The sequence below is a fragment of the Bos taurus genome, chromosome 9 (genome assembly GCF_002263795.3).
Source record: "Bos taurus isolate L1 Dominette 01449 registration number 42190680 breed Hereford chromosome 9, ARS-UCD2.0, whole genome shotgun sequence".
NCBI classification, from domain to species: Eukaryota; Metazoa; Chordata; class Mammalia; order Artiodactyla; family Bovidae; genus Bos; species Bos taurus.
Window position 1 is genome coordinate 90,801,774 of NC_037336.1, and position 72,089 is coordinate 90,873,862.

At 38.8% G+C, this 72,089-nt stretch overlaps 1 protein-coding gene and 1 non-coding gene across 2 annotated transcripts; both read left to right on the forward strand.

Annotated features, from left to right (window-relative positions):
- Positions 1–2,517: 2,517 nt before the first annotated feature.
- Positions 2,518–58,798, forward strand: OPRM1 (opioid receptor mu 1). The gene is given in 4 exon segments (NM_174408.2): positions 2,518–2,964; positions 40,566–40,918; positions 41,785–42,305; positions 58,706–58,798. Coding segments are annotated over 4 exon segments (1,206 nt in total). The 5' UTR covers positions 2,518–2,671; the 3' UTR covers positions 58,745–58,798.
- TRNAG-UCC (transfer RNA glycine (anticodon UCC)) lies at positions 24,962–25,034 on the forward strand. Its single transcript has one exon. It is a non-coding gene; the product is annotated as a tRNA-Gly (tRNA).
- Positions 58,799–72,089: the final 13,291 nt, after the last annotated feature.

Here is a 72,089-nt window from a genome sequence, read left to right on the forward strand (position 1 = left end):
AAAATGTAGGCTAAGGAGAAATATCAACAAAATGATAAATATTCCTCATATACAAAAAACATGTGTGTGTACATATATATATGTATATATGTATGTCTTCTGCACACAGACAAAGCAAAAGGGAGACATTCTGCTATGCAGGATTGAGTTTGTCTTAAGGAATCTATATAAAGCTGGGAGAGTAAATAAGGTATACAAAATAGGAAGCATGCATAAAAAAGATCATAGACTCATCACTTTAAAAGATCTTGCTGGATTTGAATTATGAACTAGCTCGAATTAAATGTAATTTTAAAATAAAACAATTTACAGTGTTGTACTTTGATCTTTCTAAAACATATTAATTTATACAACAGGAAAAATATGATTTACCAAGAATAAGAGGTAAGCTTCTGTGGTCAAAAATAATCATATCTATCTTTTTCAATTCCAACACCTGGTCCAAAGTAGATCATTAAATATTTGTTGAACTAACTTGGATTATGTTTAAGAAATTTTGCCTATACTAGACCTAGAAGGAGATATAAGAGTCATGTAACTTCAAAAATAAAAAGCGAATGGAGCTCCAAAACCTGTGATAGTAGAAAAAGGAAGTTGATAATATTGTTCAGTGTTTATTGGTGAGGTTATCCTTAGAACACTGTTTTAAGAGCAGATCTACAAACTATAATGTGACTAGAAAAGGGGCCAATTTCCTGAAAGAACTCAAAGCTGCATCTTTTAAGACCCAGTCTAAGGAAGCTAAAGTTTAATTTACAGAAGAGACTACTCAGTTATTTTCAAATATATGAAGTATAATCACAATGATTTATTTATTAAATCACTCAATTGCATTATGTATTTTTCATTTAATCCTGGTAAAAGTCATATAAAGGTATTATACATTTTTTTCCACTGATGAGAATGCTGTCACTCAGTCAGGTAAAGTAACGTATCCAAATTCCTACAGCTAAAAAGTTTAAGTTACAAATCTAAGGTTCACAAAATGATCTGGGTTTAAGGCAAGGACTTATTATACTGTGCTAATTTGTCTTTCACATAAATAAGTTTAGACTGGTTCTATGTGTCCTCAAGAGACTGAAGAATGGCAGATTTCAGCTGAATATGGGTGAATTAATATATTAGTTCATAGGAGAATATGTGGTGAAACATTTTTATTATTCTGTATGAGATCTCTATAACATTTTATTGCTGACACTATATCCTTCAACATAAAAAAAGATAAAAGTACTGAAATGGCAAAATTATCTATGATTAGTGGAGTTCACCAGTGTTATGTTTTCCAGACAAGTGATAAAAATAATATTGGAATTAAATGTTCTTTCCAAGCTCCCTACCTCACCCTGATCCCTGTTTAACAAGGATATAGCTTTCTACAACCAACTGGGGATCTTTAATGATAGTGTTAGTAGTTAAAAGATACATATGCAGACAAATATACCCATGAATAGAAATGAGAATTATTTCAGAATTTGTGTTAACATTACCAAAAAACAAAGACAAGCAAAACAAAATTTATTAATAAAGTAGAAGCATCTGTGGATTTAAAAGTGAATTATCAAATTTTAAAGCATATCAATAATCCTCAACCTTGTATGAGCCATTCCAGTTCCAGATGTCTATGTAGTTTTTCCTGGAATGTCTACACTAGAATACAATGAAATAATGTAGACACTTGGTTTTCACAGTCTTCTACTGAGAAGCACATGTATGAAGGCTGGAGATAAAACCAATAACTCCAAACCTATGAGATTTATATATGGAATGTCACCCTTGTCTTTCTTTGACTTTTCTGGATGCCACAACTCCCTGTGCCTCTTTGTCAGCAAGCTAGACATTAGACGCAAATAAAGCTTCTGCTCCAGGAGAAGTAAGGGAATATGAAGTAAAGGGAATAGATATCCTCTCTAAAAGTTTGTCTCTCATCTCTTTTCAGAGAAGGAATCACTCTTGTTTCAGGCAGGGTTGAAGGGTTGGAAATTCTCCTTTAGTCATGAGACACATGGTGACTTTTTCTGCAAACAGAAAAAGTCTGAGGCAAGGAGGGCTACAGAAGAGGATTCTGTGTACCCTGCACCAAATGATTGTTTAGGCAGCAGGGATAGAAGAGCGCTGGGGTCTGGGATGTCAGGGTGGCGTCAGACCAGCGTCTTTCTGTCATGGTACACTAAGAAAACGGTGCTGGAAAATGTAAGGTCAGCCCCCTTCCTTAACGCTTTGCATCCGCCAAAAACTCTCCGTTTGTCTCACTCTCAACCCCTTCCCTCCAACTCCCTTCCTGGTTCTGCCTGTCAATAGAGGTGTTTGCACAGAGGAGTGCCGAGTGGGGAAACCGAGTCGTTGGATTGCTTTGCGCAAAATCCACTTCTCTCTCCTCCCTCGGCTCCAGCCTCCGGATCCCGCACAGCTCTCCCCTCCTTCCCCCAAGGCGGTGTGGGGCTGGAGCCCTGTCTGTGTACTTCTAAGGTGGGAGGGGGCTACAAGCAGAGGATAATGTCAGATGCTTAGCTCTCTCCTGCCTGACGCTCCTCTCTGGCTCCGCCGGGGTTGGTCGCTGTAAGAAATAACAGGAGCTGTGGCAGCGGCGAGACGAAGCGGCTCGCGCGTGGAACCCGAAAAGTCAGGGTGCTCGCGGTTACTCCCAACGTGGTCCCAGCCGGCGGTCAGCACCATGGACAGCGGCGCCGTCCCCACGAACGCCAGCAACTGCACTGATCCCTTCACACACCCTTCAAGTTGCTCCCCAGCACCTAGTCCCAGCTCCTGGGTCAACTTCTCCCACTTAGAAGGCAACCTGTCCGACCCATGCGGTCCGAACCGCACCGAGCTGGGAGGGAGCGACAGACTGTGCCCTTCGGCCGGCAGCCCTTCCATGATCACGGCCATCATCATCATGGCCCTCTACTCCATCGTGTGCGTGGTGGGGCTCTTCGGAAACTTCCTGGTCATGTATGTGATTGTCAGGTAAGGAAGGCCACAGGGCTCCGGATTTCGGTGGCTAATAGAGGCATAAAGGGTGTTGGGGGGAAGGATGAGAAAAAAGGAGGTAAAACAGGGGAGATGTAGAGGTGAAAGTAGAGTGGTTGCTGCTTGAGTACAAAAGCCTACTTTTCTATTCTTCCCTCCGTTAATAAAGAAAGAATCCAAAATTTCAGAAACAGAGAAGTTGCTTTGATAAAAGCTGTAAAGCTCTGGCAAAAAAGAAAAAAAAAAAAAAAAGCCTCTATCTTACAGCTTGTTTATACTGAGCCAAAAGGGCTCCGGGCTCTTAACCTCAGTGTCCCATAGTCCCTTCCAAAGGAGCTGTGGAAACAATAATTTATGGAAAATAGAAGAGAAACTCTAGTTATTTTATCCTTAATTGGGGGCAGAAGGGGCAGATTTCCTTCTCTGTTATTTTCATAGATGAACCTTGGCAACTTTCCTGCTCCTGCTGATTTCAGTGTATTTGCTGCACCATTGCTGCACCCTCCTCTTCCTCACTCATAGAGGAAGTTTTTCTGGTGTCTTTCCAGAGTAAATGGTGCTGTTTTGCTGTAACATGACAGCTGTGTTGCCTAGACCAGTTTGCAGTTGGCAGCTACAGATCTGCTAGGGGAGTCACAAACTGAATCAGGAATAGGTCAGGTGGTTCAGAACTGCAGGACTGTTTTTCAATGCCCCCAAAAGTTGAAACAAGTTAGAAGTGACCAAAAGCAGCATAATTCTGGATGATAAACTATTACATAGGGGGTTGTAATGGTTGCCCTAGAGAAATTTAAAAGTGTCTTCATCCAATGAAATTATTTCAGAAGAGTTTGTGGCCCAATTTCTATTTATCCAGATGTTCCAGGTTTATTTGGCAAAAAGCATACAAGTTCAATATTAGCTGAGATTGATGTAGATTGTGTTAGTGTTGATGTGCCTATTCAAATCCTACATGTTAATATGGAATACTATATTTTAACTTTTGAGAAGTATATAATCATTTTAACACTTTAAAATGGCTCCTGATTTGGGATTTTCTTCCTACTAGGGGTTCTGTGGTACTTCCATGTTTAGCTGCAATATTGGCTTCATCTATTCAGCAAGTATTACAGGTTTCACTGGAGCTCTTAAATCATTTAACAATCATTTTCTTCATTATGCTTTCTTTATCAAGGTGGTACAAGTTATTTGTAATTGATTTTTTCTGCTTTTTATGTCTGATTTCTTTAATTAATGATTGTTAAAGAGTAAAACTAATTTTCTTGATCTTTTGATGAAGAATCATAAGTAGTTTCTCTGAGTAAAGAGCACCATCTATTGCAAAGAAAGCTAACAACAGAAGGAAAAATGCAAGAAGGGAATCAATGGAAGAATTTATTTTTAAAACATTTACTTTATGTAATTCAATACAAAGCTTCCTCTCAAATATGAAAACTGTCTTCTTTTGCATTTATGATAATAAAAATAACAACTGAATCCCTGCCCATGAAGGGAAAATTTATCCTTTCTCCTCAGAAAATTCATGGACTCATAAGCTTATAGGGCCAGAAGGAAACCTAGAGATTTTCTAGGCTAGGTAGGTAAAATGTGGCACAGAAAATATAAATTATTTCTCCAAGGACAGATAAGTTCACTAGTTCAATACCATGGAATTGCTCTTAGCCAATGTAATTTTCTGTTTATTAGAGTGGCTCATGATTTGAGTTAATTCAACTACAACATTGACAGAGTAGGTTAGATAATAATGTGGAAATAATAAATTAATCCAAATTTATGTCTGTAATTCTGAAGAATGAAGGATGAAAAGAAATTATAAAACCATCTTGAAATTCTGTCATCTAAAGCATAATCATTTAGCTTTTATTGCTTCTCTTGGTATTTTCCTTCCTCATTTTTCTCCTCTCTGGTTTATGCTTTTCTATAAAGCAGAAAGCCAATAGAGCAACAACTGGCTATGGAATAAACAGATTAGCTTTATTCTAGTGCTAAAGATATTACTAGTTGGGTGATTTTGTTTTAAAGGTATTACCTCTGAACTTTTGATGACTTGGAAAAGGATGGTGACCTTGTCTCTTACTGAGAACATGATATTATGCTTATTTTCTGTGCTTAAAGTTCCAACCAGAATACAGTACTGTTTGAAAAGTCACCTCAAACACCCACCTGTGCAAGTCAGGTGTTTAATTCCAAGGTCAGGTAATCCTCTGGGAATATGACTATAAACAGAAAAATAGTTCAGTGACCAATGAAGTAATGAGAAAAGCCTCTGGGGAGTGAAGGAACTATATCTATTTAGCTGAGAATATTTAACTAGACTATCTCCATGCTATGGTTATTTCACTACAAAGTGATCAGTTCACAGATATTATTGCCTCTGTGAAAAAGATGAATATAATGCTGTATCTATTAAAGTACTGAGATAAAATGCTTACTTCCTGCTACTATTCAAAATTCAACAAATACTTTAGAATTATTAAGTAGTTAGGGTTTTCTAACCAGATCAACATAACATTTATTAGAATGTCTTAACACATTGACTAGACCATGGGCCTCCAATGACAATGGGAGCAAAATAACAACAAAGATACTATGGATGCCTTGTTAGTTATTTTCTATCCTGTGTCTTCACTTTATCATCATCATACCTTCACCAGCAACATTATTAAAGAATACAAAAAAAAAAAGCTATTATTAATATCTTTGAGATTAAAAAATGATATGTAGTATGCATAAGGGTACAATAAAAAATAAGTGTTAGGAGAAAAATAGCTCATGGAAATTTAAAATATAAAAAAAAATAAATAAATAAAGAATACAACTTAAGTATCATTCTTACAGTGTTGTTCTAAGAAACATGAGGGAGAAAAAGAGATACTGTCATATATCTAAAGTTTTAAAATCCAGATATTAGATGATAGAATGTTATAACTGTTCATTATCTGAAAGGCTTTATGGTCTTAAAGAAAAAAATTACTTGTGGGATAACTATATTATGAAAATTACCACAAATAGTCTGGAGAAGTTTGGTGATAAAATATTACAAAATACGGCAATCACTTTTTCTTTTTGAAGTAGAAAAGCATAGTTTTATTGTTTTGCCAGGCAAAGGGGGACAGAGTGGGCTTCTGCCTCAGAAACTATATGGCCCCACATAGGAGGATTTGATGAGAGTTTATAGCAACAGTTCAAAGGTCGGATTGTTGATAAGATTAGGGCAGGTATAGGGCCTATACTCCTCGAATCTGGTCTCAGGTGGTCTCCTGGTGTGCATCTCTGGTTCTTTGAATCTGGGATCACTTGATCTTCTCTGGTGTGAAGAATGCTGACATTTTCCACTTTTTGGGGTTTTTAAATTTCTAATTTAATTTAAACTTTTTATTTTCTATTGGGATATAGCTGATTAATAATGTTGTGATAGGTGAACATTGAAGGCATTCAGCCCATATATATATATGTATCCTTTCTTCCCTAAATTCCTCTCCCATCCAGGCTGAATGTGGCCATCATTTAAAATGGGATCAGATCAGATCAGATCAGTCACTCAGTCATGTCCGACTCTTTGGGACCCCATGAATCGCAGCACGCCAGGCCTCCCTGTCCATCACCAACTCCTGGAGTTCACTCAGACTCACGTCCATTGAGTCAGTGATGCCATCCAGCCATCTCATCCTCTGTCGTCCCCTTCTCCTCCTGCCCGCAATCCCTCCCAGCATCAGAGTCTTTTCCAATGAGTCAACTCTTCGCATGAGGTGGCCACAGTACTGGAGTTTCAGCTTCAGCATCATTCCTTCCAAAGAAATCCCAGGGCTGATCTCCTTCAGAATGGACTGGTTGGATCTCCTTGCAGTCCAAGGGGCTCTCTTGTCAAGAATGTTTTAAAGAAAAAAGTCAATCAAAATAATGCACAGTTCTGTACAGATCACAAAGCACATCGGAAGGTCTGGCCCACATTGTGACCATTTCAAGCCATATACTGGCTTTCCCTCCTTTTCTGTTTCATTTTTCTTCTTTCCCACCTTTGTTGTTCTTTGTTCAGTTGCTAAAGTGAAAGTGAAAGTGAGGTTGCTCAGTCGTGTCTGACTCTTTGCGGCCCCGTGGACTCTTTGTAGCCCACATGTAGACTCCTCCATCCATGGAATTTTCCAGCCAAGAGTACTGGAGTGGGTTGCCATTTCCTTCTCCAGGGGATCTTCCTGACCCAGGGATCGAACCCAGGTCTCCCGCCATGCAGGCAGATGCTTTACCATCTGAGCCACCAGGGAAGCCTAAGTCGTGTCTAATTTTTTGCAATCCCATGGACTGCATCACGCCAGGCTTTCCTGTCTTTCACTATCTCCTGGAGTTTATTCAAAGTCATGTCCATTGAATAGATGATGCCATCCAACCATCTTCTGTCACCCTCTTCCTCTCCTGCCCTCAATCTTTCCCAGCATCAGGGTCTTTTCCAATGAGTTGGCGCTCCTCATCAGGTGACCAAAGTATTGGAGCTCCAGCATCAATCATTTCAATGAATATTCAGAGTTGATTTCCTTTAGGATTGACTGCTTTGATCTCCTTGCAGTCCAAGGGGCTCTCAAGAGTCTTCTCCAGCACCACAGTTTGAAAGCATCAGTTCTTCAGTGCTCAGCCTTCCTCCCACCTTGGTTCCCTGAAATCCCTTTCCAAAATGGTTTACCTTCACCCAAGCTGTTGTCTCAGGCACTGCAAAGCTCATCATTTCTATTATTTTATAACTGGCTACTATGTAATTTCTGGTTAATAAATAGAGCTTTACAGACTCATTGAGTGTAGGTTGTTGTTAACAATTAGAAATTCTTAAGAAAAATTCTACATAGCCCCAGTCAGAACTACCATGACCGTTTATAAACCAAGCTTTTCCTTTCACCTTTTTTCTGCCTTGGGATTCAGGAAAGGTTTTAGTACATTTTGCTTAATGGAGAGGGAGTAGGCAACAGCCATGGATAGTATGCGGTATACTTCTTGAGGTCAGGGTGTTGGTAGCAGTAGGATCTCTGATATGTAAAGAAAGTGAAGGCTCTCTGAAGAGGCAAACTACCATCTCTTTCTGCACTGATCCCTTGTTGTGTAATAACTGTAAGACTACTCATAACAGGTAAGCTCAAGCAAATGTCAGGGTACTTGAAAGTGAACTGAGACAACAGACACAAGAAGCATCATATACAAGAAACATCATTTAATGAGCTTGTCACAGCAACTCCTTTCGTTACCCATCTGTTCTTGCTTCAGGCCACCTATTTCCTCCCCCACCAGTACCTCAGTCTAAGAGTCCTTGAACCAAGAAACAAATTCAGAGTGGAAGAGTAGCATAGAAGAAAAGAGCAAATAATGGTTCAACTTCAAACTCTTCAGTGCATAATAGTCCCCTTATGTAAAATGGGTCACTTAGGCTAACATCTAGTCTAGTTGGTAACTTGTAGTACCAACATTTTCTATGGTAACTTCAAGGACTGTTTCTCCATAGTTTTTCCACCTTTACTATCTGGAGATAAAAAAGCTAGTCATCTACAACATTAAATGATTTTACATTCCATCTCACTTCCTTGGATTCTAAATGAGCTCAAACGGATTCTGTCAGAGAGAGAAAATGCTGAGCTGCCAGATGTTGTAGTGGTCGATTAAGACAATCAACGACCCTGAAAGTCAAGCCTTTCTTCACTTCCTGGGAGGGAATAAGCAAAAGGTTAAACAGGAAAGGTGCCATCCTCAGTGTTCCATTCTCTCCACAGAAAGGCACAAGGTCACATGTATGAGCACAGATGTGGAGAAGGGGGAAAGAGGCCATCATCTCACCGCACAAGGAGCCCCAAACCATAGGATACTCCCGTTTTATGGACTGAGGGGCCAGGACTAACAAGAAAGGATGGGGTAAAAGTGGGAAAGCACAGAGTCAGAGTAAGAAGAATTTCTTAGAGGACCCCTGATACGAAGGTCTTCAGAGAGACCCCTGGGAAGAGTCTCACCAAAAACACCAAGGGCTCCCTGAACTCAAGAATTATGCTGAATACTATCCATTCAGCAAAGTGTCTTAAAGGCTTTCCTGAAGGTGTCCAAATGGAGGTTGTTGGGCTAAGGATACATATACACCCAGGAGCATGGTTGGTAAAGGTGGGGGAGAGGCACACGTCCTTGCCCACAACTCCCTGGAGACTGTGTACTAAGTAGCGGTGGGAAGGATGCTTCCCCTCATGAAGGTGCCAGGTAGAGCCTTTGTGATTGCCTGTGGTTGAGTCTCAAAGATCACACAGAAGATTCTGATCTGGACCCAGACGTCTCAGATTCAGCTTAAGTTCTGATCTCTCTCTTTCTCTCTTTTTCATTTTCTCTTTAATTTGTTCAGAAGTTGTTTTAATATTGCCTTCAGGAATTAATCACCTTCTGGATGTTGCATTGTAAAACTTATCAGAAAGATTCTACCAAGTCTAACCAAGCAAATCTTTGTAAGCCAATGGGGAGGGTAGGTAGGGCTTTTACACAGGATGAAACATGCAATGGAGTATATGAAATGAGAAAGAGATCACTCTATTCTGGACATCAGTTTCTGTCCAGGCAAGGATATTTTCAAGTGCACTTTGCTTTTTCAATTCAATCAGGTATTAGTTTATCGGTTAGATATAAGTAGGTGTCCTGAAGTGGTTCAAATAGTAATCATTAAGATGTACTAACAAGTATTAGTATAATTTAATGTTGAATAAATTAAACCAAGCTGATCCACTCACTGTTTTCAAAAATGCTATATATTAATTTCTTTTATACCTTTTCTTTACTTTTTCTATTTTGCCTTGTGACCTCAATACTTCTTTCTTCTATCAAAATTCTTCTTCTTCTTCAAGTCCCAACTTAAATCCATTCCACTTTGAAGCCTCCTCAAAGTATTCTTACCACCAATTTCCCTGAAGTGTAGTCCATAATTAATGCTACTATTGTGAAAAATCTGTGCATTTTCTCATAAGTTTATCAAAATAACTGATGCTAATCCTTGAAAACTTGATCTATAGTCGTAGATCTCTCTGCGTTAGCCAAAAAGTTCAACATTTCAGACTTAAATAACAGGACTGCATATATTTAAAATACTCTGTAATCCAAAGTTTTCAGCACAGCCAATATTCCTCAGATTATTCAAATGTAAAGCTTAATTCAGACAATTCCCTCAATTCATTGCCTTGTTCATGCATATTTAGCCTTTATGACTTGAGCTATGAAAATGGATCTGCCAAAAGTCTACAAATAATAAATGCTGGAGAGGGTGTGGAGAAAAGGGAACCCTCTTACACTGTTGGTGGGAATGCAACCTAGTACAGCCACTATGGAGAACAGTGTGGAGATTCCTTAAAAAACTGGAAATAGAACTGCCTTATGACCCAGCAATCCCACTGCTGGGCATACACACTGAGGAAACCAGAAGGGAAAGAGACACGTGTACCCCAATGTTCATCGCAGCACTGTTTATAATAGCCAAGACATGGAAGCAACCTAGATGTCCATCAGCAGATGAATGGATAAGAAAGCTGTGGTACATATACACAATGGAGTATTACTCAGCCATTCAAAAGAATACATTTGAATCAGTTCTAATGAGGTGGATGAAACTGGAGCCTATTATACAGAGTGAAGTAAGCCAGAAGGAAAAACATAAATACAGTATACTAATGCATATATATGGTATTTAGAAAGATGGTAACAATAATCCGGTGTACGAGACAGCAAAAGAGACACTGATGTATAGAACAGTCTTATGGACTCTGTGGGAGAGGGAGAGGGTGGGAAGATTTGGGAGAATGGCAATGAAACATGTAAAATATCATGTAGGAAACGAGTTGCCAGTCCAGGTTCGATGCACGATGCTGGATGCTTGGGGCTGGTGCACTGGGACGGCCCAGAGGGATGGTATGGGGAGGGAGGAGGAGGAGGGTTCGGGATGGGGAACACATGTATACCTGTGGCGGATTCATTTTGATATTTGGCAAAACTAATACAATTATGTAAAGTTTAAAAATAAAATAAAATTAGAAAAAAAAAAAAGAAAGAAAATGGATCTGTACCAATGGATTGATATCAGCAAATAATAAATTCAAATAAGATGCATATATATCTACACACGAGCCCACAAACTTTGAATAGGAAATAGATTGTTAGTCTTATAATTTACCTAGAGAAAGTCAAATTTTAAAGAGTTAAAAAATTAAAATTATATTTTATATTAAAAAGTATATAAATTAAAATTTTATATTAAAAATATAATCAATTCTCATTTTTCATGGTAGTTTCCCACCCCCCCCCCCATGAATTCACTTTACCTACTGAATTAGAGAAGACTGAAGCTTTGCTTCTAGGGGAAGTATAGGGGGAGGATCTTGTGAGTGTACAGTTACATTTTCATCAACTAATCAATACATAATGTTCTGTTATGTGTGTTCCTGTTAAAAGGCATCTTATTTAATATGTATTGTTGACTCATGGGCTTTTAACTCATGACCAAACCCTCTATAACATCTGCATGAAACTTATCTAAGATGTCTACTCTCTCTGTTAGGCACCTCACAGTCCTCTTGTGTTTAAGATACTAATAGCACTTCAGCACTACTTCTGGGGACATTTTTTTAAAATTTTTATTTTATGTTGGAGTATAGTTGATTAACAATGATATGCTACTTTCATGTGTACAGCCAAGTGATTTAGTTATACGTATACTTATATCTGGACTTCCCTGGTGCCTCAGATGGTAAAGAATCCACCTGCAACACGGGAGACCTGGATTAAATCCCTGGGTTGGGAAGATCCCCTGGAGGAAGGCATGGCAACCCACTCCAGTATTCTTGCCTGGAGAATCCTCATGGACAGAGGAGCCTGGCAGACTACAGTCCATAGGGATGCAAAGAGTTGGACACGACTGAGCAACCAAGTACAGCAAACACATACCTATGTCTGGGGCTTTCCAGGTGGTGCTAGCAGCTAAGAACTAGCCTACCAATGCAGGAGACTTAAGAGATGTGAGTTCGATCCCTGGGTTGGGAAGATCCCCTGGAGGAGGGCATGATGATCCACTCCAGTATTCTTGCCTGGAAAATCCCATAGACAGAGCAGTCTGGTGGGCTACAGTCCACGGGGGTTGCAAAGAGCCTGAAGCAACTTAGCACACAGCACACTTACCTATATCTATTATTTTTTCAGTTTCTTTTCCATATAGGTAATTCAGAATATTGAGTTGAGTTCCCTATGTTATACAGTAGGTCCTTGTTCATTGTTTCTATATAGTGTACTTGATATTTATAGTCAACAAAGTTTGGAGTAATTTTTAAGCCACAAAATTCTTACCCTAGTTTTCAATAGAAAGCTAAACTGCCTATAATTTAATGGCTCCAGATGTGTGAATTAGCCTGGTCCCTCCACTCTGAGAAGGGTGAGAATGCACCAGTGAAGTAGGGAGATAATTCTGGAACCTAAAAAAATCTGTTTTATACCAAGGTGTTTTCATAAGCCAGTGTAAAGTTTGGATTTAAATGATTCCAAGGTAAGAATTCCCCTTATTTTACTACATTCAGATGTACACACAACTGACAGCCATCAGATGAAGAGGGATGACCTCGCGGTCTAGACCAGGTGTTAAAAATGTTTCCTGTAAAGGGCCAGAAAGTAAATTTATTAGGCTTTGTTGCCACATGGTATCTGATACAATTATTCCACTCTGCCACAGTAGCCCAAAAGTATCCATAGATAAAATGAAAATAGATGGTCATGACTGTGTTCCAATAAAACTGTATGTAGACACAGAAATGTGAATTTCTATATAATTTTTGCATGCCCCAAAATATTATTTTCTCAACCACTTAAAAATATAAAACTACCTATAAACTTATTTTTGGGTTTTTGTTATTCTAACTAAAACAGATGTAGAAGGCAGACATGGAAAAATTTAGCTTCTAAAATGTTTCTCATTAACAACAAAAAAAGAATTGGTTTTCTAATAGCATATTTAATAATTTTACCTAATGTTTTATGAATATAATATTTTAAATTTTATGAAAATCCATACATTTGATTATCAGAAAATAATCATGCCATATGTTCTTTTGTTGACTCATTTTGCAAGAATGAAATGATTCTTCTTTCAGTACAAAATAATACAAACCTTTCTTTTGGTTTACTTGATTCTATAATGCAAATTATTCCATAATAAGTGTTACCAAACTACTTCCTTATAGCATCCTCAGATTAAAAGCAACCAAGTTAATTATTATACATATAAAAAATTAAAATACAAGTTACAAATGTAAAACCATTCTGACAGAATCCCATTCTTAGCTGGCAAATTTGGCCCACAAGCTGTCATTTGCCAAACTCTGGTACAGATGTACTGAGTAGAATTCATAGTCTTGCAGTGGTCATAAAAAAGAGCATATTTTCTTCTTCGGCAAATTTGATTGCATTTTATTATTTACTATATGGAAACAAAGCATTTGTTAAAATATCTAGTACCGACTTGCAGTGTTTTCCAAGAAGAAGAAATATCAGCACAAAATGAGGTTTCATACAAATCAGCTGAGCCACAAGGGAAGCCCAAGAATACTGGAGTGGGTAGCCTATCCCTTCTCTAGTGGGTCTTCCCAACCCAGGGTCTCCTGCATTGCAGGCAGATTCTTTACCAACTAAGCTATCAGGGAAGCCCCATACAAAACATAAAAGCTCTCACTGATTTTTTGGAAAGAGAATACCCCTTTTTTATGACAGAGGATACTGTTTTTCTGAAACGGATATTGAAGTTGGGTCAAAAAAGTAATCACACAGGACCATCTCCATGTCACTCCAGTGGCCATCTTCAACTCCTCATCTTCATCTAACCCAGACAATCTACAATATTCATTACCACTCTTGGCCAGGAATTAGGGAGTAAGTGCTTAGAAAATAGTGGTTCTGAAAAATTACCATCTATTGGATATGCTTTGTGGTTATCTTAAATTGGTGCAATTTTCTAGGCCTTCTCACAGTATTTTCATCTTCAATCATTTGAAGCTTTCAGGAAAAACTGGAACTGTCACCCATAAATTCATATTAGCTTCTTAGCAAATATGAAATCTGTTCTCAAAGACACCTGTGCCTGCACGCACACCCACCCCCATGCACCCAGGTGGTGACTGGCAGCTTCATCTCCCTCCACTTCTATTTAGGCATCTGAAGCACAGAAGCTCATCACTTGGAATTTTTTCCTCTTCTTTCTGACTTACATAACTTGATCATTTTTTAAAAATTTGTTTTTAGCGGTTTTCAAAAGTCGCTTTGAAAAGGTTTATTGACTGTGTTTTAAAAATTTAGACTGCCCAGCCAACTAAAGAGGACTAGGGGCAGCCTAGGTATTCTGCGGTATTTGTAATCTTCTGGCTTCCTGCCTTTGGCTTTGCTCAATCATTTCCTAAAATTCCCTGGAATCTCTTCTTTGTCTGATTTCGCATCTTTAATTCAGTCCCCATTTGTATTCAAATGACTGCTTCTTTGATTACTTGTGCTCAGAGAAAACTTTCTGGAATGTCCAGGAATTCTTTAGATCAGCCAGGTGGCCACTAGGTACAAGTCCACAAGGAGAGCCAAGTTCGGGAATGTTCCAAATGGATGAGTAAGATAGTCTAGCTGAGGAATGCTACAGTTCCCAGAATTTCTTACGTGAGATTTTTGGAGCTAAATTCTAGCAAGAAACCCAGGCAGGATAAAATGAATAATCAAGTTTGATTCTCCTTCAAGTTAACTCATGGAGTATCCGAGGTATTACAGAAACCCTGGCAACACACTTAGACACCAAGAAGATCTCTCAGATCTTCTATTCCAGGGGTTCTCAATATTGATCACATGTTAGAATCACTATGAAGGATTTTTTTTTAAGTGATCTTATTTATTTCTTTATGGATTTATTTTGGCTGCACGCAGGCTCTCTCTTGTTATGGAAAGCTGGGGTTACTCTTCCTTGCTGTGCACAGGCTTCTCACTGTGGTGGTTTCTCTCATCGCAGAGCACTGGTTTGAGGGTACACAGGCTTCAGTAGTTGTGGGTCACAGGCTTATTGCCCCATGGCATGTGGGATCTTCATTTCCTGACTGAAAATCGAACCATGTTCTCTGCTTTGGCAGGTGGATTCTCAACTACTGGGCCAGTAGGGAAATCTAGAATCACCTGGGAAGGCTTTAAAAAAAGAAAGAATACCTGTTTCCACCTAGGACTAATTAAATTAGACACTCCGTGCATAGCTCCTGGGCATAGATAGATCTAAAATCTTCCCTGGTGAGTCTAATGAGTCTAGTGTACAGTCAAGATTGAGGTGCATAGATCTGGACCTCTATTTCATGGAGGAGAAAACAGTCCTGCTGGGCAAGGAGGTTTAAGAGATCTATCCACATGTTTGATTTCTCTGAATGTTAAGGTGTTTATAGAATAAATAGTAAATTAAGCTATCTCCCTGAAAAGCAAAAGCCCAGGATGTCTTAAAAAGCTCCCTGAAATTGACCAATCAGCTCCATTAATAATAGGCGTTCTAGCGTGGACACAGTGCTAACCTTAGGACGAGGAGACTCATGTTTGAATCTCTGCCTCTCACTAGTTATCAGAGCCACAGAGCTTCCCTGAGTCTCACTAGTTAACTTTACCAAAGGAATGGTAATCACATTCAACCTCACTTGGAGTTCAGGTCCAAATTAGATAAGATATACAGAAATGTGCAGTAAATTCTATAAGTGCTATATAAGAGTAAGGAGTTTAGTTATTTGCTTCCCTGGTGGCACAGTTGGTAAAAGAATCTGCCTGCAATGTGGGAGGCCTGGGTTTGATCTCTAGGTTGGGAAGATCCCCTGGAGGAGTGCATGGCAACCCACTCCAGTATTCTGGCCAGGAGAATTTCATGGACTGTATAGTCCATGGGATAGCAAAGAGTCAGACAGGACTGAGTGACTTTCACTTTCACTTTCCCTCCCTCTGGGCAATTTCTTCTCTTCCCTCCCACTGGGTTCACTCATCAGCATGCAAGATCTCAACATTCACTCAGTATTCTTGCCTTCTCATAAATCAATCATATTATTACACTTTGAAACACAGCTTAGCCTTTTGGAATCATGATTTCTGCAGAGGTAAGGCAAGGCATTGCATGGAGTCCCTGTTGTCATTCTTGGATTTATTCCAATGCCCTGGATTACTCTAATTTCATTTTGTTGGCACTAAGATGATGTGAACAGAATTCTAAGGACATTTAACCACAATTTACTCAGCTCCCTATTGATTAGCTTCTCTATATCATATAAAAAGTTTGATAGAAAAAAAAGACAAAAACCAATTATTTTTTGGAAAAAAAAATCTATTTTTAAGTTGAATGTTTCACATTTAAACTGGTATTATAGTCAAAGTGTCTAAGGCAGAATCTAAGTCTAAACACAGACTTCATATGATGAAACTCCTTTTTACTCAGCAGAATAGTTTACTTGAATTAGAAAAAATAACTCGTAAGAGTGGTGTCCTCTGAATACAAGCTTTGAAAATTTAGAAATTTTAATAACATCTTTGCAAAAAGTCCTGGCTTCTGTTAGAGTCTGACTCACTAATCACAGTAAGATAGGTGAAAAACATGGAGCTCTTCATGGAGGATGCATTAATGATGGTACAGTGAGTCTGTGTGAATGTCTATTCCTAACACCTTCATAATGGATTTTTCCAGGACTTGCAAGGCAATGCCTGTCAACTTTTAAAATCAGAGCAGTAAGCACTACAAATAAAGCAAGCACAAACTAGAAAATAACATCTTTGAGATCTACAGTGTCCCTGAAAGCTGAGAGTATTCCAAGTACAGAAACTGTAGGGGAACAAGGAGATCAATGAAAGAAAAGGCCTTTGCTTCTGAGCAATTTTTCACTGAAACACTGGGTTCAGTGCCAGCGAAAGGTTGAGCATTTTGTCGGGGAGTATTAAATGCTAATTGAAAAATGCTGCTGGCAGTATAACCTGAATATCAGACCCTGATTGTGCCTGCCAAAAAGAACAAGGGAAATTATTGTCAACATTATAATTTCATACTTACTCAGTCCCCATCAGTACTAAAGAGGAAACCACATGGGTTGAATGGAACTGAATATGAGCACGCTTCTGGTGATGTTGGTGATCCAAGGCCACTAAGAGGTGTTATTAAAAGCAGGCAATAATGAGATCCTTCAAACAGTCTTTCCTTCTAATGACAAAAGAAAGCTTATTTAACTACATTGCAAAATAAACAAAACATATAAAGGATATGCATTTAGACAAGGAAAAACATTGTAAACCAAACTAATACTAAAGAAGATGAATTTGAAGCTCATGTTTGTTGAAAATTACTTCCAAAGCACCCTCTTAGAGGCTCCAAAATATACCATTAAGAAAAATAGACTGAGTTCTCATGCTCAGTTGCTCAGTCATGTCTGACTCTTTATAACCCCATGGACTGTAGCCTGCCAGGCTTCTCTGTCCATGGGATTTTTCAGGCAAAAATACTAGAATGGTTGCCTCCTCCTGAGTATGGTCCCAACCCAGGGATTGAACCTATGCCTCCTGAATTGGCAGATGAATACTTTACTACTGAGCCACCTGGGAAGCCCAGATCAGGTTCTACCTATCTCTAAAAGTACAGTCTAGTGGAGAAGAAAATTAAACCATTTCACCAGCTGATAAATGTCAAAGGTAGGACTATGGTAACTAACCCGGGGTTCTTCAATCATACTATCTGGCAAACACTCTTCCCTGGGTTTACTGCAATGGGATACTTTTTGATTTGTCTTTATTTAATTTTCCAAATTTCATTAAACATATTATTCATGTTTCAGAGACAAGATAAAGAAAAGTGAGTGGAGTGGGCCTTGGTTAATTTTCATAGAACAGTGAAAGAGAACCCCATTGACTAGGATTTATAAGTATTTCTCAAAGCAGATGTTACAAATATTCCACAAGTATGAAGGATAACGCAATGACAGAGTGGAGTCTGGAATGAATGGGTTTCACAGGAAGAAAATCTCAAGAACCATTGCTGTAAGACATTCCTCAGTGTGTCCCTGCCTTGAAACAATGTCTGTTTTATTTCTGAACACCCTGTCATTCAGAAACACAGGCAGCAGAGAGCTCAAGTTAAAAGTCAAGCTCAAATCTTCTGTTCTTTAAAATTGCTCCATTTTGTGGAATTTAAGGTACAAGTATCAAAGGAGAAATTGATGTCATCTTTTGAAAAAGGATCATTACTCTGAAAGTAAACAGAAGTTTTCAGTCTTTAAATAAATGTGTCACATTTCCATGAAAGACACTGGTACATGAGTCAATGCTTCAAAGCATATATTAAGACATGTAAACCAAACCAATGATAATTTCCTCCAGAGCACTATTTTTTCAACACTTTAGAAACTCAAAAATAAAAGCATATGAATGAATGAATGAGCATGCCCTTTCACACACCCTTACTTTAATTGCTTTAGAAAACATGTTTTACAAAAAGATATATGTCCTTTATCAGAAATTTTAATCTCCTGGAACAATAATAGAATTCATGCTTTGATGTAGCTGAGATATTCTGCCCACACAGTTGTTTGAAGTTAAGTTGATATTTGAAAATAATATATTCTAGTCAACATTCTAGTCAAGATAGATGAAGATGTGAAGTTAAACATATCAAATCATTGAGGGGGGGGAGGGGTCAAGGAAAATAGCTGTGATTTTAGAAAAATCTGGGTTTTGATGCATCAGTTGCCTTTAGCACACACGAGAAAACATTCTAAAAAATCAATACAAGCAGAGCAAAATTAACACTTTTATAAGTATCAACATTTAACCTCTGTCTTATCAGAGCACATGGTATCTGCTTCATTAAATTTGAAATCCATAAGAGGCATCGTCATCATCATCACTTTAGCTAACGTTTGTTGAAAGTTACAGTATACATTAGCCTCCATATCAATAATCTTTAAACATACTATTGAAATGTTTTTCATCTTTACATCAACCACTTAAGGAAGATACTGATATCTTTCAAGTTTTACAAATGAAGAGAGCATATCTCAGAAAAGTTAAGTCAGATCAGATCAGATCAGTCGCTCAGTGATGTCTGACTTTTTGCGACCCCATGAATCGCAGCACGCCAGGCCTCCCTGTCCATCACCAACTCCCGGAGTTCACTGAGACTCATGTCCATCGAGTCAGCGATGCCATCCAGCCATCTCATCCTCTGTCGTCCCCTTCTCCTCCTGCCCCCAATCCCTCCCAGCATCAGAAAAGTTAAGTAATTAGCCCAAATTTGCCAGTTAATAAATGATAATACTAAGATCTGAAACAAGACCTATATGGCCATGAATTTAAGGTCTTTCAAAACTGTTATGCTTAGTTTCATCGTGCTAGTTTTTGAGGTCTCTCTAGGATGACTGACTAGCCTATTATCTTACCTTACCTATCATACTTCCCAGAATGCTCCATAATTGATAACCTCTTCATGACTTTTTCTTTATGGATAGGCTGTGCCCCCACTGAAATAAGAATAAAGAAAATAGGAAAGTTGGCTTTTGATAGGCCAAAATCTGGAGTTTTCCCTTCGTATTAAGCTGTGACATTTTGGATTGAACTTCTGTCTCTGGGATAACTGGATTCAGGTCTCTGATTGAGTCTGCCCTTCAACCTCAAAAAAAAAAAAAAAAAAAATCCATTAATTATTTGTGGAACTTCTAACTACAAAAACTCAATTGTGATATAAAGGTACTCTTTTTCTTGATCCCCAGAAGCATCGTTTTATGCTGTGAGCACCATATGCTAACAATTCACATCAATAAACTGATCAAGAGACAGCCAGGATGCCAATCTCAATACTGCAAGCGACAGATCAAACTAGGCTTTTTGAATCTATTATATAGCCAAACGCCAGGCCATTCTCAAGTTTCCCTTTATTTCAGTGATCCCTTTTTACATTTCTAAAAAAAAAAAAACCAAAATTTACAAAATTGTAAGCTCCCCAAGGATGAGACTATCTTTAAAAAAAAAAAAATTATCCTATCCCTGAATTTAACAGAGTAACAAAGGGTAATAGGACATAATGGAGCTGAAATGTTTCAGTACATTGAATTATACTGATTATACTGTTATGTTAATGCCATGCTTATTTCAGCCCTCCGTGTTTCTGTGTCCCATTTCTGGTTTGCCAAAATAAGAACTTTCAGAACATTGTTTCTCTGAGTGTTAATAGCTGAAAGAAACTTGGAATTTTCCAAAGTGAAATTCTTATAACATGGGTAGTTTTTGTTTAATTGGGGGGCAAAAATATTTTCCATATTCAAGTTGAGATGAGAACCTAGGTCTGTGGAGTCCTTACTTTTTCCTTCTCCAACTTCATTGTCCCCAGGAATCCAAATGGGAGAGGGGTTATTGAGAGATAAGAGAGACTGAAAAAAATTAGATCTGGAAGAATTAATTCTGGAAGAATTTGAGAAGAATCAATCAGTGAGAAAAGATACACTTTGACTGAAAGATTCTGCTAAATCATCTACCTAATTAAATTCAAAGAAAAGCATCTTAGTCCATTCCTCTGTCTCTCTACTGAGCAAAAACACCAGACGGACAAGCTAGGGGCAAGTCGACTGGAATTACTGCCAAGTGAAAGTAACCAGGCATGTCAGTATTAACTCCAGGGAGCCTAAATAAGGTAAACAGATGTCTGAAGTTACTGACAAGCCTCCCTTCTCACACATGGCTCTCGCCTTTAGTTCTTTCTTTGCTTCTCATGTCCTTATGAAAAGATGTGGAAACCTATTTTATTCCACTTCTACAACCGAAGTCTTCCAAAGACTCCACTCTACTTCATTTCACCTTCCATGCTTTAGAAGCAGATTGAAGAACATGAACTATCCAGGGAGAGGACTGCTGCTGCTAAGTCACTTCAGTCATATCTGACTCTGTGCGACCCCATAGATGGCAGCCCACAAGGCTCCCCCATCCCTGGGATTCTCCAGGCAAGAACACTGGAGTGGGTTGCCATTTCCTTCTCCAATGCATGAAAGTGAAAGTGAAGTCACTCAGTCATGTCTGACTCTTCTCGACCCCATGGACTGTAGCCCACCAGGCCCTCCATCCATGGGATTTTCCAGGCAAGAGTACTGGAGTGGGGTGCCATTGCCTTCTCTGAGGGAGAGGACTAGGGCATGGAATTTTGCTTCTTGTATCAATAGGATAGACTGAATACTGACAAACATTGTGAGAGGGATCCTCAATGGACAGATTTTTTTCCTCCTGAAAAACCAATGGATGTATGACTCCCCAGGAGAAGAAAGGAGATGACCGTAGCTACGATATTAGAACAACAGTAGTGAGGCTCCTCCCAGGACATGGAAGAAGAGAAATCTCAAGATAATGTGAGACTAAGAAATTCAGACTTATCTTAGGGTTGTGTCGTGTGAGAGGTCACACTAGGTGACTAAAGGGACTTTTCTGGCCTCTGCTATGGACTTACCATTTCACAGATGTTTAAAAGCACAAAGTTTGGCCAAGAAACGGAAGTCCACTTCATAGAGCAGAAAATAAACTGGTAAAAAGGATAATTATCCACTATCAGTAAAATGAAATATGCCAGCAAATTTGGAAAACTCAGCAGTGGCCACAGGACTGGAATCCTATCCTTCTAATCCCAAAGAAGGGCACTGCCAAAGAATGTTCAAACTACTGCACAATTGTGCTCATCTCTCACACTAGCAAAGTAATGCTCAAAATTCTCCAAGCCAGGCTTCAACAGTACATGACCCATGAACTTCCAGATGTTCAGGCTGGATTTGGAAAAGGAAGAGGAAGCAGCAATCAAATTGGCAACATTCTTTGGATGATAGAAAAGGCAAGAGAATTCAAGGACATCTAGTTCTGCTTCCATGGCTATTCTAAAGCCTTTGACTGTGTTGATCATAACAAACCTTGGAAAATTCTTAAAAAGATGGGAATACCAGACCACCATACCCACATCCTGAGAAATCTATATGCAGAACAAGAAGCAACAGTTAGAACTGGACATGGAAAAACATTCTGGTTCCAAATTGGGAAAGGAGTACGTCAAGGCTGTATAGTGTCACCCTGTTTATTTAACTTATATGCAGAGTACATCATGTGGAGTGCCAGGCTGGATGAAGCACAAGCTGGAATCAAGATTGCTGGGAGAAATATCAATAACCTCAGATATGCAGATGATACCACTCTTACGGCAGAAAGTTAAGAGGAACTAAAGAGCATCTTGATAAAGGTGAAGAGGAGAGTGAAAAAACTGGCTTAAAACTCAACATTCAAAAAACGAACATCATGGCGTCTGGTCCCATTACTTCATAGCCAATAGATGGGGAAACAATGGAAACAATGACAGACTATTTTCTTGAACTTCAAACTCACTGTAGATGGTGGCTATAGCCATGAAATTAAATGATGCTTGCTCCTTGGAAGAAAAACTATGACAAACCTACTCAGCACATTAAAAAGCAGAGACATTACTTTTCCTACAAGGTCCATCTATTCAAAGTTATGGTTTTTCCAATAGTCATGTATGGATGTGAGAGTCTGATCACCAAAGAATTGATGCTTTTGAACTGTGGTGTTGGAGAAGACTCTTGAGAGTCCCTTGGACTGCAAGGAGATCAAACCAGTCAATTCTAAAGGAAATCAATCTTGATTATTCATTGGAAGGGCTGATGCTGAAGCTGAAGCTCCAATATTTTGGCCACCTGATGCGAAGAGCCAACTCATTAGAAGAAATCATAATGCTGGGAAATATTGGAAGCAGGAGGAGAAGGGGATGACAGAGGATGAGATGGTTAGATAGCATCACTGACTCAATGGACATGAGTTTGAGCAAGCTCTGGGAGATGGTGATGGACAGGAAAGCCTGGCACGCTGTAGTCCATGGGGTCGCAAAGAGTTGGACATGACTGAGTAGCTGAACAACTAAAATGATAATGCGTGTGTGCTAAGTCTCTTCAGTCATGTCAGATTCTGGACGCTATGGACCGTAGCCCACCAGACTCCTCTGTCCATGGGATTCTCCAGGCAAGAATACTGGAGTGAGTTACCATGCCCTTCTCCAGGGGATCTTCCCAACCCAGAGATTAGACCTGTGTCTCTTATATCTGCTGCATTGGCAAGGAGGTTTTTAACCACTATCGCCACCTGGGAAGCCCAAAATGGTAGTAAAATTTCTAAATTAAATGCATTTAACATAGGTTTGTAATTGTTTCTGGGAAACAGATTAACTGGAAAACAACTAGATTTACATTTATTTCTGAAAAACAAACAATAGACAGACTTATTTACAGTCCGTCTTCTACTAAACCCTTCCTGCCACAATCAGAGACAAAATCCTTGACAGACTGAGCCAGACAGGCGACTCGAGAAGCAAATTTAATACTTCCCTGGGCACTCTACATGTGATGAAACAAATGTTGAATAATTGTAACTTTTCTAAAGCCTGAATACAGGTGAGATACTTCTTTCAACATTGCCACATCACCAGCTACTGTGCCATAAAAACTCACATACTGTTTGGAAAACACTTGTTTCTGGTCTCTCACCATACTGAATGCCCCTCCAACACACGTTTCAGTCAAGAACCACTGCCCAGCACAGTACTTGGCAAAAATAAAAAGGTGTTAAATAAATGCATGTTTGACTCAGTGTTGACAGAGGGTTTTATGATGAAAGAAGTTAATTTGAAAATATAAATGTAGCTATGAAAATTAAAAACATGCTATAATGCTTGATATTCTAGTTCATACATAAAGTCCAATATAAGTATTTAAGCTAGAAGAAATGTGAAATATATGACTTTGATCATAGAGTGTTAAACATGAAATGTTATCAAAGTTTGTCTCTACCTGTTAAACTTATGGTGATTTGTATTTTACTTTTTATATTCCTCAGATTCTAAAAAAAAATGAATGTACAATGGTATAAGGAAAAATACAAAAAACAAAAATAAAAGAGGAGAAATTTTCAAAAGTAATAGATAATCCTGAAAAGTGATAAAATACTGCATTAAAGAGCTTTTTCACCAAAAGATAATTCAAGATCATGTTTGCAGTTTCCCTATTTAAAATGCTGTTACATACATTAATCTGTGACTAAAAAGGTTGTTAGCCCCAAGTGATTTTAGTCCCAGTTGAAAGATAATTCTATATTGATTTAATAGCTCTTGGTGCACTACAAGCCTAAAATTTCAAATTTTAAAAATTAATGGGACTTATCTGCTTTGCCAAATAACTAGTCTATTCATGATTTATATTTTCTCCTAACAAGTGCTGTTGAATTCTCTACAGGGGAAGGAAAAATACCAAAAATCTCTCTGCCTGAAAATACTTTTTAAAAGATGTCAACACATTGTTTTTTGTTTCCAATAAAAATCCCAGGTCAATATGATAGTTAAATTATAAAGGATTATATACTTTTTGGGTGGAAAACAGTTATTATAAATACACAGTTTTACATAAGCCAAGATCTCCAGGCACTAATTGCATTACCTTCATATTTCCTTCAATTGGTCCTAAAAGATTTTGGACAGCTACTGTTGCAGAAATTAATTGAATGCCAAAATATTTAGATATCAGCAGGTGCTATGACACATTAAAGGGGATAAACAGGGAATGCTCATCAACAGTTCTGACAAATGGAATTTTAAATTGAGTCTTCACAGATCTTAATTAAATCTCTGGTGCAAAACTCAGGAGCAATGAGAACGTTCTTATTTCAACTTCCTACACAGTATCCTAATGTATAATTCTCTCCAACATGTTGTGCTAATATTAAACGCAGTAAATGGTTCTATCTACAGGACACATACACACACTGCCAGTAAAAAAATTCAAACTATCCAGGCATTATACTTGCATAGCAACAAGCACCCAAATATTTCAAGTATACAACATTAAGCTTTTTTTATCCTTGACAACTGTTCTAAAGCTCAATTCCCTTTAAAATAAGGATAAGGGCTTCCCTGGTGGTCCAGTGGTTAGGACTCCACACTTCCAATGCAGAGGCCCTGGGTTTGATCCCTGGTCAGGGAACTAGGATTCCACATGCCACGTAGTGTGGCCAAAAATTTTTTAAAAGATACAATATTAAAAATTAACATTTTTAAAAAAGAAATTTCATTTTAAAAAGTAAAGATAATGGTCATAGTTGTTTTAGATACTAGTAAGATTTTTGTGAGCATCAGTTTACACAAAGATATATAGAAGTTGTACTTTGACCTCCTCATGGGAAGAGTTGACTCATTGCTGGCAGAGATTGGGGGCAGGAGGAGAAGGGGACAACAGAGGATCAGATGGCTGGATGGCATCACCAACTCGATGGACATGAGTTTGGGTAAACTCTGGGAGTTGGTGATGGACAGGGAGGCCTGACATGCTGCAGTTCATGGGGTTGCAAAGAGTCGGACATGACTGAGCAACTGAACTGAACTGAACTGAAGCCTTACTGTAGTTTATAAAAGTTATTATTTCTCACATAAAAAACTTATATCACATGGTACATTCTGTGCAGTGTAATGTAACAAAGAGCATAAACTATAACACATATAGATTTAAATTCTGCCTCTGCCACAGCTATTCTTGAGAGTTATTTAAGCTTCATAAAAGTTGGCTTATTCATCGACAAAAGAAGTGATAATGTGCAACTTATAAGTCTGTTACAAAGATTAAGAAAATTCAAGTTAACTGCTTACAGCCATACCTAACCCAGAGTAACCATTCAGTAAATACTGGCTATAATTATAATACTCAAAAAATAACACGTCACCATCATAATTTAATTTGTTTTAATGGTTATTGTTAGTGATAATATAATCACCTCTTTACAGCTGTGAGAACTGAAGTTCAGCCACTTTCCCCAGGTCACAAGACGTGGTGCTCAGATCTGTTTTCTATGCTTTGCTTAGTCGCTCAGTCGTGTCAGACTCTGCGATCCCATGGACTGCAGCCCTTCAGGCTCCTCTATCCATGGGATTCTCCAGGTAAGAACACTGGAGTAGGTTGCCAAGCCCTCCTCCAGGAGATCTTCCCAACCCAGGGATCAAACCCAGGTCTGCTGCACTTCAGGCAGATTCTTTACCATCTGAGCCACAAGGGAAGCCCAAGAATACTGGAGTGAGTAGCCTATCCTTTCTCCAGAGGACTTCCCGATCCAGCAGTTGAACCAGGATCTCCTGCATTGTAGGTGGATTTTTCACCAGCTGAGCTACCAGAGAAGACCCTCAGACCTGTGTATCCTATTTCAAAATCCAATATTCTTTCTACTATGCTATGCTGAAGTATCTTACTCCTAACGTGATTAAGAAGTCAAATTTGGAGAAAGTGAACAAAATCAAGGTAGTTTTAGTTACTCACTCTTGGCACAGTATTTAAATAGGGTTGGTCTTGCTCTTAACATTAAGTAAACAATTGGTATGACTGGAAAATTGCCACAAATGTATAGTCTTACCATGGAAGGTAAGATTTTTGTTTCCTAAGCTCCTAACACTTAAGATTTTAATTAAAAGAACATCAGATAGTCATTTTACATTTTTTCCCCCTAAGTGGACCATTTTTAAAGTCTTCATTGGAATTTTTTGTGTATTGCTTCTGTTTTATGTTTTGATTTTTTGGCCTCAAGGAATGTGGGATCTTAGGTCTCTAGTCAGGGATCATGCATTGCAAGGCAAAGTCTTAACCACCTGTCCTCCAGGGAAGCCCCAGATAATCATTTTTAAGTTCAAAATATCTCTGAAAGATATTGAAAATAAACCTGATAAATATAAACCAGATGACTACAATTGGGCAAGTAGGTCTTTGCTTTGGGGACATCTAGACCTAAAGATGCACACTGAACAGTCCCTGTAGGGATGGAACGCATCACAGATGAGAGGAGTTAACCTCAGGAGCACTGAGGATGCAGCTAAGGAAGCAGTGCATGATCGTAGGCTCTGAGAGAAGTGAGGAGCCCTGAAAAAAGCTGAGATAGTATCCAATGTGAGCTCTCAAAGCCCCCAGGTCCACCAAGAATGGATTCTGCCTGCTGCAGACACTGGGTAAATGTATTTGCCAAGATTGCAAGGGCGCAGACAGCTGTTGTAGCTACCATGCCCTCCAAATAGCCTGTAGCCGATCCATGGACATCACTGGAAGATTCCTAAGGCTTCCCCCAATTGCTGATTGCTGTTGGCCTGCTGCTGATCCCTCCTGATTGGAGCACACTCTACTATCAACGCCTACCAGCCAAAAGCCACTGGGAGTATACCTAGAGGCAAATGAAATTAGACATTAATTTTGCTGCAGCAAAATCACAGGGATTTTAATTTTTGTTTGGTGATTTGGAAGAGGATTCAAGAAAGCAGAGTTCTGTCTGGATAGGATGCTGTCTCAGAACAAGAGGAGTTTGACACATGGGCATCAAAGATTTTTTTAATATAGGAGGCAGAATTAACAGAGTAGAGCTAGAGTTATCACTGACTAATAAGAAATTGTCACTTAATGTTAACCAGGAAAGGGAGATGTCTGCCTTTTTTATGGTTTTTTTTGAATGATTTTGGTTTTATCTCTAACCAGGCATGATTATAGAATCCACCTGTTTTTGTCTTATTGTATCACAATCAATCATGAAGCCTCCTCTGAGGCTGATATTCTATAGAATTGTGTTCCACAAAGAAATATCACAACCCAGCTGTCAATAACTAGACTTGCTTCCTGAAATCTGTCAGGGGCTTCTTTTCTTTCTATCATTCAGCCTCACTACTTTAACATGTCATCTGATCTTTTCCTTTGGCAATAGGGGAGGGGGAAAAAATGGTGATCAATGAGGGAATGATAAGATGACATGGGATGGGGAGGTATCATTTATTTTTGATTTGTTCTTAAAGAGTAGGGAATACTTTAAAAACATGAGATGAATGGGAATTTCAAATTTAAAGAAATTATACAGATCTGGGCTTTGGGGTCAGGAGAATTGATCCTGTCGTTCAGACAGACACATCGCAGAGTACAGATTGAGTCTGTTCGCTATACTCCACAAACTTACAGAAAAACAACAAAACAGGTAATCCTAATACAATCCACACATATATTACATAGCATGAAGATTTCATGTGCAAGCTTTACAAAAGGTTGAAATTTATTCTCAAGTTCATAAATAGCACAAGATTTGCCTTTATTACATACTCAAAGTGAATACAAAATAATCTTTCATTTTTAAGATGACTGAACACAGGCACAAGATTTTACTTTGGCCCCTTTATTCCACCTTTCAGAAATCTTTTTTTTTTTTTTTAAGAACACAAGTCCATTTCACTTCAGTTCAGTTGCTCAGTCGTGTCCTACTCTTTGCGACCCCATGAATTGCAGCATGGCAGGGCTCCCTGTCCATCACCATCTCCCAGAGTTCACTCAAACTCACGTCCATAGAGTTGGTGATGCCACCCAGCCATCTCATCCTCTGTGGTCCCCTTTTCCTGCTGCCCCCAATCCCTCCCAGCATCAGAGTCTTTTCCAATGAGTCAACTCTTCACATGAGGTGGCCAAAGTACTGGAGTTTCAGCTTTAGCATCATTCCTTCCAAAGAAATCCCAGGGCTGATCTCCTTCAGAATGGACTGGTTGCATCTCTTTGCAGTCCAAGGGACTCTCAAGAGTCTTCTCCAACACCACAGTTCAAAAGCATCAATTCTTTGGCGCTCAGCTTTCTTCACAGTCCAACTCTCAAATCCATACATGACCACTGGAAAAATCATAGCCTTGACTAGACGAACCTTTGTTGGCAAAGTAATGTCTCTGCTTTTGAATATGCTATCTAGGTTGGTCATAACTTTCCTTCCAAGGAGTAAGCATCTTTAAATTTCATGGCTGCAATCACCATCTGCAGTGATTTTGGAGCACAAGTTAAAAATCAATAAATCAGTGAAATAAATTTTTGAAAATTATAGATAAGCTCCCAGTAGGCAATATGAATGTTTAAACAGTCCTACTAAACGTCACTCCTACTTTCTCTGCTGTTTGAACCAACTGAGAGATAGCTCACAACATTATTACTGAAAAATACTTAGCTGCTGTGACATAGTTATGCAATAATAATGGCTTCTTAATTATAAACCCAGAATGAAATATAGTATCCCACAGGCCTGGCCCACTGGCAACCTCCCCGTGTGGGGACCAGCCCCTTTACAATTTGGAACCTGTATCAGTGGAATATAACATGTTCCCTTTTAGCAGTTGAATTTCAGAGAGAGAGAGGAAAAGTGGCAGAGCTGTACATGAGCAACTCTTTATTCTAAACACATAAACTGGATAAGTTACTCCTTTTGAAAAGAGTAAATGATGAAACAGCAAGATCAGTAGTGTTAAGGGTTACTGATAACTTTACTCTCAAATTATAAATTCAGAGGGAAGTGACAAATGCTGAAAATGACCCCATGAACAATAGAAATGTGACAGGAGGAGAGGAACTGTCATTTTTCATCCCAAGGATAAAGTTATGTTCAGCTGTTTTTTTGGTACAGATCAAATACATTTTTTAGATAACCAAATAAAATAAGCATTTTTTTAGTGTCTCCTATGTGCTGGGCTTGGAAGAGCTGCAAGACTCAAATTCTACCTGAGGAATTCTCTGTGTGTTACAGGGAGGCAGCATGGGTGAGTGAACAGACCCGGTGAACAGTAACTCCAGTTCTGTCACTTACGGGCTTTATAACTTTGAGTAAAGTATCAGATCTCTGAGGCTTAGTTTGCTCATCTGTAAAATGGGGATGATAAAGTGCCTCTCCCCTCAATGTTATAAATTTGCTTAGTGCAACGCCAGGCCAGTAGCCACTACAAATGAATGTTACTCTTCTCATGTATAAGAAGTTTAGAAGGATGTTAGCCAAAACACTATCTCTAGATTATAGCATTCCATTTTGTTTCCTTTGTGCTTTTCTATATTATTTATTTTTACAATAAGCAAGCACTGCATTTTTTAAAAAATCAAAAATACATTCTGAAGAAAATCTATATTTTTAAATTATTAAAAGGAAATTTCAAAAAATGTTTCAACAACCACATAATAAGAAAAGTCTTTATGAAAAATAGATGCAAAACACATACATACACACACCATACAGGAATTAAATTTGACAGTTTTAAGAAACAGAAAACCATGATGAATAAAATTAAACACTAGCAGCCTGAAAAAAATATTTACAGTATCCATTTTAATCTCTAACAAGTCAATAAGAAAAACATGATTTAAAAAATGGGCAAAGAGTAAAAACAAATTAATACAGAGGCAATATGACTCATCAAGGAATACATTAAATTATTTCAACCTATAATCATTAAAATTTTAATTAAAATGATGACACGTTATATATCATTCATAGGTTGGTAGATATTTTAAAGTTTTTGACAATTTTGCCTTATCATTTTCTATAGGAAAGTAGAAAAATAATTTAATTTTTCTCTAGCTTTGTTGATCAAAATTTATTTTTATTAAGACTATAGAAAAATGTCTTCCCATTCTACAAGTTTATATAGAAATTGTAATGTAAATTTTTAATATTGTTAAATTTGGGGAAATTTCTATCAAATTTCTTTCTTATATGAGCTATAAGATTTATAAGGAAATTAGGTATAAATGTGATTTAGTATATTCAACTATATAAAATATATGAGTTCACATATAGACATACTCATAGCGGTATGCTATGGTATTGCTACAAACTTGTTCTTTCAGAAGCAAGAATTCTGATAAATTCTATTTCAAACAATTGACATCAATATTATAGTCTATGAATAAATGCATTTTATGTTGTATAATCAAATATAATAATAATGGAAAAGAGCCATTTTCTAGGATATTGACAAAAATCAAATCCCTGATTTACAAAATTGTATCCTCTGATTAGAAGACTTTTCCACAGACTAGCTTCTGGCTCTGACATTTTAAAAATTCATTTCTTTCTCATTCACATCCTGAAGTATTGTATCATTATATAACATCTTCATATCCTCTCTCCTTCTCTCCCTTCCTCTCTCCCTCTCTTATTTTCTGTCCCTTTATGAAACTTTGTTCTTCTCTGCCTTCAACATTCTTCACATTTTTCATCATACAGAAAGGCAATTTCATCCACTTGCATGATTGGAAATACCATCTAGAGCTTGATGACTTATAAATAAATTGCCCAGCTGAACTGCAAACATATATTCAGGTATAATAGTCATGTTTCTTTTGTTACATGACATAATACACTCAAAATTGAACTCTTTATCAAAACCAAATCTCCTTTTCTTCTTCTCCTTCTCTGCTAAATAATGATATTACTATCTATCCATTCTTGCATGCTGAAATTTGTGAGTTCTATTTTACCCTTCCTCCTTTACTCCCTATTTCTAAAAATATAATTAGCGTTTGCCTTTCTAATTATCTCAGCTCTCCATTCGTTACATCTTCTTCAGTGATGTTATTGGTTATTTTGCTATTACTGATTATTATGATGGCAATGGTAGTGGTGTTTGTAGTACATAAGAAAGAATAAGCACCCTTCGAGACATTGCTTCAGCAATACTTGAACCGTGAACTTCCAGATATTCAAGCTGGTTTTAGAAAAGGCAGAGGAACCAGAGATCAAATTGCCAACATCCACTGGATCATGGAAAAAGCAAGAGAGTTCCAGAAAAACATCTACTTCTGCTTTATTGACTATGCCAAAGCCTTTAACTGTGTGAATCCCAATAAACTGTGGAAAATTCTTCAAGAGATGGAAATACCAGACCACCTGACCTTGAGAAACCTATATGCAGGTCAGGAAGCAACAGTTAGAACTGGACATGGAACAACACACTGGTTCCAAATAGGGAAAGGAGTATGTCAAGGCTGTATATTGTCACCCTGTTTATTTAACTTATATGCAGAGTACATCATGAGAAACTCTGGGCTGGAAGAAACACAAGCTGGAATCAAGATTGCCGGGAGAAATATCAATCACCTCAGATATGCAGATGACACCACCCTTATGGCAGAAAGTGAAGAGGAACTAAAAAGCCTCTTGATGAAAGTGAAAGAGGAGACTGAAAAAGTTGGCTTAAAGCTCAACATTCAGTAAACTAAGATCATGGCATCTGGTCCCATCACTTCGTGGCAAATAGATGGGGAAACAGTGGAAACAGTGTCAGAATTTATTTTTCTGGGCTCCAAAATCACTGCAGATGGTGATTGCAGCCATGAAATTAAAAGATGCTTACTCCTTGAAAGGAAAGTTATGACCAACCTAGATACCATATTAAAAAGCAGAGACATTGCCAACAAAGGTTCGTCTAGTCAATGGTATGGTTTTTCCAGTGGTCATGTATGGATGTGAGAGTTGGACTGTGAAGAAGGCTGAGTGCCAAAGAATTGATGCTTTTGAAGTGTGGTGTTGGAGAAGACTCTTGAGAGTCCCTTGGACTGCAAGGAGATCCAACCAGTCCATTCTGAAGGAGATCAGTCCTGGATGTATTTTGGAAGGAATGATGCTAAAGCTGAAACTCCAGTACTTTGGCCACCTCACGAGAAGAGTTGACTCATTGGAAAAGACCCTGATGCTGGGAGGGGTTGGGGGCAGGAGGAGAAGTGGAGGACAGAGGATGAGATGGCTGGATGGCATCACTGACTTGATGGACTTGAGTCTGAGTGAACTCCCGGAGTTGGTGATGGACAGGGAGGTCTGGTGTGCTGTGATTCATGGAGTTGCAAAGAGTCGGACATGAATGAGCCACTGAAGTGAACTGAACTGAGACACTGCACTTGAGAAAATTACAGATGTCCCCCAAAAAACCTGGAAACATAGTGATGGAACTTGAGAGAGAGGTTGTAAGTCAACTACATGGAATTGATAGGCTTAAATCATGGATTGTAGGAGAGTAAAACAAAGGAAAAGGAGCAAACTTGGTTCTCCTTAAAATATATGGTTCTGTTACCACATTCAGTATAATGAGAAAATATCTCAAAATTCCCAGTACACTCCCAGCATGGGCATCTTTGAAAAGAAGATTAAAAACCTTTGCATGCCTACCTCACTTTAGCTACATAGTGGCTGAGTATATCAGCAATGCACATCCAGAAATACACATGGCACACAATGCAGTTACTGCACAGAAGGTCATTTCAGTTTTAAATGGAGCCTAGGGAAGGGCAGAGAAAAGGTCTCAAACATTTGTACATCTCTCTATGCTTAGTTTCTTCCACCATAAAAGAAGGTGATCAAATGATGTAGCCCTCAAAGCCCCTCTCAGATCTCACTTCTCATCACTCCATGACTTTCTATGACCAAAGTTCTTCTCAATTTGACAACCGAATAACAAGGCAAAAAGGAATATTCCATGTTCACTTTTACTTCAAAAGCCATTGGTTCCCGTAAAAAAGTTGTTTCATCTTACCATAAAAAAATAAAATAACCCAAGCCCTTTTTCCTGTATTCAGTTTCATTTACTGGTGCCCAGTAATTCTATGCTGGATTCTATGCTGAATGGATAATCTATTATGGTTTTAAATTTTTCTGTTCATGCTGTCTTTCATATTATACTTGCATTGAGTGGTTATATCACAATATCATCACCAAAATTTTTATGTCTGCTGCACTCAGTGCAGTAGACAATAATTCTACTGATAGTCTATACTCTAAAAACGTATATTCTACAGCATATGCTTGAGCTTCTTCAAAAAGCAATTTTCTAATATTGACATTGATAGAACTGTTTTATTATATTTTGAAGTTTTCCTTGTTGTTCCTCCAATATTAAAGAAATGCCTAGGGATATATCATAATATGATATTAGTGGTAACATATTTGATTATTTTTTATGTCCAAAACTTTCAGATTCTAAAATAAGAGAATTTCCTTTTCTCTTAACACTCTCAAACTTGAAAGCTAAAGTGTTTCTAAATTTTAAAAACCAGTCCTTTAGAATAAAAATAAAACATTGTTATCTATGAAAGCAAAGGCTGAGGTAGATGTTCTAATACTGTTTTTCAAGTAATTCGGTCTAAAGAGATGAAAATCAATATTTCAGGAAATAAAAATCTAAAGTCACAGATAAGAATATTTCATTCAATGACAATGGTTTACATACATCAGAGGATTTAGCATCATATTTTTCTATAGTACATCAGTGTTATCTATCACAGAATATGGGAATCAAGAAAAAACATGTTTTTTCATACAAACTTTTGAGGAGACAAATGTGCTGAAGTAAAATTTTCAGAAATCAGAAACAAACAAAAAAAAAGCAGGAAATAAGCAGTTTCAAAAGGCATAATGCAAAAAATTATTAAACAGAGTCTCTTGGCCATAATGGAAGTCTCTGCTTTCATTTTCTTTCCTCTGCACTGACGTGCCTCCCTGTTCTCTCCTAGTCCTCCACCTCAGTTTCCAATTCCAACAAGAGGATTTGAAGAGGCTTTTAAAATGCATGCAATAAAATAAGAGAAATGAAAAAGAAAACAAGCAAATCGGAAGCCAAAAGAGAATGAAATGATGAGATTAACCGGAGACTCAGTACAATAGAAATATATTCGATTCTAGTGCCTTTAGAATTCTATGCAATTATTAAAAGGAGCCACACATTTCACTCTGATTTTTTCTAGCACCAAATGCAAAACTAAAAACACGATCAGTTATTCATTTCACATTTTCTATTTATAAAGTACATCCATTGCCTGAAGAAAGCAGATTTTTGTCCTTTTTCCATTCAAAGGCTATTTTTCCCTTGAATTGTCATTAATGTATCATGGAGTAAGAAGAAAGTAGGAATACAGAGAACAACAGCAAAAAAAGTAGGTGTAGATGAAGAGAGAGCACCATTCAATCAAAAAGACCCATGGTTTTAGACTCTGGTGATACAGGAGCAGAAAGAGGCAGTGTGTCTTTGTTTAATTTCCTGTAAACCTAGCTTGGTCTTCTCTTCTGAGGCAAATTAGCAAACAATAGTCATTTTTCTGCCTGCAGGGCTCAGAGATCTAAGAATACTCCTGTCTCATTTTGCTAACATAAACTCATTGGAAATTTGGTCACTGACCACATAAGACCACTTGCTGCTGCTGCTGCTATGTTGCTTCAGTGGTGTCCAACTCTGTGCGACCCCAGAGACGGCAGCCCACCAGGCTCCCCAGTCCCTGTGATTCTCCAAGCAAGAACATTGGAGTGGGTTGCCATTTCCTTCTCCAAGGCATGAAAGTGAAAAGTGAAAGTGAAGTCGCTCAGTCATGTCCGACTCCTAGCGACCCCATGGACTGCAGCCTACCAGGCTCCTCCGTCCATGGGAAATAAATGTAAATAAAATGTTTTAGAATATTTTATAGTACAGTCCGAAATCTCTTGTTTGCTCCACTAAGCTAGTGGAGAGCTTAACAGAAAATAATAAACTAATATATACTCTCTTTCTGTGTTAATGCCTGATGAGAGTGTATCATAGGTTTTGGTTGTTTTCAATCCCTCTCTCTCTCTCACACACACACACACATACAAACACACATACACACATTTGCCTGAGACAACAGAATGGTCTAGATAATAGAAGAGAGATTCAGGTGGGTACTCATATGTCTACTTTCTTCTTCTAAATAATAACCTGAAATGTAGGACAAGTGACTTTATTTCATTTGATTTATCCAATTAATCATGAGTATCAAAAGATGACACTCTGAGGTTTTTTTCTCTATTAAAACTGTGAATTTTTCTACATGAGGGTAAGTGGATATGAAAGTCATGAAAGATATGAAAAAGTATCCAAGCACAGTGCTGAACATAGAAAAGGGGCTCATTGAATCTTCACAGAGTTAGATAGCTTTCTTCTTCACAGATAAAGAGTAAAAGAGAAAAAAGAAAAACTCCATTTGTCAAAAACATCAAAGGGCAAAAAATAAGCCCCCCAAAAGATAAAAACATCCTGTACATCCCAATTGGTTCTATTGTGAACTCCTTAAAAATTTAAGAATACACAGAAGAACTGTACAAAGAAGATCTTCATGACCCAGATAATCATGATGGTGTGATCACTCACACTCACCTAGAGCCAGACATTCTGGAATGTGAAGTCAAGTGGGACTTAGGAGGCATCACTATGAACAAAGCTAGTTGAGATGATGGAATTCCAGTTGAGCTATTTCAAATCCTGAAAGATGATGCTGTGAAAGTGCTGCACTCAATATGCCAGCAAATTTGGAAAACTCAGCAGTGACCACAGGACTGGAAACGGTCAGTTTTCATTCCAATCCCAAAGAAAGGCAATGCCAAAGAGCGCTCAAACTACTGTACAATTGCACTCATCTCACATGCTAGAACAATAATGCTCAAAATTCTCCAAGCCAGGCTTCACCAATACGTGAACCATGAAATTCCAGATGTTCAAGCTGGTTTTAGAAAAGGCAGAGGAACCAGAGATCAAATAGCCAACATCCATTGGATCATCAAAAAAGCAAGAGAGTTCCAGAAACACATCTACTTCTGCTTTATTGACTAGGCCAAAGCCTTTGACTATGTGGATCACAATAAACTGTGGAAAATTCTGAAAGAGATGGGAATACCAGACCACCTGACCTGCCTCTCAAGAAACCTGTATGCAGGTCAGGAAGCAATAGCTAGAACTGGGCATGGAACAACAGACTGGTTCCAAATAGGGAAAGGAGTATGTCAAGGCTGTATATTGTCACCTTGCTTATTTAACTTATATGCAGAGTACATCATGAGAAACGCTGGACTGGAAGAAGCACAAGCTGGAATCAAGATTGCTGGGAGAAATATCAATCACCTCAGATGTGCAGATGACACCACCCTTATGGCAGAGAGTGAAGAGGAACTAAAGAGCCTCTTGATGAAGGTGAAAGAGGAGAGTGAAAAAGTTGGCTTAAAGCTCAACATTCAGAAAACAAAGATCATGGCATCCAGTCCCATCACTTCATGGCAAATAGATGGGGAAACAGTGGAAACAGTATCAGACTTTATTTTTGGGGGCTCCAAAATCACTGAAGATGGTGATTGCAGCCATGAAATTAAAAGATGCTTACTCCTTGCAAGGAAAGTTATGACCAACCTAGACAGCATATTAAAAAGCAGAGACATTACTTTGTCAACAAAGGTCCATCTAGTCAAGGCTATGGTTTTTCCAGTAGTCATGTATGGATGTGAGAGTTGGACTGTTAAGAAAGCTGAGTGCTGAAGAATTGATGCTCTTGAACTGTGGTGTTGGAGAAGACTCTTGAGAGTCCCTTGGACTGCAAGGAGATCTGACCAGTCCATCCTAAAGGATATCAGTCGTGGGTGTTCATTGGAAGGACTGATGCTGAGGCTGAAACTCCAATACTTTGGCCACTTGATGCAAAGAGCTGACTCATTTGAAAAGACCCTGGTGCTGGGAAAGATTGAGGGCAGAAGGAGAAGGGGACAACAGAGGATGAGATGGTTGGATCGCAGCACCAACTCAATGGACATGAGTTTGAGTGGACTCCAGGAGTTGGTGATGGACAGGGAGGCCTGGTGTGCTGTGGTTCATGGGGTCGCAAATAATTGGACATGACTGAGCGACTGAATTGAATTGAACTGAAAATAGGTAGAGAGCCATGTGAAGTTCATGATGGTATACGAAACTGGCAAGATGGATTCTGGATTGTGGGTGGGGTAGGTGTATGCTAAGTAGTGTCTGATTCTTTGCAACCCCTTATGACCCCATGGGCTGTAGCCCACAAAGATCTTCTGTCCATGAGATTATACAGGCAAGTATACTGAAATGGGTTGCCATTTCCTCCTTCAGGGGATTTTCTGAACCCAGAGATTGAACCTGCATCTCTTCTGTCTCCTGCACTGGCAGATGGATTCTTGACCACTGAGCCACCAGAGAAGTTCATCCTCTTTTCATGCATCCTTGATCTTTTTTGTTTTTGGACAAAGACAGGGTCATCACAACTCAAGAATTAACTCAAAACACAATAGAATAACAAAAGGTTTACAAAGCCTATCTCTGCAAAAGTAGTTAATTCAGGGTGGCTTCATTTAGTACATGTGGGTCAAAATTCAATGAGGTTTTGGTAACTGGGGAAATAGCTTGAAGAACAGGTTTGAAAATAAATAGGAATTATAGCCACAAACAAGGAAGGACATTTACAAACAAAAGATATATATGGAGCACAGAAGAATAGATGAGCTGCCCATGAAATGAGCTTCCTGACGCCCTTTCCCTAAAATATCACCTGAAAGCTCCATAAAAATCACTCTGTTGGATCAATCGTTGAAGGTTCTGAGAATATATTTTTTAAATAGTTTTATGGCAATTCATTTGGATTCATATTGCAAATAAGCTACTATATCACTTAGAACAAAATTTCAGAAATACATACTAGGAAAATTTCCATAGGATAATTAGGAAGCAGAAAAATAGCTTGGCCCACTACCTAGAGGAAAAGACCCAATTCAGTGACTACAGCAGGAATGATCAACGTCAGGAAGGCCCTATATTCCAGGGGAGACACTCTGGGAATATGTCACCTATCCCTCCCAGTTTGTTTTGTCCACTTCGCCACCAAATTCATCTATGACTTGGTAAGAAGTAAAAGGCCTGAAGGATGGGTGAAGGATTGTGTGTTGACATCCAGGAGTTCAACTCAGACCCACCCAGGTAAACTGAACAAGAAAGGTGGCCCTTCCTTCGGCTCCCTTCTTTGGCACGCTTGCTAACTCTGGTGTACACACTCCGATAGCTTGTAGTGTGAGTCTAATCATTCATGTCACTTTCCGGGGGCAATGTTCATACCACCACATAGAACAGGACAAAATGAAAAGCTCATGTTTGCTGGACAGCATGACCCCCTTTCTGATCAGACTATTGTTTTAGATTGAAGCCTTTGAGGCTATACTGGAGGCAACTGGAATTCTCAGACCTTTAGTCTTGTATTATTCATTCACATATTTTGGAAACTGCTGAACCCCTTTTTATATGTTGCTGTGATTCAAAGTGTGAGTAACTGAGATAAGAATACTGCCTGTCTGTAGAGGAAGGATCTTTGAATAAATGGAGAAAATGAAACATCATTGTTCCCATAAGATGCCAAGTGAAATAACTTTTATAGACAAATATTTACTTTTTCTTTTATGATGTGAGACTCTAACCTAATTTTGTTTCACAAAACATCTCATTCTAAAGGAGGAAAGGCTTTTTTAACTGAAATAATCATACATTAATAAACACGTAGGGCTAAGATGAGCCTGAAGTAAAGGTTAGAAGTATGATGAGTCATAAACTGACAGTAAAGAAACTGATTATTTAACGTAAAGCATTGTACTAAAGATAAGCTGTGGAATGTATGTCTATTGCCTGAGACGGGGACTAATGCAGTCGAGTGTGCTATGGTTTAGCTAGCAAGGTTTGGGGAGGTTGGTTTATTTTTGTTTTCTTTCTGCTTTGAGGGAGAAATTTCTGCTAATAAACAACATCAAAAAGTTTAAAACTTCTTGAGCATCAAGGTCAATTACTCAAAGGTCTTAAAAGTCGTATCTTTTATTTCATTTTTGATTTTTTACTACAGAAGATTTGGGTTGGGAAGATCCCCTGGAGAAGGAAATAGCAACCCCCTCCATTAATCTTGCCTGGAGAATCCCATAGACAGAGGAGCCTGGCGGGCTACAGGCCATGGGTCACAAAGAGTCAGACATGACTGAGTGACTTAGCTCACAAGCACGCTACAAACAAATTGGTTTGCCTCTTCAGAGATCAAACCCACGTCTCCAGCATTGGCAGGCAGATTCTTTACCACTGAGCCGCCTGACAAGCACACACACACACACACACACACACACACACACACATATATACTCTTGTACAATTACATTGTTCCGTAGTTTTAGTTGTATATCTGAAATTTTTCTCCTACTTACTTAGAATTAAATGTATTATTACCCACTGTGTAGATACTTGACTGAGTGCTCCCTGAGTCTATTACACTTATCACAGTGCCTGGTACATTTTTTTAAAAAAGCAAATAAACCAATAAATCAGTATGGCAGCTATTCTTATAACCATTTTACAGATAGCAAAACAGATAAGTAGAGAAATAAGTAGAGAAATAAGCACATGATTATAAATGGCCAACCTAGTACTCTGAAAGTGGAGAAGGCAATGGCACCCCACTCCAGTACTCTTGCCTGGCAAATCCCATGGATGGAGGACCCTGGTAGGCTGCAGCCCATGGGGTCGAGAAGAGTCGGACACGACTGAGCGGCTTCACTTTCACTTTTCACTTTCATGCATTGGAGAAGGAAATGGCAACCCACTCCAGTGTTCTTGCTTGGAGAATCCCAGGGACGGGGGAGCCTGGCGGGCTGCGGTCTATGGGGTCGCGCAGAGTCAGACATGACTGAAGCGATTTAGCAGCAACAGCAGTACTCTGAAAGAGTTTATATCTAATCAGATGCTTTCCACTAATCCTTGCAATTGTTTTTGCTTTGGATTTGGAAGGGTTGTTTGCTTTTTGCCTTTCAGTTTTCAATTTTTTTTTACTAAAAACTTCATTGCATTTCACACTGATGGGGTTTTTTTCTGACTCTGCAACTGCTTTTCCCTCATCTACTAGGTACACCAAAATGAAGACTGCCACCAACATCTATATTTTCAACCTCGCCCTGGCAGATGCCCTGGCAACCAGTACCCTGCCTTTCCAGAGTGTCAATTACCTGATGGGAACATGGCCGTTTGGAACCATCCTGTGCAAGATTGTGATCTCCATAGATTACTACAATATGTTCACCAGCATATTCACCCTCTGCACCATGAGTGTGGATCGCTACATTGCAGTCTGCCATCCTGTCAAGGCCCTGGATTTCCGCACTCCCCGTAATGCCAAGATCATCAACATCTGCAACTGGATCCTCTCTTCAGCCATTGGTCTGCCTGTGATGTTCATGGCAACGACAAAGTACCGGCAAGGTTAGTGATGCTGCGGGCCTCGGGAATGGAGAGTATACAGATAGATATGTTGGTGACGTCATGAGCCAAGTAGATTACAGAGTGGTCCAGGCTATGCAAACTGTAGTTTTCATGATTCTTTCTCATAAAATACTTTTGAATATTTTGAAATAGGAATTTTCCCCTAAAATTTTAAGTCCAGTGAACAATTTAGAAAGAATATAAACCAAAATCTATCCATTCCTGATTCTTCTGCACTTACTTCATCCAAACGATGGCAGCATAAGAACACAGACCTTTAAAGAGTAATTAGAGCTTAGACCCAAAGAACAGTAAGTGGAGGCTTGTTTGAAAATGTCAAGTGACTGCCTACATGACAAGTGTATCTTTTTAGACCTTATTTCAGAATGATAAACCACGCATCAAAAAGAGGAGTTAAGGGAATTTGCTGCTGGTCCATTGCTTAGGGCTTGGCACTTTCACTGTGGTGCCCTGGGTAGGAAAACTGAGATCCCACAAGCTCTTCAGGAAGCCAGAACAAGAGAAAAAAAAGTGGAGTGAAGGCACCCAGTAGCTGGAAACCCCTGTAGAGTCTGGACAGTGATTATATTTTTATGTCAACTTAGACTCCACAGAGAATCTAGCTTGTGGCGAGAGATACATAACATCATCAAAGTGGACAACCAAATGACATATTTGGAAAAATCAAGAGAGATCTGAGTTTTTTTCCATGAATTCTTTAAATCTTCCTTCCAGGATTTGTGTAGCAAGAGCCATAAGTTAACTCGGGTCAAGGCTATAAATTAGAAAGCAAAATGGCAATATTAACACCTGATGATAGCATTAAATGTTCCTGCTAATTCCTCCTTATAATTCTTTTTCTCTAGGTTCCATAGATTGTACACTAACATTCTCTCACCCAACGTGGTACTGGGAAAACCTGCTGAAAATCTGTGTTTTCATCTTTGCCTTCATCATGCCTATCCTCATCATTACAGTGTGTTATGGGCTGATGATCTTACGCCTCAAGAGTGTCCGCATGCTCTCTGGCTCCAAAGAAAAGGACAGGAACCTGCGAAGAATCACCAGGATGGTGCTGGTGGTTGTGGCTGTGTTCATTGTCTGCTGGACGCCCATTCACATCTACGTCATCATTAAAGCCTTGATCACAATCCCGGAAACTACTTTCCAGACCGTTTCCTGGCACTTCTGCATTGCTCTAGGTTATACCAACAGTTGCCTGAACCCCGTCCTTTATGCATTTCTGGATGAAAACTTCAAACGATGCTTCAGAGAGTTCTGTATCCCAACTTCCTCCACCATTGAGCAGCAAAACTCCACTCGAATTCGTCAGAACACCAGAGACCACCCCTCCACAGCCAATACGGTGGATAGGACTAACCATCAGGTATGCAGCTTTTAGGACTGGGTGTACCTACCGGGGATGACATAAAAATTACAGAGCTTTTTAAAGTCCAGCATTAGAATCTATTAGAAGTGGACCAATAACTCAGGGGTTGAGCTCAGTACAAGGAAGGAGGGAGGAAAGGAGGAAATTATGATCACTGTGACCGAGGGACACTTCATTATATAAACCAAGCTCTATGTATTTTGCACATAATCATATAGATATAGAGACATTCCAATTAGAAATCCATAAATCTTCTAGAAGTCTGTGTTGCCGCAGCCTTTTCGTCTACGCAAGATTAATGACTTCAGCACATTGAAGAAGAGATCCTAATCTAGAATTCTGTTTCCCCTAATATTAGGTGTTTCGTGCATATCATTCCAACATCCCTGTCACTTCTTTTTTAGCTTAATATAATGGTTTTATTGCTTGTTCACTAGAATACAAAGCCCAGCGGAGGACACACTGCCTTCCTTCAGCTCATGGATATTCCACCAGGAATAGATGGCCTTTATAATTGGTGGGCTTCCCTGGTGGCTCAGATAGTAAAGAGTCTGTCTGCAATGCAGGAGACCCGGGTTTGATCCCTGGGTTGGAAAGATCCCCTGGAGAAAGAAATGGCAACCACTCCAGTATGCTTGCCTATAAAATCCAGAAAGGAGAGTCTGGCGGGCTATAGTCCATGGGGTCATAGAGAGTCAGACATGACTGAAGTAACTAACATGACGACGACAAAGATCAGCGTGGGGATGAATAGAGAGAGAGAGACAGGGAAAGGCGCACAGACTCTTAACTGCCTTAACTTTGACATAACACATTTGACTTTCAACTACAGTCCTTTGGACCAAACTGGTCATAAAGCCCTAACCAAGGGCAAAGGAGGCTGGGAAATTTAGCAGGGGTATAGAATTACGTGACCACTAGCTCTGCCACAGTGCTTCCGTGGCATCTACCTCTATCCCCAAGTGAAGTCCCTGTCACTTCTCTAAAGCCAGTCCTGCTCTGGTTCTGTGGTTGCAAAGAAAGCATCAGCATTTTGCCCACTGTGGTTATGGGGGACCATGTTCCCAGGGTCACAGAAAAGGAGAAAGAAAGTCAAATGGACACCTTTACTTTGTGAAGTCATTAACTTGTAAATTTTCATACCTGAACTCAAACCTATTACTTCATAGAACTAAGTTAGTTTTATAACAGTATTAGTTATATTAGTATAAAAATTAGTTATAAACTAATATAAAACAGTAGTTATAAACTAAATTAGTTTTATAACTGACTGTAGCCCACCAAGTTCCTCTGTCCCTGGGATTTCCCAGGCAAGAATTTGGAGTGGGTTTTCCATTTCCTCTTCCAGGGGATCCCTCTGACCTAGGGATCAAACCCGCGTCTCCTGCATTGGCAGGTGGATTCTTTACCGCCAACCCACCTGGGAAGCCCAGTCAACATGCCCCTTGAGGTTAATATGATAAAGAGAGACTATTTCCTGGAAGATGTATCCCTACACATAAAAGAGTACAGACGGGAGCCTGCATGGAAGAGGCCAGATTTACACACAGCAGTATAATCACTCAAGAAATCAAAAAAAAAGAAAAGAGAAAAACATCTGTCCCTAGGCTACTGTTGCCTGTTCAGCCTCTGATTTCGAAAATTTGGCCTCCAACCTGTTAAGTAAATCAGTCACTTACTTACCAATGTAAGCAAGTAAATTTCCAAATAATGGTGCCGGCATCCCCCAAATCATGGCTTATGTAATTTTATAAAACAGAGCTCAAATGCAAACTCCCTGTGAAAGTAAATCCTCATGTCAGAAGCTTAGATAAAGTTTCTAGGATCAGGGAGCAACCATGGGAACAGATGGCTCCATGACAATCACCTGGAAGCCAAATCAAGGGGCCAGAAGGAGAGCCTGACTTCCTTAAGATGCAGCTGCTTCATCTCTGCTTTCTCTTCTCCCACTACCGCCACTGAACCGACCCCAACCCAGGCTCACCCTTCTAATTGACTGCAGGACTAATGCAATATGGCCCAGATGGATCTGTCACAGGGGCATTAATCCTCATACCCTCAATATTAAATCATGCTCACATGAACCCAGGAACTGGCAAGCCCTAGGGAGCATGAGGTAATGATGGCAGACCTACTTCCAACCAAAGGGAAGTGATTAACTTATTATGTCTCATTTCTAATTCCATTTCCGAAAGGAAAGCCAGAAAGAAATGTTTTCCTACTCTGCTCCTTTCTTTTTTTTTTTTTTCATTCATCATCAAGACCTCTAAGCCTGTTCCTTTTGCTAAGCATAGCCCCTTCTCAGTGGCTATGGAAATCTTGTGAATAACTTAAAGTGGGTAGGCATTTAAATAGATTTTTCTCTAAGGCGAGGATAATACATTAAAGAATGCAACTTCAAACTCTCAGTCCTAAACTATGGTTCAAATATTTTCAAATATCTCAGTCCTAAACTATGGTTCAAATATATTGGAGAAATATAGTTCCATTGGAACAAGACGATGGCCATTACAAAGGATTAGTTCTTTCTCCTTAAGCACCAGCTCATACCTTCTCTCTCCTTTGGAGTGTGGATATTGGTCTCATACCCTGGATATTGCCGGAGCTTCGTGTCACATTTGATCCTCTCAGCGTCCTTCACTTGCCTTGCTCTCCTGGCAAGACAGCTCCCAGCCTGTCTGCTGGAGTGTGTTTCCTGAGTTCACCATGAATGCCCTCCAGCTGTCCTGCCACTGCCCTTGAGTCCCCTCCAAATCCTGCGTTTCCACATCCGTGTGGTCCTTGCACAGCCAGACAGAGGAGAAAGGAAGCTAATTAGGGGAGCTCTGTTCTGAGTAACTAAAAGGTTTGTCTTAAAAATACATCCAATTAGGGCTTATCTTCATTGCTGCCTCTATGAAGCAGCATCAGTGTCAGATAACAGCAGAAACACATTAGCCCTAGAGCTGGCTGCTTTCCCAAAATGCCCAGCTGGGAGAGTTTGACAGAGAAGAGCTGCTGCTGGGGAAAGAGGAAAAGACATACTGACATATCTGAAAATTAAGATAAATCAAAGATCTCTCCATTGGTGTGTCATCATTAGAATCAAGGCAGTTACACACATACACCTAGAACAATATACAAGCCTTTGATGATCACATCAATAATATATCAAAACGGTAAAATTATTTCAGGAAAAAATTGGAGACTTTATGGCTGTCTGTGTGGGGTTAGTGGTACAGAATCTGCCTGCCAATGAAGGAGACACACGAAACATGGGTTTGATTCCTTGGTCGGAAAGATCCCCTGGAGGAGGAAATGGCAATCCACTCCACTATTGCCTGGAAAATCCCATGGACAGAGGAGCCTGAGAGGCTACAGTCCATGAGGCCACAAAGAATCAGCCACAACTGAGCAATTGAGCACACAGAATATATAGGACATAGTTGATTAGTTTATAAATTCAGTATCTGATAGGCAGGTTTTGTTCTTTCTTTTTTCTTTTAACTCATGAGCCATCATGTTATGAGACAGAGCTAATTGGATTCATATTAACTTTTTAACTGCTTGTTTTAAATGTATACCATTGTAGATATTTATGTCCTGACTTTGTCTTTGTATTTTCTCCAAGAAATGTGTTATTCTATCTATGTCACATCTCAAGCACATTAGTCAACTTCATATTCTGCAGATCAGAGATCCAATATCAAACCTTCCCAGGGTGTCTGTACTCTGACAACTGTATACTGAGACCATGTCCATACAACGCAAAGTCAAGTGGAGAGGTGGCAGTTATCAAGGTAACTCAATAAACCTTATAAGAAAGTTTTGTGCCCAGAATAAACTTTGAGTCATATAGATAGGTAAGGGCTACTTGGTCAGTTCTAGCTGCATAACAAATCATTCCAAAATTTATTGGCTGACAGAAGCCATTTACTTAGTTTACAATTCTATTTATCAGTGATTTGGGCTGAGCTAAGATAGGCAGTTCTCCCCAGTCTCAGCTGGGCTGTCAGCCAGCTGATCTAGTGGCCATAGTAAGAATGGCTGGCTCTTCATGGATCCGCATCTTCTGTCATTCATGTTAGCCCAGGCGTGTTCCCATGGTGATCAGGTGATCACAGGTTCCAGACTCAAAGGATGGAAAAACAGACTCCACCTATAGATGTCTGGAGCTGCAGTTGCATTGCAAAGGGATGTGGATTTAGGGAGGGAAGTCACTGTGGCCACATGTGATCACCATCTACAGTAGCACATGCTGCCTGGGGCAGGCAAGTCACAGCTTCCTGGAGGACAAACCACATCTGCCTCAGTCTTCCATGTACCTCCAAGTATCTGAATACATGAATGACCTCGGAGGGCTCTTGGTATTTCAGGAGATATGGAAGGGGCCAGAATGATCCTTTTCTTGGAACTGATTGACAAGCTAAAGGATCGTGTGACACCCTGACTTATTTCATACTTACCCTTCAATAAGAGGAAAATATTCACAGGAGGGATTCTTCATTTTTTCTCTCCAGTCTCTAGTCCTCTAATCCAGTTACATCTTTCAAAAATTTTCTTACATTTGTGCTTGTCTTCTAATTTTAAATAAATGCTAGTGATGAGGAAATCAAGAACGAGACTCAGTGCCCTAAAGAGGTCATGTCCTGGCTCATTGTGGGGGAAAAAAAAAAAGATAGGTTCATATTCTTTTGTGCATTCCAGGGTCCAGCCTACTGCTCCAGGATAATGCGTGATTTGTGTTCAACTTGTTGTCTTTAAGTCTTCTAGATCTTTGTTAGGTAGACTTAGGTAAAGGTATTCATTTTCCATTTGCTGTCAGTGCAGTTTAATTTCTTTGTATGTGTACCACCCTTTTGTTGTCCTCATTGGATTCTACTTGGCTTCAAAACACTTCCATCGTTTGCTCAAATCAGTCCAGGTCCAGCTCAGACCTGAGATGTCGGCCACTACTGACCTGCCTTCCTGTGTGGTTTCCACCCTAATCATATTCTCAAATGCATTTTTGTTTTGACAAAAGATTGATTTTTAATGCATAACATTATATTGGAAAAGAGAATTCTATTATATCTACTGGATTGTTATTAGTATTCAGAGTCTGTATTAGCTATAGCTATAATATTAATAATAATGGTATCTTATATAATAGCATGCTGATTAAAAAGGACTTTTATCATATCAGCTTCTAATAATAACCCTAATGGGTAAACATGAAAAAAATAAATGTTCAGGGAGGTTAATAATTATACAATATCAAATCATCAGTAAGAGGTAAAACTCAGACAGACATGTAGAATTCTAATATTTTCTTAACTTTTTATTTTGTACTGGAGTATTAACAATGCTGTAATAGTTTCAGATGGATACCAAAGGGATTCAGCCATACATATACATTTACCATTATCCCCCAAACTCCCCTCCCATCCAGCCTGCTGCACAACAATGAGAAGAGTTCCCTGTTTTATACAGTAGGTCCTTGTTGGTTATCTATTTTAAATAGAGCAGTGTGTATATGTCTATCCCAAACTCCCTAACCATCCCTTCCCTTCAACCTTCCCCTCAGCAACCATAAATTCATTCTCTGAAAGGCTTTTCCTGTTTTGTAAATAAGTCTGTTTGTATCACTTCTTTTTAGATAGAATTCTAATACAAATCCAAAACTTTCCTCTGTTATCCCACAAAACACCATTGTGCATTCAAATATTAGGGTGTGGCCTCAAGCAGAAGATTTCAAGCTTTACTATGAGCTCCAGAATAATTTTGGAGTAACTCTAAGAAAGACTGGTTCACTGAGTCAGGGTAGGGTCCACAAATCTGAATGTTGAATAAAGCACTAAACTGAAAACTCCGAATTAAAATATGACTTCATCCAAATATTATCACAGTTACTGGTGTGTCTAACTTGAGTAGCCCATTCAGTCAAGATGACTGGCCCAATGTTCTTCACCAAATGAATCTTGTGTTTAGTAAAATGATATAGATAACCTTTGATAAAGCCTTATCAATCAGTGAGTCTTATAGGAGAAAGTAAGACAACAGTGATAAAGCTAATGTTATGCTGCTGCTGCTGCTGCTAAGTCGCTTCAGTCATGTCCAACTCTGTGTGACCCCATAGACGGCAGCCCAACAGGCTCCCCCATCCCTGGGATTCTCCAGGCAAGAACACTGGAGTGGGTTGCCATTTCCTTCTCCGATGCATGAAAGTGAAAAGTGAAAGTGAAGTCTCTCAGTCGTGTCTGACTCTTAGCGACCCCGTGGACTGCAGCCTACCAGGCTCCTCCATCCATGGGATTTTCCAGGCAAGAGTACTGGAGTGGGGTGCCATTACCTCCTGCCAACTCCTCATCGATATGGCAAGCCCATTCCTAAACCCTTTGGTTACTATTTTTAAAGCAGTTTCTTGACATTTTAATCAAAGTAGTAAGTCAAGAAATGACATACTTTGCATTTGTATTAATTATATAATTAATAATTATATATTAATTATATAATTATAATCAATCATATATTAATTATAATAATATAATATATATTAATTATATATATTATATTAATACAAACTATATTATCCCTAGCTAAACTAAAAGCGGAAGCCTAGTTTGTCAAATCAACTACATCATTCTTAAAAGTTGGCTCTCAATGTTTTTTACAAGACATCTCTGGAGAGCCAATTTAAGATGGAAAAGTATTTTAATTCCATGACAAAAGACCCAAAATGAGAATAGCTCACAAAATTACCATGCTTGACTACATTAATACATATTTTATGAATGGGGTCAAAGTGGCTATGCTTGCAATTCTTTGACTTAAAAGGAAAACAGTCCCAGTTATGAGTGTGTGAGTGAGAGAGAGAGCATGCATGTGCATGATGTAGGTGTGCCTCTATGCATGTGTAGTACTAAAGGATATCTAAGTTGAAAATGAATCCCACCATTCATAAGTAGCAGAAAAAATAATTATGTTTCTTTAAATTGACTACAGTCTGGGAAAAGAAAATATTGTTTACTTGGAAATATGTTTATTCCCACAAAATATTTGGCTACTAGTAATAACTGACCTGAATAGACATTTCTCCAAAGAAGATATATGGATGGCCAACAGGCACATGGAAAGATGCTCAACATCACTAATTATTAGAAAACTGCAAAGTAAAACTACAATGAGGTATCATTTCACATAAATCAGAATGATCATCAAAGTCTGCAAACAATAAATGCTGGGGAAGGCATGGAGAAAAAGGAACCCTCCTCCTACACTGTTGGTGAGAATGTAAATTGGTACAGCTACTATGGAGAATAGTATGAGTTTCCTTTAAAAAACTAAAAGTAGAGTTATCATACAAGCCTGCAATCCCACTCCTGGGCACATATTCAGACAAAACTCTAATTCAAAATATACACGGCACTCCAATGTTTATTGCAGCACTATTTATAGTAACATAAAACATGCAAGTAATCTAAATGTACATTAAGAGATGAATGGATAAAGATGTGGTGTGTGTGTGTGTGTATATATATATATATATACACACACATACATACAGTGGAATATCACTCAGCCACAAAAAAAATTAAATTAACACCATTTGCAACAACATGGATGGACCCAGAGATGATCATACTAAGTGAAATAAGTCAGTAAGAGAAAGACAAATAGCATATATATCACTTACATAAAAATGATACAAATGAAAGTGAAAGTCGCTCAGTTGTGTCCAGCTCTTTGCGACCCCATGGACTATACAGTCCATAGAATTCTTCAGGCCAGAAAATTGAGTGGGTAGCCTTTCCCTTCTCTAGGGGATCTTCCCAACCCAGGGATCGAACCCAGGTTTCCGGCATTGCAGGCAGATTCTTTACCAGCTGAGCCACAAGGGAATATATTTACAAAACTGGAACAGACTCACAGACAGAGAAAACAAATGTATGGTTATCAAAGGGGATAACAGGAGGCAGGAGACAAATTAGGAGTTTGGGAGTAACATATACCCACTACTATATATAAAGTAGATAAATAACAAGATCTATTGTACAGCACAGGGAACCATATTCAATATCCTGTAATAAGCTATAATGGAAAAGAATCTGGAAAAGAAATATGCGTATGTACATGTATAACTGAAACACTTTGCTGTACACTTGAAACTAACACAAAATTGTAAATTAACTATACTTCAGTTAAAAATGGCTAAAAAAAGAAAAGAAGAAAACAGAGTTACAATATTTGCATTTGGATAAATTTAGGCTTATCTAAAATAAGACTGTTAGAAATAACATTTATTAACCAGTTTGTATCCAGAGTATCTTATTTAATCATATAAGGTATGGATTATCTCTACAGTTGAGGAAATCAATGTTTAAGGAATTAACACGCCCAAGGTCATAGGTAAAAAGTAGTGGCTGAGGAATGAATCCAGTTAAATTTGACATTATAGACCTACCCTACTCTCCTCCCAGTCTGTTTTCCCCGTCACTCAGTGGTGGCTTTGAGAACTAGATTATAGCATTTATATACTGACAGTTTGAATGCCATAAGACCTTTATATAGGTTTGTTTAGATGTACTCATAGTGTATTTTTGTATCTGTGTGTAAGAATAAGCAGTCAAATGATGTTTAATGACTAGCATAGGGAATTAGAAACTCAGTAATGGGGATCTCATTTGACTCATTTGAAAAGACCCTGATGGAAGATTGAAGGCAGGAGGAGAAGGGAACGACAGAGGATGAGATGGTTGGATGGCATCACTGACTCAATAGACATGAGTTTGAGTAAACTCCGGAAGTTGGTGATGGACAGGGAGGCCTGGCGTGCTGCAGTGCATGGGGTTGCAGAGTCGGACACAACTGAATGACTGAACTGAACTGAATGGGAATCTCTAATTTTCTAAACCTAGAGACACAAGGATTCCCTTGCCACTGGCAGTCTTAAAAGTCCAAACATCACATTTTGCATCCATAAAATGGGATGCTACAAAAATTCAAGTGTTAAGATTTGATATTTAGGGAATCAGAACAAATGATTCTTTCATAAGTTTTTTAGTTTTTACAAGTTCCACTGAGTTCTTACAGAACACTACTACGGTGAAATGCTAATATGTAGTCCATGAAAAAATAGGTTTTAGGTGAATATTCAGAAATGTTGCATATCTTATTTAGGTCCTGGGGACTGATACTGTGGATTAGCACTTTAAAGGCTCTGAAAAGCCCTATTGTATATTTATGTGTATGTATGTATATGTGTTGCATTTAGTTCTGTATATGTACTCACGTCTTGTTTTTAAGCTAAACTGTTCAAACTTATCTGAACACAGTCTGTTTTTTTTGTTTTTGTTTTTAATTGAGCTTCTCTGGTAGCTCAGCTGGTACAGAATGCTCCTGCAATGCAGGAGACCCTGGTTCAATTCCTGAGTGAGGAAGATCTGCTGGAGAAGGGATAGGCTACCCACTCTAGTATTCTTGGGCTTCCCTAGTACCTCAGCTGGTAAAGAATATGCCTACAATGCGGGAGACCTGAGTTCAATCCCTGGATTGGGAAGATCCCCTGGAGAAGGGAAAGGCTACCCACTCCAGTATTCTGGCCTGGAGAATTCATGGACTGTAGAGTCCATGGGGTACTTAATTTCTGGGACTTCCCTGTAGTTCAAATGGTAAAGAATCTGCATGCAATGCAGGGGACCAGGGTTCAACCCCTGGGTCAGGAAGATCCTCTGGAGAAGGGAATGACAATCCACTCCAGTATTCTTGCCTGGAGAATCCCATGGACAAGAGAAGCCTGGTGGACTACAGTCCATGGAGTCTCAAAGAGTTGGACATGACAGAGACTAACACAGACATAATTGCATTACAATATTATGTTAATTTCTGCTGTACAACAAAATGAATTAGTTAGACATATACACAGATCCCTTCCCTGTTGGACCTCCCTCCCACCCACTCCTCATCCCACCCATCTAGGTTGTCACAGATCACTGAGCTGAGTGCCCTGTGCTACACAGCAGATTCCCACTCAGTTCAGTTCAGTTCAGTTCAGTTGCTCAGTCGTAGCCGACTCTTTGCGACCCCATGGACTGCAGCACACCAGGCTTCCCTGTCCATCACCAACTCCCAGAGTTTACTCAAAATCACATGCATCGAGTTGGTAATGCCATCCAACCATCTCATCCTCTGTCATCCCCTTCTCCTCCCGCCTTCAATATTTCCCAGCATCAGGGTCTTTTCAAATGAGTCAGTTCTTCGCATTAGGTGACCAAAGTATTGGAGTTTCAGCTTCAGCATCAGTCCTTCCAATGAATAATCAGGACTAGTTTCCTTTAGGATGGACTAGTTGGATCTCCTTGCAGTCCAAGGGACTCTCAAGAGTCTTCTCCAACACCACAGTTCAAAAGCACCAATTCTTCAGTGCTCAGCTTTCTTTATAGTCCAGTCCTCACATCCATATGTGACTACTGAAAAACCATAGTTTTGATTAGACAGACCTTTGCTGGCAAAGTAATGTCTCTGCTTTTTAATATGCTATCTGGGTTGGTCATAACTTTCCTCCCAAGTGTCTTTTAATTTCTTGGCTGCAGTCACCATCTACAATGATTTTGGAGCCCAAAAAAGTAAAGTCTGTCACTGTTTCCATTGTTTCCCCATCTATTTGCCATGAAATGACGGGACCAGATGCCATGATCTTAGTTTTCCAAATATTGAGTTTTAAGCCAACTTTTTCACTCTCTTCTTTCACTTTCATCAAGAGGCTCTTCAGTTCTTCACTTTCTCCCATAAGGGTGGTTTCATCTGCACATCTACAATTATTAATATTTCTCCTGGCAATCTTGATTCCAGCTTGTGCTTCTTCCAGCTCAGCATTTCTCATGAGGTACTCTGCATATAAGTTAAATAAGCAGGGTGACAATCTATAGCCTTGACATACTCCTTTCCCAATTTGGAACCAATCTGTAGTTCCTTGTCCAGTTCTAACTGTTGCTTCTTGACCTGCATACAGATTTCTCAAGAGGCAGGTCAGGTGGTCTGGTATTCTCATCTCTTTGAGAATTTTCCAGTTTGTTGTGATCCACACAGTCAAAGGCTTTGGCATAGTCAATAAAGCAGAAGTAGATGTTTTTCTGAAACTCTCTTGCGTTTTCAATGATCCAGTGGATGTTGGCCATTTGATCTCTGGTTCCTCTGCATTTTCTAAACCCAGCTTGAACATCTGGAAGTTCATGGTTCACGCACTGTTGAAGGCTGGCTTGGTGAATTTTGAGCACGACTTTGCTAGCGTGTAGCTCTCTATTTTACACACAGTAGTGTATATATCTCAATCCTAAACTCCCAATTCATCCCACCCTCCCCTTTCTTCCCTGTGTCCACATCTCTATTTTCTATGTCTGCATCTCTATTGTTGCCCAGCAAATAGGTTCATCTGTACCATGATTCTAGATTCCACATATATTCATTAATATATGATACTTGTTTTTCTCTTTAACAAATCACAGAATGGTTTGTCTAAGCACTTCAAAAAGCCCACCATAGAGCATTAGTTCCAGTTAGGCACAAATCTGTTTCAAATTCAACGTTTTACTAGAATGAATGACAAGGTCTCATAATTCTAGGCATTAACCAGGATTCTAAAATTGATTATAGATCTCTTATTCTCTCTCATTCAATACGTATGGTCTAAATACAAACAATGAAAAATAAAAATAATGAAACTTTATATCTCTGAAAATAGAACAGATTGTATTTTGTTTGGGTTTTCACTTTTGTTTTGTTTCATTTTGAAGTTTGTCACTTTCTGGTTACCATCCTAAAGCGGGAAAAAATCTACATAGCTTTGGGATATGTTTTCAGTGTTTTAAACTACACGTTGCTAGTAAGAAGCCTTATAACTGACAGCTTCTTTTGTTTTGAATGAAACATCTTAGAGGAAAATGTGTTTCTTTTTATTGAAGTATAATTGCTTTTCAATGTTGTATTAGTTCCTGCTGACCATTGAACAGAATCAGCTATACCTACGCATATATCCCCTCCTTGGACCTCCCTCCCACCCCGATCCCACTCCACCCATCTAGGTCTTCACAGAGAATTTAGCAGAGCTCCCCATGCTATGCAACAAGGTCCCTCTAGGAAATAGGTTTCTTTTAAGAGTGATCTATATTTAACTGTGAAAACCATACCAAAGGTTGAATAATTACAGTCCTTCTTGTGAAACAATACAAGATCAGAAATAAAAAACTTGGGTTCTGGTGCCAGCTGTGTGGGTTTGGCAGCTCGTGCTACTGGCTGCCTAGGGAACCTCTTCTCAAACAGGACTTCCCTACCTTCTTTTGCTAGCCAATGAATCAGGCTCATTTCTAGTCTTGATTAATTACCCCCATTCAGGCTCCTGGGACTAGCTACTCCTAGTGAACAACAAAAAAGGTAACCACCAAAGCTTCCTTTTGTAAAAGAATTTATTATATTGAACAAAAATTCATATTAAAAGCAGAAAGAAGCATATGGCATATTTGAATCCAGATTACTGGCTCAGTGGTAAAGAATCAGCCTGCCAATGCAAGAGATATGGGTTTGATCCCGGGTCAGGAAGATCCCCTGGAGAAGGAAATGGCAACGCATTCCACTATACTTGCCTATGAAAACCCATGGACAGAAGAACCTGTTGGGTTACAGTCCAAGGGGTCTTGAAGAGTCAGACATGACTTAGCAGTTAAACAGCAACCTTTGAAATATCAGATTATTCCACCTCTCCTTGAATTCCCCCTTACTAAAGTATGACCCCTTGTTACACTCTACATTCCAAAGTGTCTGATTCTAGCAATGAAACATGGAAGAGAGGGTGAGTTCTCTACTGCTTACATAAATGGAAATCTTTGCCAACGAGTCATCTACTCCCAAAGTTTTCTTGTGGGTGGGTGGCTCTGTTTTTATGGATTCTGTAATGAATGGGATTTTGAAGTCTATGACTGACTAAAACATTGATCAGCTTCAGAAATACCCCAAGCCTTGTACTGGCTTCAACTGCAACTTTGGGTGGCATCAAGGGTGGGAAGGAGAAAATAAAAGTGGAAGAGAGCGCTACAAAGAGTAAAGATAAAAACATTAAAGGGGCTTTCCTCCACCAATACTCTTGGGCCCGTCACTTCACCACTCAGGACCTCTATTTCCTCCCAGAGATTAATAAAATGGGAAAAGGCAGGCTCTTAAATTGCTTCCAGGGATAGGAAGCACGTACCAATCTTTGTATCACTAGAGATTAAAAGTGCCTCAAATAAGCTTCAGTTTGAACCTAAAAGCTTTTGGAAACTTTATTTTTCAAAGTAGGCTAAAAAATAGCTCAAGGGTATTTGCTGGTTGACTTTCTGGAGAACTTAACAGTTTAAGAAGTTCTTTTTAAAAATGGAAAGCTGGTGGTAGATTAAAATATTATATCTATATCAAATGTTAAATTTACTGAATTTATAACAGCAACTGTTATTACAGTTAGGAAAAAAGCCTGGTCTTAGAAAATGTCAGGGAGTTGCAAGCTTTCAAGAGAGATATCTTAGCAACTAAGCAGGTCAGCTAGTTATGAGTCTATGGCTGCATCTGTCTGTGTGTGTTTGTACATGTACAAGATTTTCACATTTAAGAGCTGCCTTTAATAACATTAGGCATCGTAGAGTAACTCAAGACCAGCCAAACCCACATGAGTTCCTCTGATCTCATAGCACACAGACTGGGGTGATAAACCCTGCAGGAGGTCAGTTTTGCTCTCAGAGCTGCTCCCCGACCAGTGGACCACGTGATTGCTCTGCCAGGCTGCAGCCTGGAATTCGGAAACAAAGAAAGCATTAATCATTTTCACCTCCCAGTAGCTCCAAAGCCTGAGCTGTTCCTTCCCCAGCTGAAGTGGATAATGATGGTCCCAGGAAGGTTCCAAGGGACACTCCTCACGGAGGCTGCCTCCTTTTACAGAAATCTGTGGTTCAGAAAAGCCCCAGGGTGTCACCTGCTGCTTAGGTCTTCAGCAAAATTTGACAGGTTATCGGATTAACTTGCAGACGACAATATGCATGCATAGATAAGGCACATATTCTGTCTCCAATAGCTGGACAGTGCAATTAAGTGCTGGGCTACATTTATGATAATAGGGAGTCATAGTGCAAAGAATATTTTCTTTACTGCCTCCAGAATCCACTTTTGAGTCACAGTCCATTCAAGGTTTTGACAGCCTAGGTGCTTCATTCACCCTCTAAGAGCATAGCTTTCCTCACTCCTTTGTCATCCACGGGTGTACAAGTTGCTCAGTCTGTTGATCAAAATGCTCCTGAGCTTGCTTCCTTTCCCTCTCATTAAGGGTCTATATGTTGGTGCTCAATATTAGGGACTTACTGTCCTCTAGATGTTTCTATTTGTGACTTTAGACTGGACGTAGCTGGACTTTCCTCCCTCGTGGGGCTCAGAGTGCTCTCCTAGCCCCCTAGCCCACGGGAGACCAAGCGGCAACCATGGCACCACTTGGGCATCTGGTTAGAGTTCACCCTTCACGGCTCAGCCTCCGTCCATCCACTCAACTCCTGCTTATCAACAGATGGGGAAGAGTGCTCTGGTGGTTCAGTGGTACAGAATCTGCCTGCCCTTACAGGAGACTAGAGTTCGATCTCTGCATCGGGAAAACCTCCTGCAGAAAGGAATAGCAACCCACTCCAGTATTCTTGCCTGGGAAATCCCATAGACAGAGGAGCCTGGAGGGCTACAGTCCATGGGGTCACAAAAGAGTCAGACACAACTCAGTGGCTAAACAGCAACAACAACAAAGAACAGGGTGGAGGGTTCACACCCTCTCTCTTCACCACGTGGGCCAGAACATTTGCCACCAGCTCCCGAGGAGTTTCTTCACATCCTCACATCTCTTCCATGAGCCCTTGTCTTTTCTCTTTCAAAAACTCATCATTCATCTTGACATACTGCTTGTTGTACCAGTTGGGGAAGAACCTCAGCCTCTTAGAAGAGGACAGGAAGTAACAAGACCCCAAAGGGGGAAATGACAGAGCAAGCAAGCAAGCAAGATACTTTTATCTGCCAAAAGTAGATAAAAATACTTAGGTAGTCATAGCACAATGAACAGTAGAAACTTTAGCTGTTGTGAAGGATGATGCAATGGGACCAGATGTGGCTGTATACACAATGATTGTGTCCCAGTTGGAGAACCAGAGCTAATGTCTCAGTCCCTTTGGTAATAAACAATAAACCAGCCTCTTAGGAGCAAGCAGTCACACAGTGATCAACGCTGTGGTCGGCTTGACCTACTTAATCACCTATGCTACCACTGCAGAAATGGTTCTGGGTCAGAGATTGGTCAAGCCCTACCATCAGCAAGCACGAACAGGAGCATCCAGGGGTCATGGCAGACTCTGCCTCTCCCACAGAGATCCCATAGTGAGCTCTCTGTTCCTTACTCCTAAGAGATGCAATGTGAAATATTTAGGGATCAAATTTTAGCATCAAATGGTTCAATAAGACAAAGTGTGTGTGTCTATGTATGTGTGTGTCTGTATGTCTGTGTGTCTGTTGAAGGAGGAAAAAAAGAAGAGGAAGCAAGTGGTAAAGCAAATGGGGTACAATGTTAACAGTAGGTGAATCTGGGTAAAAGGTGCACAAGTGTTCTTTGTATTAATACCAGTCTAATTCTTGTACTTTTCCTGAAGTGTGGAAGTTACCAAAATAAAGTTAAAGGAAAAAAAAAATCTCATCTCTTTCCACTTACTATACAAACAACTCCTTTTTTTCTCAATGAAAGTAACAAGTATGACAGCAATAACTATTTGTTCATCGTAAAACTCACTTCATATCTGTGATCCTCCTCCCTTACTAGAAAATATCAAGCCACATTTTTGTGTGTGAACAAATGTCCAGTTAATGCTCAGCAGATATGCTAGGTTTATGGTGGGGGTAGCGAGGGGAAAATATCTCTGAACTGCATATCAGTGGCTTCAGGAAAAAAAAAATCCACTGATTTAGTGACTTTGGTGAAAAATAAAATTTCTTCATCTAGAAAGAAAGAATGTAAAAGGTACTACAAAAAGAGGTGTTGCTTTTCTTTTGAAATTTTGATCAAATCATGAATAATTTGAAGACAAGGAGGGAAGAGGACCAAGGACAGAGGGAAACAGTTTGGGTTAAACTTTTTTTTTTCAAGAAGCTATCATATCATATCTCTTTTATGATTAGTGTATAATTTTTATTCATCAGTGTATACAGGTGCAATAGCATATTCACAAAGACCCAAGAGATTAAATAATGTCTTGATATTTAGGAAAAACTCTGAGAGTTGCAGATGAAAGTATACGTGAAGATTCTCAATGTATTTTCTGACGCAGAAGATGTCCAATAACTGTGTACTGCAACCCAACCTGAAATATTCACTGTCTTTGCACTTTCTCTTCTTTCAGCTAGAAAATCTGGAAGCAGAAACCACTCCGTTACCCTAACTGGGTCTCATACCATTCAGACCCTCACTGAGCTTAGACGCCACCATCTATATGGAAGCAGGTCACTGTGAGAATGCGTGGAAAGCTCTGGTTTCCTGGGAAAGTGCCTGTTCCTGCCCGAAGTCATCAAAATTCTTTCCTCTCTGGCCCCTCCACTCTGCACACGAGAGGGACATCCAAGCTAAATCAAGCATTAGGGAGGAAAGAACTAAACCATCCTGAGTTTGTGTGTACATAATCGCAAGGAAGACGCCCCACGGGACCGAAACCTGCTGTGGTATGTTCATTAAGGCCATCGTGGAAGATGGCCCTACTGTATGTAATATTCTGTTTTCAAGCAAATATTTACAGCCTCATCGAAGGAAAACCATCACTTGTTCAATTCATCGTATAATGTAATTTAAATGCTACCTCTGATCAAAGCACCTTATGTGAACATCCAAGACTTTCCATGTCTGTAAGAGAATTAATTGTCCCATTTTTACCCTCTAATGTTAACCTCAAAATTATCTTTGGAGTTAAAATATAGTTTCCACCTTCATTTCATTGCTTTATCCCCACAGGAAGTCAAGCCCTAAAATGGACTCTTTATTTCTCATAATTTCTTCTTACTAAAGGCTCTTTACATCATACTTCCTCTCTCTTTTTTTTTAAACTCTTCTCATAATACTTACACCTTTTGAATCAACACAACAAAATGACAGCTGTTTTTTGTTGATTTTCAAAAGTTTAAACTCTTTAAGAAAATATGGAGCCAGTAAGCTTAATCTCAAACTTGAAAGACTCAAAAGACCGTGGAGAAAAATGGGTGATCTACTTTTCACTTCTGTGTAGTTCCTTGGACATGATATATTAACAATGACCCGAGAATATTTTCCTGAAGATTATGTTTCTATAATGTCATCACCAATATGTTGGTCTTTTTGATCTTTGCTAAATGTCAAGATTTCCTTTGTAAAATGTCAGTCTTCTAAGTAGCTTCTCTAAGACAATTCTTCTTTTTGACAGGTTCTCTTTGGCATGAAATACAGTTAGAGATTTGGCAGTCCACACATTTTATTTAATCTATACAGACAATCGAGTTAGATGGTCCATGCCAAAAAGCTCTCCACTTTGAACTATTGACTGCACTGATTAAACGAATCAAATACATCATAGTTTTCTGTGAAGACACGGTAGAAAACAGGGTTCCAACTTCCCTTGTAAGAATATTCCTGAGTCCATGGCTGTCAATAGTCTCAATCTTACAATCTGTCTTCATTCTGGAATCTAACAAGGCACAAATATGCACCAGCTACCTAAGGGCAATGTTTCAGAAAGACAGCTGTCACAGATTGGACTAAATGAATTTACTGTCTCAGATCCTATTGGCTGTAGTTATATGGCCATATGTGGATATCGCCCATGAAACTGTTGGATGAGAAAAAAAAAAAAAAAGGATGCAAGATGAGTGTTTTAGTGTTTCCTTCTATGAAGTCTTCTGTTTGCCTCCAATAATCTCCATTTCTCAAATATAATGTCCCAGTATGGATATGCATTATTTTTTATTTTTTAGATTTTCAGATCAAAATAACTAAAATCGGGGCCTTGAAAAGTTTAGAGTGGTGAATAAATGCGTTTGTTGTATGTACATTATATACATATACACACTACTAGAGCTTCCACAAGTAAAAGTAATAATTCAAATGAAACACCACCAGTAAGGGAGAATGAAATATTGGTGTATTGGGGAGGAAAGTTCTTGTTAATGGGCCATAGTAACAGGAGTTTCTCAAGAGACGACAGGACACTACTCTCTGCTCATGACTATTTCTCAGTATTCATTATTTCTGTCTAATGACCAGCTCTTAGTTAAGACACTCTAAAGTAAACAGTACGTTAGTGGGTTTTTATATGTTTCATTCAAAACCATTTTTTTTATTTTAAAAGAAACACTTCTTCTGTTCCTTTTTTTAGAAAAAATTTATTGGAGTTATAGTTGGTTTACAATGTTAGTTTCAGATATACAGCAAAGTGAATCAGTTGCACACGTGCATGTATCTGCTCTTTTTTATCATATATTTGCTAGAACTACCTGTGCAAATAGAGAAATAACAGCCCAGACCCAGATGGATGAGCTACAGCTTCTTATAAAATTTGAAGATAAAGAAAATGTAATGTTCTGCTTTATTCCTTCTTTTATTCTTGTATTTCACTCTGTCCTATGGACGGAATGTCTTCCTATTTGGCATTCTAGTAATGCAGACTGTGGATGTGAAGCAGAAGTTTGGCGTCTTTGTCTGATTTCTTGCTGTGGAATTTCTCATCATCAGTAGGTAGTGGTCTTTCCTCTTTGGTCTCTGCCTTCACTGTTATTTTGCTCCTGCATTCTCTCCCTGCCTATCACTGGAGAGGAAAGAAGAGTCAGATGAGACTCGGCTGGAGCAAAAGTGAGTCATCAGTACTTAGTACTGCCAATCTCTCTGCTGGACGGATGGGGTCCTTGGAAGGGGATTTGATCACACTTTTGTTTTAAACTTTTCCTGTAATATTCTAGGTCCACCCTAACAATCTGATGATGTCAAATTTTTACTGAGTCTAGTAGAGAGGCTAAAAGTCTGGGCTTCTAGTTCATCTAGAGCCATGTCTGAAAACACACCGACATTTTTTGGCTTTAAGTAATATATTTCAGCTTTTTGACTTTAGCTTTCTCTTTAAAAGTAGGGCCTATAGTATTACCCTTATTGAGTTGTGTTCAGGATCAAGTCAGATAATGTTTATAAAAAACTTGACATACCACATAGCAAATGCTTCCTATGTGTAGTGAACATTATACATGAAAACTATCATGTAAAAAATAAAAAAAATAAAAAAAAAAAGAGCTAGAGTAACTTGCTGAATTTGTTGGAAATTACCTCTAATCACCCTTGGCACAAAACCCATGAGAGGAACCTCTTTTGAGAAGGCAGGAAGTATCTCAAGCAGAATTTATTGTGATGGGATGGCATCCCAACTGCCATCAGAAGAATGGGACTCTTAACTTGGCCACTTGAAATACTTCTCTACATTGAAATAGACAGTTGGCAGTTTTAAAATAAATTCATCTAAAAAAAACAGCTTTGAGTTAGTAAGAAGATATTCATTTCCTTAAATAATAAGACAGGTCTCTTAAATAATAAAACTGATATCCATTCACTTGCAAATTTCATTATTGAAAAAGCATGCTTAGTTTATTTAATATTATCCCCATCCCCAAAATGATGCTAACAGTTTCAATTTCCAGCATTATCATAGCCAACACTTTATGTCTCAGGATCCAGGCAAAGGCTGAAATTCAGAAGCACAGATTCAAAATCTATTAGGGAAATGTAACTAAGATACAAAGAAAGTACCTCTGAAAAGATTCTCTCTGATCATAGTTATCACAAAGATCCCCCAAAGCATTCAAAGTCCTTAAGTCAAGTATATTTATATGTTCAAAAGTTAAAAGAAAACTTTCTTGATAAACATTGGACTGTTTCATTCAAGATGCATGGAAATGATAAGATATGTGCTGCATCTCTCATGTACTGGAGGTGATCCATTTATACAGACTTATGCTCTGCCTACTGGTAATTACCAAGATGAGATAGTTCACAAGTGACTCTTCTGGCTTCAGACATGAATACTGCAGAAGCTGATGCTATCCCTTGGGGTTTTCCAAACTTTAGAGCATTCCAACCAGAGCAAACTGAGAATGGGACATGGGAGCCTCAGCATCTTGACCTCTTTACATGTCACACATGCCCCTGTTCTGTGCAATTCCAGAGGCTGGTCATAATTAAAAACACTATCCTCTTCATAGAATATTCAACAGCAAGAAAGGAGTGTCTTGGAGAATCCTTATTGCCATTATGGAAGCAACAAAATTCTTGTCTAGGTTCTCAACATAATTCTTTTCTCATGAACCGTGTTGCTTGGGTTAGGGAAAGGGTGAGAACATGAACCTTCCTCAATGCAGAACAACTGTTTTTTCCCTGGTGTGAGATGTTTTAGGATTCATAGTCATGAAACACAGCATCCAGATTATATTTAAGACCATAGTCATTAGGACCTTGGGCCTAAAGTGACAAGTTAATTAAAAGGCTTAACTTTGGGACATTCAGCCAGGAGCTGATAGAATTTAATTAAAAATAATTTCAACCTGCAGTCATTGTTTTCCAGTGAGATCAAAATGTTAAAAGTTTTAGGAAGTATATACATTACTTACTGTTCAAAATTAAGCAAAACCAAATGCCCAAAGTTTAGTGTGCTGCAGCGTGTGGCAGACATCCAAGCTCTTATTATATAACACCATGGTGATTCTGAAAGGAGTCAAGTTCAGCTTACTTCAACCCATATTATTGTGTCATGGGTGCTTGGGTTATAAACATAAGAACCATCAACACTAAAATTTTAAGATTACAAAAAGTGGCTTGCAGGTGGATTGAAAATGAGTTTTGTGACAACAAGGTACTTTGCAAGTAACATTGGATAGCTACATATGCATTTTAAAGGAATTTTAAGAGTTCAGAAATCATTGAATTAAATCTATCGATCTTCAAAAGCATCTCTTGACTTATGTAAAGATGAGTCTAGACCCTGGGCACATACTCAGAGAAAAGAAAAATTTTATGGGGTTTTCCCCATCACACATTTAATAGAAATCTGATAAGGTACTTTTCAACTCACTTTGCATTATCTATCAGCTTGCAGCAAATGAGAACTCCATTAAAGTCAGCACTTGGGATTTCACTTAAACTTTACAAAGTTCAAGAGAAATTGGAAGAGTTACTGTTTCTTCTGAACTTTGAGAGAAATTCAGGCTTGCATTTTATGGAAAAGTCATCTAGATGCTAATGCTTAGAGTTCTAAGATCCGCCATATTCCAGACCCCAAGCCTAGAAAAAATATTTTTACAATCTTATGTGGTACAAGGCATTATCTCCTTTCTTCTCTCCCAAACTCCAGAAACTTAGCAAGTCTCTTTCCATTCATATCCAAGAGCGTCTCAGATACTTAAAGACAAAGTAAAACTCTATAGCAGTAGATTAAGACATTCCTAAAATGTACTACTAGGTGTGAGACAATAGGAAAGCTTTATTATTTATTTGTAATAAGATAGTTAAGAATCAAGAAGAATCAATATGGGATAAAGCAGGAAGGAGAGAGTTCATCCATTTTTACCCTAATCACTAGAATGAATTAGCATAACACTTCACTGCCTCTCAGAGAAAGTAGTTGGCATTACCATCCTTTTTTTTCTTTTTTTAAAATGCTTTACTTTCTACTGTACAGCAAAATGAATCAGCTATATGTATACACACACCCCCTCTTTTTCAGATAAAGAAGATGTGATCCATACATGGGTGTTACTTAGCTTTAAAAAGGAATGAATGCAATGCATGTGAGTCAGTTCTAATGAGGTAGATGAACCTAGAGCTTATTATACAGAATTAAGTAAGTCAGAAAGAGAAAAGCAAATATCATATATTAATGCCTATATATGGAATCTAGAAAGATGGTACTGATGAACCTTTTTGCAGGGCAGTGATGGAGACACAGACATGGAAAACATACTTGTGGACGTGGAGGGGAGGAGAGGGTGGGATGGATGGAGAGAGTAGCGTGAAAACATGTATATTACCATATGTAAAATAGATAGCCAGTGGGAACTTGTTGTGTCACTCAGAGAGCCCAAACCAGTGCTTTGTGACAACCTAGAGGTGGGCTATGGCACCCCACTCCAGTACTCTTGCCTGGAAAATCCCATGGGCGGAGGAGCCTGGTAGGCTGCAGTCCATGGGGTCGCAAAGAGTTGGACACGACTGAAGCGACTTAGCAGCAGCAGCAGCAGCAGAGGTGGGCTGGGGTGAGAGCTTGGTGGGAGGTTCACGAGGGAGGGGACATATCTATACCTATAGCTGATCCAAGATGTATGGCAGAAAAAAAAGATGTGGTACATATGCACAATGGAATATTACTCAGCTATAAAAAGGAAGGAAATTGGGTCACTTGTAGAGATATGGATGGACCTAGAGACTGTCATACAAAGTGAAGTAAGTCAGAAAAAGAAAAACAAATATCATATATTAATGCATATATATGGAATCTAGAAAAATGATACATTTTTTTCTTTTGGCCATGCTGCACAGCCTGCAGGATCTTAGTTCCCCAACCAGAGATCAAACCCAAGACCTTAGGAGTTAAAGCACTGTGTTCTAGCCACTGGACCACCAGGGAATTCCCACGGTAGTACCCTTATGCAAAGAGATTATCTGTAAAAACTACTCAGATATTTTATAGAGCTGGTAGCAATCTATTCAAAATTGCAAAGGGTCTATGGGATCCATCAGACCAGAAACAAGACCTATTAAAACCACATTTGAGTGCAAGTAGTGTTTCTGGAAAAACTCTGTACTTGTGGCAATAGCACAAACAGCCCTGTGTTAATGTAAGAATTGCCCAGTATGCATCAATCAGATCAGATCAGTCGCTCAGTCGTGTCCGACTCTTTGCGACCCCATGAATCGCAGCACACGAGGCCTCCCTGTTCACCACCAACTCCCGGAGCTCACTGAGACTCACGTCCATCGAGTCAGTGATGCCATCCAGCCATCTCATCCTCTGTCGTCCCCTTCTCCTCCTGACCCCAATCCCTCCCAGCATCAGAGTCTTTTCCAATGAGTCAACTCTTCTCATGAGGTGGCCAAAGTACTGGAGTTTCAGCTTTAGCATCATTCCTTCCAAAGAAATCCCAGGGCTGATCTCCTTCAGAATGGACTGGTTGGATCTCCTCGCAGTCCAAGGGACTCTCAAGAGTCTTCTCCAACACCACAGTTCAAAAGCATCAATTCTTCGGCACTCAGCCTTCTTCACAGTCCAACTCTCACATCCATATATGACCACAGGAAAAACCATAGCCTTGACTAGACGAACCCTTGTTGGCAAAGTAATGTCTCTGCTTTTGAATATGCTATCTAGGTTGGTCATAACTTTCCTTCCAAGGAGTAAGCGTCTTTTAATTTCATGGCTGCAGTCACCATCTGTAGTGATTTTGCAGCCTCCAATTACTCAATGGAAGTATCAGTTCAGTTCAGTTCAGTTGCTCAATTGTGTCTGACTCTTTGCGACCCCATGAATTGCAGCGTATAAATATGTTTATATTTTTCAGATGGTGTGTCCTCTTCAGTTTTGGTTTTGCAACAGTCGTTCTTGACACTTTGGTTACAAGTATATAAGTACATCTCATAAAAGGGGATAGTTTTCTCAGTAACTAAATTTGGCTCTTGTCTGTACATCTCAATGATCACACTTTTATTTTTATTCTTTTTTAATATAAATTTATTTATTTTAATTGGAAGCTAATTACTTTACAATATTGTATTGGTTTTTCCATACATCAACATGAATCTGCCACAGGTGTACACGTGTTCCCCATCCTGAACCCCCCTCCCACCTCCCTCCCTATACCATCCCTCTGGGTCATCCCAGTGCACCAGCCCCGAGCATCCTGTATCCTGCGTCAAACCTGGACTGGCGATTCATTTCACATATAACATTATACATGTTTCAATGCCATTCTCCCAAATTATCCCATCCTCATCCTCTCCCACAGAGTCCAAAAGACAGTTCTATACATCTGTGTCTCTTTTGCTGTCTCACATACAGGGTTATCATAACCATCTTTCTAAATTCCATATATATGCATTAGTATACTGTATTGGTGTTTTTCTTTCTGGCTTACTTCACTCTGTATAATAGGCTCCAGTTTCATCCACCTCATTAGAACAGATTCAAATGTATTCTTTTTAATGGCTGAGTAATACTGCATTGTGTATACGTACCACAGCTTTCTTATCCATTCATCTGCTGATGGACACCTGGGTTGCTTCCATGTCCTGGCTATTATAAACAGTGCTGCGATGAACATTGGGGTACACGTGTCTCTTTCAATTCTGGTTTTCTTGGTGTGTATGCCCAGCAGTGGGATTGCTGGGCGATCACACTTTTAAATGATCTGCTGTCATTCAAAGCTAAGTCATGAATCAAACTTTTGCTCTTCACCCTACAGTCATGTGCAGGAAACTTTTGCTCTTCACCCTACAGTCATGTGCAGGAAACCTAACATGTGTCTTTTGCTCTGGTGCCTTGACCATGTGTATATTACTGTCTAAGCTTTCTGATAACTCAAGACTTCCAAAAGAGAAGAGTTCCCATTTATAACATGATTTTGAAACAAAAGGGTCAGCTAGGTGTTTCAGAATGCCTATTCCTCATTTGTTGACCCTTGGAGATGTTTTTGTTGGCTGGCTGGTTGGCTAGATGATGTGTGGGTTTTTGTAGCTGCCGTTCAAGATTTTTCAGGTCTCTTTGGAATGTTTGTCACCACACAAATTCATGTGCCTCTCTTCTCCCTACTGAATGGATTTCCCTTTGTAATGACCTGTGTAGGAGGTTAGCATCACTGGAATAAAGTGGAAAACTGAGGCATATCTTTGTGGATAGTTCAACACCCTGGTGGGGCCACCTACATTCTTTCACCAAACAACGGCCCCTTCCTCCTACATCATTTGGATTTTAGAGCTGGTCAGAATTCAATCTCCTACATCCTGTCTAGCACAGGAAGCCCATCAGCTGATTCTCCAGCTGCATCTCTGCAAGTGGGACGCCTGATTTCTGCTCCAGCCTCCACAGGGGTCCATTCAGAAAAATAACAAAGTCTTCCTGCTACTCTCTCTGGCTGAGACAATTTGTTCCCATCTGCTCCCAGGCTCACCTGGCACTCTGACTCAGTGGGAAGCTGGTACTGATCACTGCTGCATTAATTCAAAACTCATTTGCTTTATGGAAATTCATGGCCCTTATTTCTCAAGGGAATGGAGAAAACCAATAGACCTCCTACCAGCCGGGTACTTTCCATGCGAGTGACTGCATCTACATAAATTAGATTCAAATGACTTTATTTTCAAGATTTATAAACTCAATATTGCAAATAGTAGAACCTGGCACATGGATCCCCTTGCTTGTCTGCGAACCAAACATATAACTTCTGCGTGAACTGGGGCAAAATAACAACAGTGAAAAAAACGGGTTAATGTGAAAAACTGACCAATGATTTTGTTTGTTTTAATAAACTCAATCCATTTACTAGCCAGGGTGGGGGGATGTTCATCCTGATTACATGGCTCCTTTTTCACTTTTATTATGAAATCCTTTGTCCAGGAATACACTAAATCTGATCATAATCAAATACATACCAATCAGTAGGAAATTGGGAGACCAACTTGGTTACTTTTCTTATTGATCTAAAGATCGTTGAAGCAATCTTGCTAGTTGCTTTCTAACTGGCTGGTTTCTCATTTAGAAACAACTGAAAAACTGAGCAATTAAAGACACCACGAGAAAAAAAAAGTTGCCTTACACTTCCTGCAGGGCCAAGGGACAGGAGAGGGGAAAAAATGCCTAGTAACAGCCATGCTATCTCTGACATAAACTGAAAAACCAGAAGGACTTCCTCTAGCTCTGTTTTTGCATAGCATACAGATATCTTTGTAAATAATAGGAAATTAATGTTTGGTTGGATCTATAACCTAAGTCAGTTTGACTCTGTCATGTTAAAAGAGCATCGTCTGGCCTGTGTCTGTACTTTATAACATTTGAAATCTAAGTTTCATCTCAACATGATATAATGCTGGACACTCCCACAAACAAATATCATTTTGACTTTGCCCTCTGTTTGAGAAAATTCATAATGGAAAAACTAAAACATCAATCATACTCTTAGATTGGATTTTCTTTCTGTTAAGAGCATCTACATATTTTTGAAAAATAGTTCTCTGCCTATTCTCAAACATATTTATTTAGTTCATGGCCTGATAAACATATGACTTCCAGACTGTTAGGAATAATTGTAATCAAAATAGAAAGCAATCAATAAAATTAAATTTATCAAAAATGTAGCTTCTTATTTGACACTCCAGAATCAAAAAAATTATTTGTAAACTCAAAATGAATTTAGAAAATGCTTTCAACTACACATTCTCTATTTAAATCTTAATTTGAACTTTAAATGATGCCATGGTCTCTATTCAGACCATCAATTTCAGTGAAAAGTTTGAATGGTCATAAATCCTGAATCCATAGAATTCAAAGCTACTGTTTATAATTTAATACTCCCAACATAAAATTTCTGGTCTATGAATATCAGAATATAAATTCCCATTAATTTAATGAGAAACAAATTAAGAATATAGATATATGAATATGTATTTCCATTATATATCCCATTATAAATTTGAGTATATACAGGGAATATATATATTGATATACATGTGTGCTATCGTATACAACTCTTTGCAACCCCATGGACTGTAGCCCACCAGGCTCCTCTGTCCATGGGATTTCCCAGGCAAGAATATTGGAGTGGGCTGCCATTTCCTCCTCCAGAGGATCTTCCTGATTTAGGAATCAAAACTGCATCTCTTATGTCTCTTTCATTGCAGGTGGATTCTTTACCACTGAGTCAATGGGGAAACCTATATATTGATATAAACGTACCTATATATATTGCCATATAAGTTCCCATTAACTTAATGGGAGTTAAAGAAGAAATGCCAGTTTCTACTAACTCATCCTTCCCTTGGTAAAACATTTTCTGAACTTTTCATCTACTACTGACATAATTCTGAAAACTCAAAATGACAAGTTTTAATTTTGTTCTGTTATGGAAAAAAGAAACCATTTTGCGAGTGGAGCTCTAAAAGAAAAAGAAATAGAAAAAGATCTTTTTAAAGAGTGTAAATCTAAACAGTAGTTGCTCTGACACTTGTTGAGAAATTTTTTGTAGCAGTATTGACACATTTTTGCTTTTTAAAGATAATTTCCATTAGACAGGAGAAGATGTACTGCATGCTTTCAATTATGTTGGAAATTCAGGTAACTAAAAAACACTTAGCTTATAAAGATGACCATCATGTTTCTGTGGAAAAAAAAAATATTATAAGGGAATCTGTTTCATTAAATGAGATTGTCTATGGTTGATGCTTTTCTCCCCAGCAATAGAAATGGCAGCAGAATTGTTACTTCCTATTTCTATAGCTTCAAGTCAAATTCCATCCATCAATCTCACTCAAGTGGCTCCCATTCAGGGTCTGAGAAAAGAGCAGAATTGATAATTTTCCTTGAAAGTATTGGAGGTGAAAAGAAGAAGCCGATCTGCTGCTCTGCCTATGGATTAAGCCTCCCTGCAGTATTAACTATTCAAAGAGCAAGCAGAGATGCCAACCAGTATCGTAAACAGTCTAGAACAGTTCATGTTTTACAGATTTCGTACTCAAGTAAACGAAAATCTAACCATGTCTTTTGAAACATAGTATGAAATCCTTGGATTTAACAATGAATACAGCATGCTTCCTGTATTTATTTTTCAGATCTCCTCCCCACAAGACATACACACATCTGTCTTCACCACAATAAGACAGAAGTACTGCCAGGTATCTGTACTGTGCCTACGTGCCCCTGCCAGGGAAATAGAGACAAAGAATGTATTGTTGGTTATGGTAACACACAAAGAGGAACATTTTAAAAATATATGGCATTCTTTTCCTTTTGATCATCTAGTAGTTTTCCTTTAGCTTTTTGTTTGTCCCATCAGAATGTCTTTTTCACTGTTGATAAACAAGTATTTTCATTTGAAGAAAAGATTAAACTATCGTTTCATGAATATTTCCAAACAAGACAGGATGATCCACCAAAGCTTCAAAAGAATGAACTGTCAAATCACAATGGTCTCACATGCAAATCAAAATGTTGATCCGTACATCAACCAATGAGCGTATCACTAAATTCATTTTACTGTATTCTTATCTGACTGTTTGATATAACTGTGTATAAAAGCAGATGTTTGCATTGTATTACTCTTGTGCCAGAATACATATGTTTTGCTCTATATTGTGATTTTCTTGCATGTAATATATGATTATACATGTGACCAATAAAGAAAACCTGATAATAAGAGAAATCTAGACTTTTCTCTTGTCTTTCTCATTCACACAGCATCACTGACCTGCTTAGAAAGAATGTTTTCCAGGTAAATGTTCCAACGTACATAAGGAGCTTAAGAATCATACTGACAGATGACTTTGATACTGAATAAGCACTTCAAAATCAATGAAAGAAGCGGGCTTTTTCCTCTTCATGAATTATTTCTGTTTTTAGAACCAAAATGTCCCTAATTCTAACTTCATGACTCCTTCAGCTAGAACTAATCTGTGCAAAGAGGGAAAAAAATCCTCTGTTGTAAAGTCCAAAGTTGAAAATAAGCATAACTATATTCATTGCTAGTCTATTTTTTAATGAAGTCAATATCTTAAGCAAGGAAATTCTTCACAAGAACTAGGCAGTTCAACAGGGTGAAATTTAGAGGGTACTTTAATTTATTAAGTATAATTTTTTAATGTGGAAGCAATCTTGACATGAAAACACTTCGTGGTGAGGAAAAAACTATTTCAAAATAACATTGGATCACTCTAGATTACATATTAAAAATAGTTTTAAACCTAGACCTTTTGAAAAGAAAAACCTTTGTCCAAACCCCAATATGTGCAAATATCTTCTCTGCATCATAGCAACCTCTTCATTCACAGCTCTGTTCTCTGCTCAGCACCTCTGAATGGTGTTCCATTACCTAACAACTAAAGTCCAGGCCCTTTGGCCCTCTGTATAGCACATGGAACTCTGTTCAGTGTTATGTGGCCACCTGAATGGGGGGGCGGGGATTTGGGGAGTATGAATACACGTACATGTAAGGCTGAGTCCCTTTGCTGTTCACTTGAAACTAGCACAACACTATTAATCGGCCACACTCCAAAACAAAATAAAAAATTTATTTAAAAAATAAATTAACAAAGTCCAACCTCTTTGCATGATATCCAAGGGTCTTCATACTCTGTGTGAATATACCACAATGTATTCGTCCATTCAGCTGTTGATGGACAGTCAGGCTGTTTTCAGTCTGAGACGCTCATAAACAAAGTTAGTATATACATATCTTCTGGTGCACATATATATGTGTTTCTCCTGGGCAGGTACTGGATGTTATTTAAGAAGAGTATGCTTTATTCAGTAGCCAGTGGCAGTCATCAGAAATCTTTAAGCAAGGAAATCAGATGATTAGATTTGTATTTTTTACATGACCAGGAAGCAGCATCCATACCCAACTCCATCCATTTAATTCTCAGACACCTGTGTTAAAAGTAGGGTTATGTTCATACTCAGGTGCTGAGAAATGAGTTATTGATTCAGGCCTCTAAAAGCAGAGAGGTTGGTTCATGTGTAGGAGTAATGG